Source organism: Muntiacus reevesi, chromosome 4 (genome assembly GCF_963930625.1).
Source record: "Muntiacus reevesi chromosome 4, mMunRee1.1, whole genome shotgun sequence".
NCBI lineage: Eukaryota > Metazoa > Chordata > Mammalia > Artiodactyla > Cervidae > Muntiacus > Muntiacus reevesi.
The window spans coordinates 144,021,156-144,090,823 of record NC_089252.1 but is presented as its reverse complement, the minus strand read 5'-3'; the positions used below and the strand labels follow the sequence as shown (position 1 = coordinate 144,090,823).

The 69,668-nt window shown below is 54.0% G+C and overlaps 1 protein-coding gene across 2 annotated transcripts; it reads right to left on the bottom strand.

The window, feature by feature from the left end:
* Window positions 1-36,730: 36,730 nt before the first annotated feature.
* Window positions 36,731-60,559, bottom strand: KRT80 (keratin 80). Of its 2 annotated transcripts, none has more exons than XM_065932095.1 (9): window positions 60,032-60,559; window positions 53,751-53,959; window positions 48,835-48,895; window positions 48,466-48,561; window positions 40,754-40,918; window positions 40,126-40,251; window positions 39,262-39,482; window positions 38,749-38,804; window positions 36,731-38,617 (listed from the first exon to the last, which is right to left on the bottom strand). In XM_065932095.1, the coding sequence occupies exons 1-9, from the start codon at window positions 60,329-60,331 to the stop codon at window positions 38,493-38,495; spliced, it is 1,359 nt and encodes a 452-aa protein (XP_065788167.1). In that variant the 5' UTR covers window positions 60,332-60,559; the 3' UTR covers window positions 36,731-38,492. The 2 variants fall into 2 exon arrangements, with proteins under 2 accessions (XP_065788167.1, XP_065788168.1); XM_065932096.1 differs by having other exon boundaries at window positions 38,483-38,652.
* Between the last annotated feature and the right edge of the window lie 9,109 nt (window positions 60,560-69,668).

Below are 69,668 nucleotides of genomic sequence, written 5' to 3'. Positions count from 1 at the left end.
TTTTCTCAGGAAATCACCAAAGAACATGCTCTGCTCAACCAGAGAGCAACCGGGAAATGACGGCGCAGGGGTGAAGGAAGGAGCCTTCCCCCCAGCGGTGTTCAGGGAGACAGGGATGCCTGGGTGACTGGGCTTCTGAGCTCTCAGGCCCGAGCATCTGTTGACTGATGCTCTTCTCATCCGAGATGGCCAGCGAGTCGCACAGCCTCTTCTGGAATACTGTCCGTGTCCCTGGCCGCCACCCTTCCCTGGCCCAGATCACACTGAACTTTGCTGGAGGCTGAAGATCTCTCTATACTTTTATAATTTTATTTATTTATGGCTGTGCTGTGTGTGTGTTGCTGCGTGGGCTTTTCTCTAGTTGCGGCAAGCGGGGGCTACTCTCCAGCTGCGGGGCATGGGCTTCTCCTTGCAGTGGCTTCTCTTGTTGCAGAGCGTGGGCTCTGGGGCAAGCAGGCTTCAGTAGCTGTGGCTCCCCGGCTCTAGAGTGCAGGCTCAGTAGTTGAGATGCATGGGTTTAGTTGCTTTGTGGCATGTGGGATCTTCCCTGATCAGGGATCAAACCCATGTCTCCTTCATTGGCAGGTGGATTTTTTACCACTGAGCCACCAGGGAAGCCCCTGAAGATATATTTTAGCAAAGCGTGACATTAGGTTTCCAAGCTGTGGGGGTAATGTAACTACCTTGGTGCCTTGTTACCACATGAGGGTCCCTGACGTTCTCGCCTCACTGTGCACCCTCTGCGTTCTCTGATCACCTCGTCTTGTGCAGATCTGCTCCACCGGCTCCAGGGCGCGGTCATGGAGGTGTTCTCAGCCCTGGCCTCTGTAGCCTCCACAGGAGGCGGGGGGAGATCCCAGGGCATTTCTGTGCTAGGGTCTCTTTCCTCAGCAGCCTGGACCCCTCAACCCTAAGATAGTGGCTCTTCACCCACAGTTAACAGCCCATGTGAACCCCCTTATTTTCATGGCTTTGAACCTCTTCCTTGCCAAACAACAACCTAGCTAAAGGTAGATTTACCTCCTTCCTGGACTGGCTCTCATGACAAGAGCCACCCTCTCAGCCGGAAAGTTCTCTGCCCGAGCCATCTGCTCAAATGTCAGCTCCAGTAGCATAGTGATTTTTGCTGTTTCGTTCACTGCACACAGAAGGCTATGAGGAAATAGAGTTTGAACGAAAGGCATCATCCCTTAAATTTTTCCTTTGATCACGGGGTGGGGAGGAGGGAGAAACTATAAATGGATCCTAGCCCCTTAGTTTTCTCAAGTGAAAGATGTGTTAGTTCCCAGCAATGTGCTAGAACCTAGCTGAGGCACCTGGGAGTTGGATCATGTGATGTGCTGCTGGCATGTACAGGAGCTTTAGAGAAATAACAGCAAAGTTTAAGGGGGATAGTCGGCAGACTTTCAGCTATTGTCATGTTCATCTTTTGGACTTAGCAACAATGAGGTTTTGTGAGGAAATCCAATAACTCCAAAATTCTTTCAATGCTGTTTGTTCTTTAGACTTCACTGTTTGTGCGTTTGCAAAAAAAAAAAAAGAGAGAGAGAGAGAAGTGCATTTCTTGCCCTGTGTGCAAGCAGGGTGGATAGGGCAGGCCTGTATGACTGGTTAAAGATGGGAGCAGCACGTTCCAGTACCTGGAAGCCCGGCCCAGAAGCTGTGGATACAGTGGGAGCAGAACCCACCATTTCAAAGGCACAGATGGCAATGAATAGGAACAATGGACTGCCAGTCGGGTCCCAAATCTGAAAGTATCTTTTAGTTTAAAATGTCTTGATCAGGCACCAAATGTTACAGGAATTGTAGCAGAAATGAATTAAAAGTAGAAACAATAGTTTATCCTTTTGTCATTTGGAGAAATGATGAATATTTCAAAACCATTTGGTGGGAACCAGGGACTGATGCCCCAGTTCTCCTCCCCTCAGTGGCTAAGGCGGTGTTTCTTAAAGTGGGTGCCATGATTTTCCAGCTGCAAGGGACTTTAATTGGTGTTGCATGAAAACAGGGCTCTGTGGTCTAATAAATTTGGGGATTATTGTGTTAGGCAAAGTTAAAGAGATTTCTTTTTTGCAGTTCTCGTAAGAGGCATTGCTATGCCAATATTATGATGAATCTAAGAGAAGCGCAGAGCACTTCCCAGCAGATTTGACCAAAGAATTGATTTTTTCCCCCTCCTCCTCTTTTTTTTTTTTTTTTTTAAAAGAAGCCTCCCATGGGATCACCATTCCAGCCAACAAAGCTCCAGGGAAACACTGAAAACCTTTCTTTTGGAAGAGAAGAAAAACTTTGGAAAAAACCATAGATCATGCCACTTCGGATCGTGCATTTCTCTTACTTTGTCAGAACAACAGTATAAAATTAATTTTATTTCCAAGGACTGTAATGCCACATTACTAAATTTAAATTCACATTTTTTTTTCCAAAGAGAGTTTTAAAAAACATTTCGGAACTACTACTTATGTGAAACAAATCTCTGCATGGAGCAATGGCCAAATATGTACAAGAATTTTGTACAGGATGAAAATGTGATGCCAGAATTTCAATTTGCCACAGCTATTTTACCCAAAGTTCACCATGCTTTGTGGTTCCTGCAACATGATAGATCTTGGGTGGTTTCCCTTTAGCATGATTGTCATGAAGGAAGCCCATTCCTTGAAGAGCTGCTTTGTCTGCTTTGGTTTGATCATTCTGTCCTGCCGGTTAGCTACCTTGTTGCCTAAAATGGATTAACTCAGAGATTGGGGTCAGCGGCCTGGGCTGTTGGCTGAGGAGTGGGGATGCAGGGGCGGAGGGCAAGGCTCAGAAGCTTGAAGGCTTGATGGGCAAGCTCCGTGGGGGAAGTTGGCTGCCCTGGTTGAGAGACGGGTAATATTTCGTGGAATGAGTCTGAGCTTACCCGGCTATGTCTTTTCACCACGTAATACGTTTTGAACGTAAATTTCTGAGTTGTAACTCAGAAAACTGTGGTTATGTCTGGCGGTTGTCATGTTTGCTCTGTGGCTGGGCTAAAATAATGGAAGCGAAGAGATTCTGAATGAACGGTGTGGCAAAGTCACATTGTAAAGGAGCCTGTGGGATCGCAGGATTGTTGTGAGTTTCTTTTGAAACAATCTATTGTAACTATCAAATATACTATTGGGGGATCAAATACAAAGAGGGCTAGACAGGAAAACTAGGGTGCCCCTCCAAGTGACCTGAGATGATTGTTGCATGAGGGATTCAGGCCTGACGGTGTCAGATCTTCTGATTGTTCAAGGAGGAGATGGAAATCCAGATTTTGGGGATATTTTTTGACTGTGCCATGGGGTATTTTTTCCTGATCAGTGATCAAACCCACGCCCCCTGCAGTGGAAGTGTGAAGTCTTAACTGCTGGACTGCCAGGGAAGTCTGAAATTCAGATTTTTCTATCAATTCTGCTGATTTTAAAATGGAGGCTCCATTAAAGAAGTGGTGTGAATCAATCCCCACATCCACCTGTGGTCTAAGCTGCCCTGTGGGCTACAGTTAGTGACCAGCGGTGACTGACAAATCTCTATCCCCAGTGCTAATTCTTTCCTGAGCACCGCAGCCACATACAGAACTGCCTACCAGATGTCCGTTAGCCTGGATGTCCCAAGGCATCTCAATTTCCCATCGTCCAAAGTTGACCTTGTCATCTCCTCCATGCCTCTTCTTCCTGGGTCCCTGAGCTCACTGATGATGCAGTAAGCCTCCCATCACCCTGGTTGCTCTGGGAACCCTCTTGACATCCATCTCTGGCATCTGTACCCTCCTCTCCATTTCCTCGCCCCTGTCTTTGGGTGCTTACCCTCTCTTACCCGGATCACTTCCACTCTCGGTGGAGCTGCACTGTGTGGACACCCCCCAGCCTTCCTGCCTGGCCACCTTTGGTCCTGCAGCCTGGAGCCCTTTGTTCACATGCGTAACCGCAGGTTCAGCACAAATCCCACTCCTGTTTGTATCGCCCACCCCAGGGCCCCACACCTGCCTGCCTCACCGTAGCTTTGCACTCTGGTGACAGTTTGTCAGCAGACAATTTGTCTGTCTCTTTGTGAGTCCGGCTGTGCTTCCCTCCTGTCAGCACTGCCATGCCTAGTTCAGGGGTGGTGATTAGGGGTGGGATCGGAAGAGACTGGGGGACACCATCCTGAGAAGCACCTGGAGTTAGCAGGAGGCTTTGCCTGCAAGGACACACCTTACTCACACTGGGATAAGCAGTAAAGAGGGCTTATCAGCTCAACCAACTGATCAGTGTGGAGGAAGGATGTGCCTCAGGGCTGGTTTGATGCAGGTTCAGCCTGGGAGTCAGTCTCTCTCCAGGCACATGTGGTGCAGCATCCACCGGGGCTTGCGCCCCCGTGTGGCCTAAGGGGCACAGCAGCCTCCTGGGCTGTGGTTTTCCCATCCAGGTCATGGGAGAAGGGAGGATGGTTTGGGAGGCTCTCCTAGAAGGGCGAGAATGTCACTTTCCAAGGAGCCCAGCAAAAGTGTCCTCGTCCCACGTTCCCCTTACCATGTTCCCCCGACCCCTGTGCCCCCTTACTCATGCAGTGGTGGAAGTGAGGGAGGGCCATCTGTCTCAGCTTAATCTCCCCCGTCTAAGCCCCCAAACTTTGCGAATGTGGAAATGCTCTTCCTCTGAATTTCCTGGTCCCAGGGAGCTGCTTCCATTCTTTTAGGCTGGAACCAACAGCGACGGCACTAGTGAATGTCTAGCTCCCTCTAGTGGGGGTTCTGAAAAGGAACGGAAGGAGAGGATTGCTGTCACTGGCAGGTGGGACGGTACCCCACCTCCTCCAGCTCGCTCCCCAAGGGTGTGTTGTGATAGGCAGCCTGGCGTTGCCTCCTCTTCCAGCCCCACTGAAGCTGAGGATGCTTTTCAGGGCTACAGAACCCAGACCTGAGGCCCTAGGAAGGAAGGCACAGGGGTAATGGGGTGGGTTGTGTAGGGAGGATCCCTTAAGGAGAGGGAAGGACAGTGAGGGAGATGAAGGGGGAGAAACGGGGGGTGGGGGGGAGCAGTGGGAGGGGGATCTCTTTGGGGAAGTCCCTTCCTTGGAAAGGCCCGGTTGTTAGGTGCATTCCTTAGTGATCCACAAGGGAAAGTCCAACTCAGCTGGAGAGTTAACGGTTTTCTCTCAGAGAAGTTAATTCCCTTTCACACAAATACTTCAGAAAAGAAATTTGCATATGCAGTAAATGTGCCTTTCGGGGAGATTTAAGGGATATGGTGGCAAAGGAAGCTGGTGTTAACCCTTCTCCTTCCAGGAAGTCCCCAGGGCGACTGATGGCTTCAAAAATGACACAGCAATAGCAGGAAAAATAAGCCAGAGGACACGTGTTGGGGAGACGAGAGACCCCACCTTCTGACGGTCCCCTGAGGGAAGGGGATGCCTCCAGCAAATGCCTGCCTTTTCATCAATGCTGGGTCTGGTGCCCTGGATCTCAACATCTGTTCCCTCCTCCTTCAACGTGCCCTTTGCACTGCTGAGGCCAGAAAGCCAGAAATCACCCTTCTCAGGCTCCCTTGCAGCTAGAGTGTACTCTGTATGTGTGTGTGCACACACACACACGCTTAGCCGTGTCTGACTCTTAGTGACCCCATGAACTGTAGCCCGCTAGGCTCCTCTGTCCATGGGATTTTCCAGGCAAGAATACTGGAGTGGGTTACTGTTTCCTCCTCCGGGGGATCTTTCCGACCCAGGGGTCAAACCCTGTCTCCTGCGTTCCTTGCATTGCAGGCAGATTCTTTACCACTGAGCCCCCTGGGAAGCCCAGAGAGTGCATCAGCTGTGGCCAAACAGATGCACTTGTACAGGATTCGAAAGTGTAGGGACACCATTGCTGCAGCAATTCCTGATCTGTGGATTGCGGCATGATGGTATGTGTGTGTGTCCTTGAACTCAACAATTCCATTGGAAGCCTCCAGCTTCCTACCTCTCCACTTGCCAGCTGCTGCCTCTACCCATGATTTTATAAGCACCTAATTCCCTGGATCTCAATCCTCCTTTTTAAAACCTAGATTGGCTTCTTTCCTACTCTGCTGGTATAGTAAGTGTACAGAAGAAGCTGGCTTGAATGGAAAACAGAATACTGAATGTGTTCCTAACAGAGATCTTTGGCTCTGAGAGAGAGAGGGACATACTAGATTGGAGGAGAGGAGCTGGGGGGGACTCTCAGAGGGACAAGGTTGGATAGGAATCCTGTTTCTCTGAAGCTGGGGGATGTGGGGCAGTGGATACAGGTGTAGGGGAGGCAGAAGCTTGGGAGAGGATAGACAAATGGTGACCTTGTCAAGTTTACCCCTGGACCTCAGATGCCCCCCTTGTTTACTTCCCTTCCTCTTTCTGGGCATCCAGCCAGGATGGAGATTTGGTGAAACCCAGTGGTCCAGGTGTTCCCTCCACTTCTCAGCCACTGCTGCTGTCTGGACAGATCTGGTGGGCTTACCTGTTGACACTGAGGTATAAGAAGGGTCAGGTCTACAGCACAGTCTGGAGGGCAGCTGGGGCCAGGGGGGCCTGTTTTAGAATAAAGTCGCTTCAAGATTAAAGACCTGGAACTTCTCTGGCTGCCCACTGGTTGGGATTTTGCCTTCTAATGTAGGGGGTGTGGGTTTGATCCCCGTTTGGGGAACTAAGATTCTACATGCCTCATGGCCAAAAAATTCAAAACATAAAACAGAAACAATATTGTAACAAATTCAATAAAGATGTTAAGAATGGCCCATGTCAAAAAAAATCTTAAAAAAAAAAAAAGATCAAAGACTAAAGCTCTTCAGGGGAATTTGGGCATCTGCTATGGGAAGGGGAGTTGTTTTTTGACATTCAAACACTCTGGAATCAGAGAGGTAAGTCAACTGAAGAGATAACCCTCAGGTGTTATGGGACTTGGCAGGTAAAAATAATGCCTCCAATTATTTGACACTCTTTCTGTTGAAATGGGATTTACATTCGTTCCCTCCTTAGAACTGGATGGGCTTGAGACCACTTCACCAGTAGGTATGGTGGTCACAATACCACGTGACCTGTAAAGTGTTAGTTGCTCAGCTGTGTCTGACTCTTTGCAGCCCCATATAGCCTGCCTGGCTCCTCTGTCCATGGACTTCTCCAGGCAAGAATACTGGAGTGGGTAGCCATTCCCTTCTCCAGGGGATCTTCCTGACCCAGGGATTAACCTGGGTCTCCTGCATTGCAGGCGGATTCTTTACCGTCTGAGCCCTTGTGATCTTTAAGGTTAGGTCATAAAAGCCAGGCAGCACCAGCTGGATCTCTGGGAACACTGCTCTTCTGACATCCCTCTCTGGATGCTTCCTCTTGGGACCCAGTTGTCATCTGTAAGCAGCCACCTGAAGAGGCTTGAGAAGATCCTCCAGTTGAGGGGGCCAGTCCAGGTCAACTTTTGAATCATCTGGTCAAGACACAGGAGGAAAGAAGCTGGAGTGATGATGACTCCAGCTCCAAACATCCATCCGAGCCCGAGCCTCCACCCCGCCACACACCCTGTCCCAACCCCCTGACCCACAGATTGTCTGAACACAATAAACCAGATGTTTATGCTACTGATGTGGAAGATGTTGGAAACACTGTGGCAGCTGACTGCAGCCTGGGGTCACTGCCCTCATGAGTGCCCTTCTTCTGTGGGGACCCCCCATGTCCCGCACTCTGTGGGCTGTTGGGGAGCCAGGCCTCGACAGAATCACAAAGTTCAACTGCACGTTGTGAGCCCTGCAGACTGACTGCCACAACTCGTCACTCCGACTTGCGGGATCTGAGCTCGGACTCCTGGCAGACTTACCAAGGCATTTCCTGCAGATGGGGTCTTTCCCACCAAGAGAACAGCTTGTCTGCATTGGGGTCAGTGGGGAGTAATTCTCATTTTTTGTAGGGGGAGCAGGCAGACCTGGATTTGAGACTGTCTCTGAGCCCTTGTGCAGATTTGGTCATGTCTCTGAGCCTCAGTTTCCCCATCTGTCAAGTGTATGGTCCCTTGCGGAGTGGCTGTGAGGGTGAGGTAATGTGTGAAATGCTGCGGTGGGAACAGCCATCCTTCTGCATGGGAACTAGCCTCGGGGGAGACCGCTTGGTTGAACCCGGTGCCCAGGGACAAAAGGCAACGGCTTTTCTCCCGAGTTCCTGGGTTCGCTGGGGTATTAGTCGGGTTATTCATTCACCATGCATCAGAGACTCAAAATAACAGTGACTTAAACAGATGAAACGTGATTTTCTGTCCTATATCGTCTGGCAGGAACATTCCAGGACTGGTGGAGCAGCTACACAGAATCGGGTCACTCCACAGCTGCCGGCGAGTGCCATCCATGCTGACTTCCACATCTGGGTTACAGCCAGTGGAAGGGGATGTGGTGGAGGGAGGGTGTCCCCCAATGTGGAGGCTGGACTCACGACCTGCACTCACCTCCTGTTGGCTGTACGCAGGCACGTGGCAATAGCTGGGTGCCTGGGGTGCTGGGAAGCACAGGGGCACCCATGTGCCCAACGACAGATCAGGGTTCCACTGCTTCTGCAGAAGAGGAGAGCAGGCATGAGGGCGGAGCAAAAAGTGTCTGCTGCCCTGGGCATGGGGGGCGCAGGGCCTGGCCCCAACCGTCCTTCTGCCCACCTTTCCAACCAACTCGGCTGTTGAGGGCATTGAGCCAGGAGCAGCGTTGTAGATAGGAGACTAGACCCTGCTCTCAGGCAACACGATTTTTCACAAACCGAAGCCGGTGGAGGATGTTTAGGGCACGGCTTTGAAGGGCCCTGTTGTCCATCCAGGCCCGCGTCTCCAAGTTCTGGCCAGTCTGTTCCTGGAACATGCTGGTCGCGCTCCTGGAGGATGCGCCCTCCCTGGGTGTGGCTCGGTGCGGTGCCCTTGACACTGACACAACTTGATACAGTTGCATAAAAGACTTTCCTTTTCTGCAAAAACAGTTTTTCAGGACATAGTCAGTGTATCACATCACTCAGTGTTCCCAATACCAAGGACCATGTGAGCAACTTTCACTAGAGTTCATTATAAAGGAAAACTGTTCCCACTGAGAAAAGAGCCTGCTTCCTGCAGATTGTAACACATCAGACTTCCCCTTCCGCCCTGGCTGCCCCGAGGCTTAATCACAGCATCTGTGGCCATTCAGTTAGCCTTGTACAATCTCTATTTCCTGCGGGCCCAGCATTTTAGTTCTCTGTGTTGGTCTTGTTGTTGTGTCTTTAATACTTGTTGCCTCCCACGTTCTCTCTAGGAAGAAGCAGGTTATCATTAGTGATGAAACAGAAAGCTAGGGTCCCTTAATTGCGAAGAAAATAAAACTGGTAGCTCCGAAGGGTAGTCCTGCTTGAGAGTCAGTGTTGACTCCAGTTTCCCAGCAGCTGGGGCAGATAAGGGGTGGTTACCAGGCCGTCCTCAGAAAGAAGGGTGGCGAGAGAGGCAAAGCAGGGAGCCCTTAGCGGCCCCTGTAATGATTCAGGGCATGGGCACGGATCTCAGCTCCATCACTCAGAAGCTGTGTGACCCTGAGCCAATCACTTAACTTCTCTGGGCATCAGTATAGTCATAATAATGGCTTCTGGTTTCATCACTTCGATCTCTTCTTCTGCCTTCACGTTACCTTCTCCTTTTCTATATGTCCGTGCCTCCTCTTCTGTATCGAATCAGGACACTTGTCGTTAGATTTAGGGTTCACCTAGATAATCCAGGATGATCTCAACTTTATGATCTTTAGTTTAATTGTATGTGCAAAGACACTTTAGCTAAATACGGTCAGATTCTCAGATTCTGGGATGTGGACATATCTTTTGGGGGCCACCATTCAATCCACCACAAGGACTAAAGTTTGGATCTGAGCAATGCATCTCTTAGGGTGAGACCAGTCCTTAGACAGGAGATGTGTGTGAGGTGTTTTTCTGGGGGGAGGAGTGGGCTCCTAAAACCTCCGCCTCGTAGAGGTAGCTTTCCATGGAGCCGCTGCCGGCCTGTGGAGATACAAGCTCCTATGGGGGGAGATTGGGCTTATTGTCCTGGGTCTTTTGTGGCCCCTCAGGGCCCAGTGGGTGCTCTGTACACACCACTCTGGACTGATTAACTCCCACCTCCTTTGGCAGAGGGAGAGTTGGCCACATGACCCACTGGACAGATTTACAACAGAGACAAACTCAAGGGGGTACTCCTTTCCCCTCTACTCACCCCTCCCAGCACAGGCCTTCCAACTTCAGTGCTCTCCCTACTCCTAGCACCTAGCACACAACGACCACTTTGAGGGGGCATTCTCTTGCTCAAACACCTGCCATGGCTCCTCCTGAGTCAAATCTACATCCACTCCAGGCCTACCACCATGGTGGACCAAGCTACTTGTCCAGCCTGAGAATCCAGGATTCCTTTTTGTTTATTCACTTAGTCATGACCGACTCTGTTGCAACCCTCATGGGCTGCCAGGCTCCTCTGTCCATGGGGTTTTCCAGGCAAGAATACTGGAGTGGGTTGCCATTTCCTCCTCCAGGGGATCTTTCTGACTCAGGGATCGAACTTGCGTCTCCTGTATTGACAGGAGGATTCTTTACCACTGAGCCACCAGGGAAGCCCCCAGGATCCTTTTGTAAAAGTTCATCTCTTTCTTGCTGTTCCCCAAGCCTCTGTGCTTTTCCTGACCCTGTCCCCTCCTCTTCCTTCTAGCAGTCTAGAATCTCTTCCTTCTAGCAGTCAACCTGTAGCGCTCTTAAAGGCCCAGATCTATGCCTCTTCCTCCTGGTCACCTTTCCAGCTTTTCCAAGATAGAAGTGATCATTTTGTCTCTTTCCTTCTTTCTTATGACATCTTCCTCTCTCCTTCTTGTCCTGTTGTTGTTTATTATCAGGACTTATTTCCCATAGAGTCACCTCTCTGCTGGAAGGAGCCATGTCTAGTTCACTTTTGGATTCCCAGCACCTCACACAGTGCTTAGCACATAGTAAGTGCTTTTCTTGTTGTTTAGTCTCAAAGTCATGTTGGGGTCTTTTGTGACCCCATGGACTGTACCCTTCCAGGCTCCTCTGACAATGGGATTTTCCAGACAAGAATACTAGAGTGGGTTGCCATTTCATCCTCCAGGGGATTTTTCCCGACCCAGGAATCAAACCTATGTCTCCTGCATTGCAGGCAGATTCTTTACTACTGAGCCACCAGGAAGCCCTCTTACTATTTTTCAAATGTGTGAAATATCCATTGCAGATTTTCACATTAAACTTTGGTAACTCAAAGGCCAGAGTTCTGAGGACAGAACTCCTGCAGCTTCCTGACCTTGGGGCTTAGTTTTATTCTCTGGGTGGCTGGTATGTGACCTCAAACCAAGATTTTCCTGTGGGCCTGTATCCAGGCTTTTGGTGGTTCCTTGTGGGTACACCTGAGTGCTGACAGATTAGGTCGAAAACATTGTGAAGTTTGTCAAGAAGTAATATATTTTAAAGAAAATATTTCATGTCTATAAAAATTATATACAAAGTTTAACAGAGAATAAATTGAACAGCCATGTACCTACACCCATCCTAAGGAAAAGAATGTTGCCAATATTGTGAGTGATTAAACCGTTGAAGTGCATATTTCTGCCCCTAGATGGCGCCACAGGACCGTACCCCTTCCCACCTGTGCGATTCGTCTGGGGGAGATGACTGAAGACAGAAACCCGAGAAACGCTTTGTAAGAGGGAAACGCTTTCAACTGAGGAACGAAACACTCAGTTCAGTTCAGTTCAGTCGCTCAGTCGTGTCCGACTCTTTGGGACCCCATGAATCGCAGCACGCCAGGCCTCCGTGTCCATCACCGACTCCCGGAATTTACTCAAACTCAGGTCCATCGAGTCGGTGATGCCATCCAGCCATCTCATCCTCTGTCGTCCCCTTCTCCTCCTGCCCCCAATCCCTCCCGGCATCAGGGTCTTTTCTAATGAGTCAACTCTTCGCATGAAACACTAGCTGACACTTAAAACAGGCAGTGAGTTGCTAGTCCCGCAGCTTGCTCTTCTCAGCATGAACTCTGGTTGAGCATGGTGCCTGCAGGACTTTGGGCCAATGCACAGGTGAAGATAAGAACAGAGCCCAGTTTTGAGGACTTTGGGGATAACAAAATGATTTTAGTACACAGAAAGTGTGTTCAGATACTGGAACAGTATATGACACATAGTAAATGCTCGATAAAACTCGCTGTTCTTTTCCTTTTCAATTTGTATTGCAGGAACTTGTCATAGCCCCTGAGGGCAGGGACCCCAGCTTGCTGCTCACCTCTGCACCCCAAGTGCCAGGCATAGAGCAGGTGATTAGTTAGCTCATTCTGTCTCCACCTGCTCCCGTCTCACGGAGGAGGGAGCTGCTGTCTACCATGTGGCTTCTGAGAAGAATAGGCTGGGACCAAGGTGGAGGTGGCTGGTTGAGCAGTCCAGGCATAGGCTGGGCTTCCTGGTGAGAGATTGAGCTCCTGGGTCCCTGCGGTGTGCAAGCAGAGGGCCCCTGCTACACAGAAGGCTGCAGGGGGGGCCCTGGCTGACAGCTGGACTGGGTGGCCCTGCCTGGCCATAGCGTTTCTAAGTGAAAAGCAGATTAACTGTTGCTGGAGCCTTTGCCGTCCTGCGGTGGTGAGAAGGGCTGGGGAGGTCTGCGGGGTGCAGGAGAAGAAGCTCCCTCGTTGAGGGTGGGGAGGGCCAGGGAGCAGGGAGAGGAGGGGAAGGGCAGGCGGTGAAGCTCCTGCAGCAGCGTCTAGGAATGGACGAGCTCGAGGGTGGGTGGGGTGGGGTATCTGTCGGTGGGCCCCTGACCCGACTCGGCCTGTGGTCAGTTCTGAGGTGAAAATTGTGGCCACGGCCCCTCTCTGCCCTCTTCTGATGGTCCCTGTCTCGGTTTGCGGGATGGCTCCTCTGCCCACCTGGCTGCCCAAACCAGACGCGTGGGCCTCACCCCTGTGGCCCCTACTCTCCCTCCCGGCCCTCAGCCCACCAGGTCTACTGGGGAGACAGAAAAGTATGGGGTCCCCACAAAGTGTCAGGCAGCCTCCCTGCTCCTGCCATGGCCCTGCAGGCTTTCCTCAGTGCGGCGGGAGATGGCTCTCGGTAGTCCTCGAGTCTCACGGTAAAGCCAAGTCCTGGGTGACTGGCCCACGGGGCCTCTCGAGCCTCACCTCCTACCAGCCTTCTCTCTATCACCCCTCTCTGGCCACCCTGGCCCCCTGTCTCTCCTCACAAACCAGCCACTTTCGGTACTCACCTTGTCCTCAGTCATCCAGCCACTGGACTGTCTCCCTCACTTCATTCAATCTTCACTAACATCACCTATGGATGAAACCTTTTTAAAATTTATCATCTCCCCTCCTTGCCACCCCCATTTTTTTTCCTGTCTCATTTTTCTCCACGGTAACGACCATCTAACATACTATGTTTAGGACTGGCGACATTATTTGCAGGCTCAATGCAGTATGAACATGTGGGCACCTTGTTAAAAAAAATTACTGAGAATTCCAAGTTAGTGACAGCTGTGTGTTAAACCCACTGCGGAGCCCTGGGCAACTGCGTGGGTGTCACACCCATGAAGTGGCCCCAATAATGTTGTACATATTTATTGACTGTTCTTTCCTCCCAAATGAAACGTAAGCTCCATGAAGGGAAGGCTCAGGCTTGACCACGGTGGTACTGTAGTGAATAGAACATAGTAGGGGCTTCCCTGGGGGCTCAGTGGTAAAGAATCTGCCTGCCAAGAAGGAGATGAAGGTTTGATCCCAGGGTCGGGAAGATCCCCCGGAAAAGGAAATGGCAACTCACTCCAGTATTCTTGCCTGGAAAGTTACATGGACAGAGGAGCCTGGCGGGCTGCAGTCCATGGGGTTGCAAAGAGCCGGACATGACGGAGCACACGCAGACAATGATGGTATAGAGTGTATTTGGTGTCCGGGCTGGTAGGAGGCGGGGGGCGGTCTCTGCACAAGGTGTCTGGGGAGAGAGGCAGGAGGACAGAGAGGATGGAGCAGACGTGACGCCCATCCCACCATCTGCAGGGCTGCTGTGAGGCGCTGCAGGGAGAGACATTCAGAGGAGCAGCACCAGGGGATGAAAGAGCTGTGGGTCTTGAAGACCTCTGAGATTCTGGACCAAAACAGCGTGACCTCGAGGACTGGGAAGATGGTGGTTGGATTGGGAAGTGCTGTTCTACGCCACCCCACTTCCACCCCCTCAGGACCCTGCCGTGGACCCTGGAAGGCTCAGTGGGCCATGGGAAGAGAGCTCCTGGATGACACGGGCCACTGAGGTAGGGCACCGTTACGTGCTCCTCTCTGGCCGGGCAGTATCCCTGGGAGACCCTGGAAGTACCTCGAGAGTCACACAGGTGGGGCCCAAGAGGCCCCCTGACTTGCACTGATGTCAAAGTGGCCAGTTTTCACCCCCAGGCTGGTGAGGCCACCAGCCCAGTGGCTGGCACTTAGTATGTGCCTAATAAATGGGAGTTGGCACTGTGTCCTCAGCATGTTCTTAGGAGGGCTCTGCAGGGGGCTGAGGCCCAGACAGAGGGAGGCCGGGCAGGTAATGACAAGTACAAGGGCAGGAAGGGACCCTAGGAGCAGCTAACCCACACTAATCCCATTGTGAGAAGAGACTTGCTCAGGGACGGGTCAGAAGCCAGTGATGGGGGACCCGCGCTGTAATGCTGTCCCTGCCTCTCTGCCATGTTCATGGACTCTCCAGACCACCTCCTGCTGGTCTCTGCTGGAAGTCGCTCGGGTCCCTCAAGGCCTGCACGCCCAAGACAAGTCCTTTTGTCTCTGTCCCAGACCTGGAGCTCTGATCTTCATCCAGCCAGTGGCAGAAATCTGACAGGACCTTTGATTTTCCTTTCTCCAGCCAGGGCCTGCTCCATCACCAAGTTCAAGGCAGGAACACAGGCTCCAGCCACCCACTGGCCTCCGGCTCTGCTGTTTTTCCCCTCCATGTTTGTGCTAATGTGGCCCCCAGACCTGCCCTTTGCCTCTCCTCTGCTCCTGACTCAGCCTCTCCGATTCGGTCCTGGGCACTCAAGAAGGTCATGGAATATGGGATCCCCGCAGGACTCCTCTATCTGGCCTAGGGTGTGGATGGGTCCTTGTGCCCTGCGGGTCCCATACTGGTCAGCTGGGGGCGCTCCTGCGCCACGGAATGCCTTCACGCAGGCTCGCGGTGGGGGCGGGGAACCTCTGGAGCCTCGCTAAGCCGCGGGGCCGGTCCCGCCGGTCGGGTTGGTCTGGGTGTGGACGGCGGGGGCGGAAGTGGGGGTGGGCGTGGAGGCGCGTCGGTGCGTTCTGCGGCGGAGGGGCTGCAGTGCTGGGTTTGCACACTCACTTGGAATGTGTGTGAGGTGCGGGCGGGTCGCAGGGCTGGGTTGGCTGTGGAGATGCCCTGGGGCACTGGCTGCTCCCCCCAGACCCCGGGACCTCGCTGTAGGGTTTCAGGAACGTAGCGGAAAGACTGGTCTTGGCCCTGCCACCCTCCTGACCATTTCCCAGGGGTCCCCACGTCCACGTCCACATCTCACTTGGGGAAATTTCTCATTTCTTTGGAGGGTGGGCTTTGAGGTCTTATACACGCTCTGCCACTTGGGCAGTCATTTACACTGAGGCAGCCCAGTTAGTAAAATGGGGACGAGAACACCCACGTCACAGACTGGTGAGAACTGGAGCTCCAGGTGGGAAGCACTAGCTCCCCGCTGCGGCCTGGTGGTCCGGCTGGGGAGGTGGGGAGGTGTCAGACAAGACCACCCTGAGATCACAGCCCTAAGACCCCCCTGAGCCCGAGGGATGGAAAGATGTGGCAGATGGTTTGTGCTCTCCTCAAGCTGAAAGTGGAGGGAGGTAAAGACCCATCACTAAACTGCAGGTCAGGAGGTGGGCCTGCCATCAGAGAGCGCCGTGGTCTGGGCTTCTGAGCCGGGAACTGCTTTTGGAGGAGTGGGGGCTCCTGTTGTACCTGTGCCCCAGGGAGATAGATAGGCTTTGCTTCCAGTCTGGAAATGAAGGGGAGGGCTCTCTGAGCTATGGATCATTGGAGCAAAGCCAGGAGACTGAAACTGCAGGGCATCAGGGGCCAGCATGGCCCAGGGAAGGGGCAGGTGGAGTGCAGCAGACGTCCAGTTGTTGGGGTGGGTGGGTTGGCACTTTGTGGGAGTCTGGCTGTGAATTCCACAGCCAGCAGGGAGCTTTGGGAAGACTCTGGGCAGCTCGGACCCCTGGAGGCAGGAGGGCTGGGCCCCACTGCTCAGCATGGGGGCTGGGGTGGAGGGTGGGCTCAGAACCCGGGAGAGCAGCAGGAGTGGGGCAGAGTTGCCTGGGTGGGGACCTGGCTGGCTCCTGGAGGGATTGTTGCTGGTGTTCAGCTGCTCAGGTTGTGTCCGACACTTGGCGATCCCATGGACTTGCAGCACGCCAGGCTTCCCTGTCCTTCACTCTCTCCTGGAGTTTGCTCAGTCTTACATCCATTAAGTCTGTGATGCCATCCAACCATCTCATCCTCTGTGGCCACCTTCTCCTCCTGCCCTCGATATTGCCCAGCATCAGGGTGAGATGGAAAAGAGGAAAAGCTCCTTCACCCTTGGATGGCGTTGAAGGGTATCAGATTGGGTGACTGCGAGAATTTCCAGGGCAGAGGTCTGGGGGAGCCCTGGCCTAGAGGCCTGGTCCTCCCTTACCCGAACCTGAGCCCTGCCCTGCCTCTCCTGGTCCCCATTGCCTCCACATGCCCCGTATGCTTATCCAGGCTTCTGGGATAGCCCTGGACTGGCTGAGTCTGAGACAGGGCAAGGCCATTTCAGCCCTAGCCCTACTAGGCAGTATGTGATGAGATAACGACCTCTCAGTGTCTCCTCTCCACACGGTGGTGGGGGGAGAGGCGTGGGGCCACAGCTCCTGACAGTCCCCGTAGGGGCCAGGTCTTCCGATGGGGTCAGACTGGGAGAGGCAGGTTAAGGAAGGGACACACTCAGGATCATTCCCCTGCGGCGGGTGCAGGGCCTCTGGGGTGCGGGCCTGCCTCAGAGGGGTCCTGGGGAGTCTGCAGCGTGAGGCCCTGAGGCTAGAGCTGAGGGAGAGACCTTCTCATCGGACTGCAGCAGCCACCTGGGAGTCTGGGAGGATAGCAGAGGAGGGTGCTGAGCTCGGCTTGTTTACCCGAGAGGCAGGTCCTGGCTTGCTGGGAATGCAGCCTGGGCCTGGGGGAAGGCGGTGGGGGCTGATACCAGCCGGGCAGCCTTGCTCCGTCCGCCGCAGACTGCAGAGGGAGGGCCTCAAACTTGGCCTACTGGGCATGCAGATCAGGGACAGGGGGTGAAGGTGGGAGCGGGTGTTTGGGCCCTCTAGGGGTGTTGGCACAGGCCCCAGGGGCCTAGATTTGACTTCCTCCTCTGAGGTGCGGGTACCCCAGGGTCTGGGGTAGAGGAAGGGGCTCGGGGCTGTACTGCGGTGGGTTCCTGAGCTGGGTGGGCCGACCACCCAGATGGCAGGACAGGCAGGCAAGGGCTGGCCCAGAGTCTGAATGATCCCCCTTCCCCACGCAAGTCCTAACATGGGGCCACTGGGTGCAGGGGCTCACGGTGCTGGCAGAGAGCTTGCTGTTCTTACTGGGGGCGCGTCCTGTCCCCGGCCCCTGCCCTCTTACCTCGCCGCCCAGCTTCAGCTAGTGGGCTCTGACCCACCACTGTGGATCTATGCCCTGCCTGATGCCCCCAGTTCCAGCAGAGGTCTCTGATTGTCAGACAGTGGACACAGAGTGGGCTCAATGGGAGCAGTTGGGTTAGACGTGGGCTTGTGGGGAGCTTGGGGCTTGGGGAGCTTAGGGTAGGGCTGGGGGTGAGAGTGGACGCAGGGTGTGGGGAGCTGCTGAGATGTGGAGTAGGGTTTGGGGTAAGGGGAGAACCTGGGAAGGCAGAGTTTGGAGGAATGTTGTGGGTTTGGAGCAGAAATTGGGCTGATGTTGGCATTTCGGGCAAAAGTCTGAGAGTGGGTGCAGGTCAGAGCTGGGGCTGCAGATGGGACGGCTTTAGGGCTGAGTTTTGAGGATGGGGTAGGTTTGGGCATAGGCAAGCACCCAGATTTGGAGTGAAGTTGATTCAGGTTTAGAGTGGGGGTATGCTTCAGACTTGGACTTAGCGTTGGGGTTTGTGCAGTGTCAGATCCGGCCGTGGGTCTAAGGTCAGAGGACAGGCCCAGATTAGTGTTATGCACAGTTTGGAATTAGGTTGGGTTGGGTTGGGATCAGAGTTTCCATGTTCGGGGCAGGTATGGTTGCAACTGGTTGAGGGTTTTGGGGATCTGGTTGTCTGCCCTATGGTGTCCCCCTGGGTCTGTCCGCTCCTTCCTGGTGGATTGCTCTCAACTGAGACCTTGGCTGGAGACAGGGTCCTCAGGTAGGGCCCCCTCCGACATCTGCACCCAGGTGGGGGCCCAAGCTGGTGGCATTCTGCACCTGAGCCTCAGACTTTCTGGGGCCTGGGTATCAGCTAAAGCAGGGGCTCCACGTCACACTGGGCTGGCCTGGGGTTTGGGGCTCCTCCTTGCCAGTGAAAGCAGTCCCTAATCCCAACCCTAACCGCTCCCTCCCTTGTCAGTGTGAGGGGCTCCCCTGCTCTCCACAGCAGATCCCTTGGGGTGGGACAGGCCTGGGAGGCAGGGGGACACCTGCCTGGGTGTGTTTGTCTGTGACTCAGCCTGGATGCCGAGGCCCTGAATTGGTGGCTTTGTTCTCCTGCTGGCTGGGCAGGGTACATGCCGTAGCCCTGAGTCACCAGGGTGTGGCCCAGTGGGCCAGGTGACACTTTGGACACACACACACACACACACACACACACACACAGCTTTGTGCACACATGGCACTGGGGCCCAGACACCGGCGACCTCGGGCAAAGGGGCCTGCCCTGCATGGGGCTTGTCCTCAGTGCCTTGGCCTTGGCAGTGCTGTGAGCCCCTCCCTTGGTGTTCCTCGGTGACCAAGGGCCTCTGCACTCCCTCCAGTTAGGGCCTGGAGGAGCTGAAATGGGGTTTAGCCCCCACAGCACAGCCAGATTCTGGGGAGCACCCTAACCCTTCCCCAGCTGCCCAGTAAAACTTGTTTGCAGGCCATTATGTGCAACTAGACGTGGGAGGAAGGCATGGGAATCCACTCAAATATTTGCCTGGAGAGTCCCCTGGACAGAGGAGCCTGGCGGGCTACAGTCCATGGGGCTGCAAAGTGTCGGACACAACTGAAGTGACTTAGCAAGAGCATATCCAAACCTTCAACCAGTGGAAACGACTTCAGGAGGAGGAAACTATCACTCCCAGTTTACAGAGATGAAACCAGGGCTGAGGGAGGCTCATAGCTGCCCAAAGTCACATTGCTAGAGGGTGGCCAGCAGGCCTTAAAGCCCCTCATCGGATGCTCACTGTGCCTGCCCTGTGTGAGATGTGGGGGGCATCAGTGATGGTGGCCTGGCCCCGGTCCTGAGGTTCAGTGCTGCTCTTCACTGGGACCCCTTGGACCCCACTCCTCACTCAGCGTCAGGCAGGGGTCCCACAGCGGCGGGTGGTGAGTGAGCAGCCCTGCTGCCCCTCCCAGCTACTAGGCCTGGGTCCTAGGCCCCTCCATGCCTCCGAGGATGGAGACAGACACAGCCCTGCTGGGCTCATGTGTAGTGCCCAGCCTGCTTTCTCTGGACAAGAGGCAGGAGGCCCTGAGGCCGTGAGAGGCAGCTCCCTCCTTGGGGAACCAGGCCTCACTGTCCCCACGAAAGGGCAGAAAGTACAGTCTCTACACGAACACCAGCTTTCCCCCCTGCTAACGCTGTGCTCCGCTGTCCCACCGCCTCTGGCCCCCCGGCTCTGCTGTGGGTATGTCCGGGTGTGAGGGGGCAGAAGAGCCACATTGACTGTAAACCCTGGGGTGACGGGGGAAGCAGTGCAGGTTAAGGGCAGGTGATGAGGGTGGGAACTTGGGGGTCCTGGTTCCCAGGCCAGGCTTGGGGGCCTCAGACGGGCCTGTGTGTTGACCGCCTTTCTCTGACAGGCCAGGGGGCTGCTTTGGACCCCGAGGCTCAGAGAGCTGACTGGGCGAGTTGGTAGGTGCGGTTCCACCCCTCCACCCACAGCCCCACCTGGTTCTGTCAGAAGCTGTTTGAGGGAGAAGAGAAAGTGCCTTATAAGGTAACAAATGCTGTCTGCCAGGTGGAGGCCAGGCTGCCTCCCTGCCTCCAGGCCTCCCCACCCTTCTCAAGTAGAAGCTGGCGTCTGTGGTACCCCAGTCCGGCCTTGAATTCAACAATGCCCCCCTGCCCCCCTGGAGACCTTGGCTCCTGCCCGAGGCCTGCTGTGGGGGAGGCCTGGCCTGCCCCACCTGAGAGGCAGAAGAGCAGTTGGGACTCAGTCAGCTGTGTGACCCTGGCTAAGTGACCGCTCCTTCCCAAACCTCAGCTTCCTCATCCTCACTTTTTAGGGCGGTGGGCTAGGGGCCGTGAATTTCCCTGAGGATCTTCAGCCCCATGGAATGTCCGTTCACTCACAGACACTTAACAAGCCTAGACTACACCCACCCAGTCCTGGCCGCCTTCACTGGGCCCTTCTCTGTCCCGAGGGAGTTGAGGTTCCAGGGCAGTTCTCCTGGCCAGTTCTCCAGGTGAGGCAGCTTGGCTCAGCCTGCTTACTTCCAGCAGGGGGTCTGGTGGAGACAGTCTAAGGAAGCAGGCACCCCCTCTTTAGACCCATCTCTGGTCTGTAATCCCCTCCATCTTCAGCCTCAACCAGCGCCTCCCTTGAGGAGCTGACCTTCCCTGGAAGCCCCCAGCCTAGCCCTGGCCACGCTCTCCCCAGCCCTACGGGGAGTGTGTGTTGTATCTTCCCATGCCGCTCATCCTGTGTGTGTCAGATGTACCATCTTGGAATTTCACCCTGGAGATGAAAGATGAGAGCACAGACTGTTCTCAGAGCAGTTTTCAAGCATTATCTCATTTGACTCTTGCAATTGCCCCCCTGCCAGGACACTTTGGCAAGTGGGTTCAACAGAGGGGTTAGAGGCATAGTGGGGGCAGAGCCCAGGTCTGGAGGCAGCCCCTGGGCTGGCTCTGACCCCTTTGTGGGCACAGTGAAGGAAGGGAGTGTCTCTTCCTGTTGGTCCTAGAACTTTCGAAGCTGGGAATGTCCTTGGATATTATCGAGTTCAGCTCCTCACTGCAGAGTTTAGGGAACTGAGACCCAGAGCTGGGACTACAGCCCAGGACTCCTGACTCCCCAGCCCCACCCTGTTTCCCCAGGGGCAGGCTGTGTGCTCTCCCTGCCCCCTCCCGTGGCTGGGCCTGGGCCTGGGGGGGCTCTGGGGTCTGCGCTGGCTGCCCAGTGCAGCTGGCTGGCCCAGCTGGGAAGAGGACAGGGTGAGGGCCGGGTCCCAAGCCTGTGCTGGAAGCAGGCAGGTCTGTGTTCTGCATAGGGACAGAGGGCAGCGGGGGAGGGAGAGGCCTGGGGCAGGGCTCCTCCACCAGTGATTGCACAGAGGGTTTTCAGGGAGCTGACGAAGCAGTTCCTGCTGTGTGAAGAAATCAAGGCCAAACCCATGAGAGTGGCTGAGCCGCACTCTCCTGTTCCCAGCCTCCCCTGCGGGAGCGGCCCTGAAAAGCCTGCCCCCAGCTTCCTGCCTTGGTGCAGAAAAGACCCTCCCGAAGCCCCTAGGTGAAAGACCCGGGGATCTGGGAACCCCTCAGTTGCTTGCCAGTTTGGAATTCAGACAGTTCTAGCAGGAAACTCTGCCTGGTGCCTGGCTCTGGTCTCTCCTGCCGTGTGTTTAACCCCCTCTCTTCTTGTCCTGTCCACTGGAGGGTGTGACTGTCCAGTGCTCAGGCTACAGTAAGGTGGAGGTCAGGATTACAGGTGTCCTTCCGGCTTCTCCACTGTGAGGTCTGGGGAAACCCGAGGCTCTATTCTGAATTCCCACGGGGGTGCTCTTCTCCTTGCCCCTCCCCAGCCCGCTGGCCCTGCCAGGGCCTTCCACCCCTCAAGCAGGCTCCCCTCTCCAGGAAGAGAATCTACCGCCTCAGGTTCTGTCCTTGCCTCTGCATCTGAGCCTGTTGCCAGCATTTTCTCTGTGTCCCGCACTAGCCTGTCTTTCCACGGCTTTGAGCAGTGCCTGACGGCAGTCAGTGCTCAATAAATGTCACGCGTTTCTTTAGGGCAGTTCTTCAAGTGTTAGCACAGGCTGAAAACCATGGTCAGCTGACTCTTGCTGGCTTTTCAAATGGGAAACTCCAGGATAGACCCTGTAGGTCCAACCCACAGGGACTTTTGGCTCATAGTGCTTCAATGGGGGCATCTGAACACGTGTTGAACTTGGAATGTCTTTCTCTTCTGGCCTGTAGCTGGTGCCAGGCCCTGGAGAGGAAAAGAGGGAGGAGGAGACTGCCAGGCCTGTTCACAGCTCATCACCCCATCCTGTCACTGACTTCTCTGGGCCTGGACCAAGATTTATCAGGAGGTTCTAGAGGCCAGGAAGGCCAGGCCAGGGGAGGCAGAAGGCATGGTTCCTCCTAGGTCCTGGTCTCAAAGGGGGGCTGAGAGCTGGGTCACAATCTGTGAACAATTGTTCATGCATTTGGTGAGCACTTGCTGTATACAAAATCCCACATGGGCAAGTCTGATGTGGCCTTAGAAATGGCCTTTTTCTGCAGCTCAGAAACCTGGGGCTCAGAGAGTGTCCTGTGCTGCCCTTGGTCACAGCAGTGCATAATGGCTGGGACTAGAGTCTTATGTTCCTTCCTCAGCAACTCAGCCCACGGAGCTGCTGTACAGGGCACAGTAGCCGGGAGAGGGGATTCCAGAGAAGGGAAGGACAGACAGTGCCCAGTGTTCTGAAGCCCAGTTGCCAATGCTGGGGGGACCCCGATAGGAAATCCACAGAAACCCAGACCTGGGAATGTGAACTTACTGACAGGCATGATGTGTGTGTGTGTGTGTGTGTGTGTGTGTGTGTCTCTGGGCAGGCTTGTTAAATGTATGTTTATAAAGCCGGAAGAATGGTGTTTGGCCATAATAGTTGTTGCACAAGCATTCTGCTGTTGCTACTCTGAGGGGTCTTAGAAAAGACAGGCAAGGACTGCATGGCCATTCCCGGTTGGGTTGAGGGCAAGAGGAGGGGTGGGCATGGAGGGTAGCATAACAGATGGGCCTGGAGTGTGAGCAGCCTGGACATCGCGGAGAGGGGACTCCAGCTCTGCTCACTTTCTGGGCCAGGGAGTCCAGGTACTGGAGGCCACTTCTACAAGCCTGGCTGCAGGGTGTACAGCCGGTGTGGTCAAGGGAGTGTGGGGCGTTGCCGGGGTGGCTGAGAGCCTTGACAGGTAGCCAAGACGGTAGAGGGCTGAACCAGGCTCTGGCATTTGTTCCCTGAAGGACCCCCCAGCCTCATCTCCAGGCAGGAAGTGTTTGATGAGTGACCCAGGCGGGTGGTGGACCAGGGAGGCGCCCCCCTTTCCCGGACCTGCATCCGCCTGCGGCGACCGGCAGGGGGCGGTGCTCCACCGGCTTTGGGAGGGCCCTCCTCCGCTGCCCCGGGCGGGGCGCCCTGGAATGCGGCGGGGCTCAGATGTGGCGCCGCCGCCCGCGTCCCGTCCCGTCCGGTCCGGGCGGCCCCGAGCGGCCTCCCTGCCCGGGCACGCCGATCCGCGGGCGGGCGGACACCAGGTGTCGGCGCTGCGGCAACAGAGGCTTCCGAGCCCCGCCCTGGATCCTGGCGCCACACCCGGCCCTGTCCCCGTCGGGCGCCGTGCGGGGTGGGCGCGGAGCGACTGCCGGGGACACAGACCTGTTGTTCCCGAGGTTCCGAGCCCAGGGGAGCCTCCGCCTGCAGCGGCATGACACACCTGCCCTGATGGTGGGTGGCTGAGGGCCACGTGCTTAGCCCCCTTCTGGTGCGCGCCCCCGTCCCCCCTATCCTGCTGGAGGCCGCCAGAGCTGTGTTGGAGCGCTGGCTCTGGGCCTCAGTTTCCTCATCTGTAAAAGAGGGCCGTGACCCTGCCTCGCGGTACTGTTGCATTGACCCATAGGAGACATTCATGGATAGTGGCTCAGGGCAGTGCCAAAGAACGTTCCTGCCCACCCCCCCACCCCACCCCCCATTAGACTGACTTGCTCAGTCTAGGGCAAGACTCCTCAGAAAGGGGCCCCATGGTCCCCCCACCCCATCCCACCGCAGAGAGGCAGGCTCTGGCAGTGTGGGTAGGGGAGGCAGGGAGGGCACAGTTTCCACTGCCATTTCACAGATGGGTAAACAAAGGCTCTGGCTTCCCTGGCCGCTCAGTCATAAGGAATCCATCTGCAGTGTAGGAGACCCAGGTTAGATCCCTGGGTCTGGAAGATCCTCTGGGGAGGGCAATGGCTACCCACTCCTGTATGCTTGCCTGGAGAATTCTTGCCACGGACAGAGGAGACTGATGGGCTACAGTCCATGGGGTCCCAAAGAGTCGGACAGGACTGAGCACTTAACACTCACGTTCAAATGGAGGCTCAAGTTCCCGCGATGAGTTTAGAGACAGAAACAAGACCAGAGCCAAAGCACCTAATTCCCAGTCCAGTACTCTTTTTCCGTGTTTTTTTTGTTTCCACATTTTTTGGGGGATTTACAGCTGCAAAGTCACAGTGGTGGAGAGGGTGTGGGTCTCAGAATACATTCAGGGTCCCTCTTTCCAAACCTAGGCCTGTCTGTGGTCACACCAGTGACTCCCCACTGTCATTCTGGTCATGCTCTAGGCCCCTGCAATTCCAGAAGAGACCCTGTCTGTGTGGGCACAATTCCTCCTGTCGGCCTTAAGGCTAGGCCTAGGAAGAACCTCTTTGCAGCTTGCCCCTCCTCCCAGCATATCAGCTCAGTTGGGGGTGTGCCTCCCCTCTTTCTCTCTCTACCCCACCAGTCAGGCGGTCCCAGGACACAGAGCAAAGCTCTGAGTGGGAGATTTGCTAGAGCCCTGAAGAGGGTGGTGAATGGTCAGAAGGCCCAGCTTCACTGTGGGCCTAGAGCAAGGCCCGTCCTCTCTCTGGGCCTCAGTCTCTCCGTCTGTAGAGGGAGGCTGTAGGCTACACTCATGGTGCTGTATGTCATCCCGGCTGTCTGTCTACCATCCACACCCCCACACCCCAACCTATTTTGGAGGGACCTGGAAGTGGAAGGGCCTGGGTGGGTTGCACCCACTCCCTTGGGCCAGTTTACCAGAGGAAGGGCTCTCACAGTCCTCAGTATGGCGGTATGTATGTCACTGTCATTGGATGACATCGATGTCCCTGCCTGGTGCCCCCTGCCCTCCTGGGGGTGAGGACAGACAAGGGGAGGAGTCCCAGTCATCCCTTTGGGGCTTGATGGTTCAGGGGCTTGTGGACAGAAAGGCACACTTGCAAGGGATGACCTGCCGTGTGTCTGTCCCTGATCCAGGAGCGTCTTCAGAGCCAGCGCTGAGCCCACCTTGTTCTCTGCTCTGGACCCAGGACGGCGAGTTCCTCTCCCTCCACCCCCACCCTGGCCTGGGCGCTGTGGTGGCCAGGGGGGTGGCCTGGGGGGCAGAATTTTATGAGGGGACTTAGAATGCTAGGGAGAGAAGCTCACAGGGATACTGGCTGGCTTCCTTTTCCCAGGAGGCCATACGCACAGAATGTGTAGGGGGTGAGGTCTCCCACCTCTCAGCTCGCTGAGGGTATATGGTCTCAGCAGCCTTGGGCTTGTGAGGAGATGGAGTTGTAGAGGGGCTGTCAGGCAGGCTGGAGAGCCCCCAGGAGGGCCCCAGGGCCCCCCTGTCTCAGGGAGGGCCCCTACAGCACCACCAATTTTACCGTGGTCAGGGCAAACCCTTTGGTGGCTTGGAGCGTGAGCGGCTCCCTAACTCCTCCATTTCATACCCTACATGTGGCCAGGAGGAAGAGGGAAGGCAGAAGGAATGCAGGAATCTGGTCAGGCCCTGTCCCAACAGGCTAGGGTGGTAGGACCAGGCTCCCTGTGGGTTCACATGCTCCTCAGCCCGGCTGGTAGCTAAGCAGCCTGCACAAACAGCAGAAACACAGAGTGGCTCCGGCGTGCGTGCACATGTGTGTGCCTGTGCTGGGGGCCTCCTTGCCTCAACCCCCAGATGGGGATCCTTCTGGTTACCTTATAGTTACTGTCACACGCAGGCCTGAGGATGGGGGTCCGCCTGCTGCTTTTCTGTTTGGCAGGCCTGATCCATTTATTAGCTCCTTTAATCCTTGCAACCCGACAGACAGGCACCCTATTACCAGCTTTATAGGCCAAGAAACAGAGGCTCTGAAAAGCTGCACACACAAAATGTCACGGAGTAAGAGAGTGGTAAAGCCAAATCGATGTTCAGACAGGTTTTTCTCACTGTAGAGTCTAGTTTTCCCCCAGGCATGGGGAGACACGTGTGCACATGAGGGATGTGTGTTTGCCTATGTGTGCAGATGTGGGCTTTGATGGCAGACCTGTATCAATCTAAGGACGCTATCTGTCTACACCTATAGATAGGTATAGGCGTGGATACCTGTGCCCAGGTATGGAGGTGTGCACGCCATGCATATGTGTGAGCATGTGACTCACATATGTACACATGGGCATATTTGTGCATATATGTTCACACACACACACACTCGAGTGCACATGTGTGCACACATGCACATGCTGTGTTCCTGTGTTCACATCTGCACACAGCTGTGAGCCTGTACACGTGAGGTCCTCTCCAAAGGCTGACCTTGCCCTCCTGCTCACCCACCCTGTGTCCCCTTCTCAGGCTCCTGACTCAGTGCCAAGATGGGCCGTGTGGGACTCCCCCGGTGGTCCAGTGGCTAAGACTCTTCACTCCCCATGCAGGGGGCCTGGGTTAATCCCTGGTCAGGGAAGTAGCTTTCCTGGTGGCTCAGCTGTAAAGAATCCACTTGTCAATGAAGGAGGCGCAGGTTCCATCCCTGGGTCAGGAAGCTCCTCTGGAGAAGGAAATGGCAGTCCACGCCAGTATTCTTGCCTGGGAAATTCCACGGACAGAGGAGCCTGGTGGGCTACAGTCCATGGTGTCGCAAAAGTGTCAGATACAATTAGCGACTAAATATCAACAGCAACAAACAGGGAACTAGATCCTGTATGCCATGAGTAAGATTTTGCATGCTAAGCTAAAAGATCTCATATGCTGCGACTAGGACCTGGGACCGCCAAATAAATAAATAGTTTAAAAAAAAGAAGAGGGGATGCACCACGGCCTCGTTGATGGCACTACGTCGTCTGGGGATTTGGAAGGAAAGCCATTTTGGGGAGGGACAGGATTGAAGGGATAGGGTGCCCCTGTCCTGTACCTCCCTGCTGGCCTTCTCTACCCTGCTCTCTCAAGGCTCATTCCCCCACCACCCAGGAAAATGCTCCAGGGGTCCTGCAGGGGAGTACCAGGGCCGGGAGGAGGCGCCTGTGACGTCTGTGCCCTGTTCCCATACTGTGTGTGCCAGGCAGTCCCCCCTCAAGCCAAGATGGGACTCCCCTGTGCCTCCTGGGTGTGGGGGAGAAGGGCTGAGACCCCAGCCCCAGGAACGGACCACTACACCGCCCTCTTGCACGGACGCCCTCGGGCTTCTGAGCCGCAGACGTGCAGGTGGAGCAGCGGTCGGCAGGGGGCGCTCGGGGCCCGCGGATGGCGATGCGAGGCGCGCCCCGAGGGGGATGGGTACTAGCTGGGCGGTACTGAAACAGGTAGGACTCACCTGAAGTGGGAGGGGGCAGTGAGAGGGAGAGCGCCGACTTTGTGCCAGGAGGAAGTTTTCAAAGAGGGCCAGATGCACACCCTCTTCATGAAGGATCTGACCCTCCCCGCCCCCGACAGACTCACAGACCCTCCGAGGGATGCCCGCTCCGCCTTCTGGGCTGGTGTTTGAGGGCCCTGGGCGAGCCGGAGGGAGGTGAGGGTGACCCACTGGGCTGACAGGTGTGCTGGGCCTCTGTGGCAGTGAGAAGGGGGCGAGGGCCCTGGACTCAGATTGGCTGTCTGATCCAGCTGGGCCTCACCGGGACCCTAGGCAGGGCACCCAAGCTCTGCTGAAAAGGGGGCAGTGTCTGCTAGGTGCCCAGCACTGGCCTTAACACAGTGGCTATGGAGCTTAATACAAATGGCCAGAGTCTCCCTCACGGCAGGTCTGCACATTTCTTCTATAGATCTTTAATGATCACTTGCTGAGTGCCTGGCCCTTCGTGAGACCCTCTGGGTACAGTGATGAGCACTGTCACATGGGGTGGCACCTGCCTCCAGGAGCTTAGGTTCTAGTGGGAGCAGGCGTCCTGTGGCTTGTCCTTTGATTCTCCAAGAATGGAAAGAATGTGAAAGTCGCTCAGTCGTGTCCGACTCTCTGCGACCCCATGGAATAGTCCATGGAATTCTCCAGGCCAGGATACTGGAGTGGGTAACCTTTCCCTTCTCCAGGGGAGCTTCCGAACCCAGGGATCCAACCCAGGCCTTCTGCATTGTATGCGGATTCTTTACCAGCTGAGCCGCCAGAGAAGTAATGATGTAAAATAAAGGTTGGCAGGGAAGGTTCTTTTATTTCTTGTCAGATACCGGGCTGGGAAGATTCCAGATCTTACTGTTCTGCTCTGATCCTCTGTCTCTGACCAGAGAAGTCAGACTCTGACTCTCCACTCTCCATCTGACTCAGCTGAGGCTAGAGCCTGGTAATGCCCTCGAGGCCGGGCACAGCCTGGCCCCTAGCTTGACCAGTTTCCTCTCATTCTACCCTTTATCCCTCCACTGCCACCTCCTCACTGACTTCCTTGCAGGTCCTCAAATACGCCAGGCAGGTCCTGCCTCAGAGCCTTTGCCCTTGCTGTTCCCTCTGCTGGAATGCCCTTCCCCAGGCATCCATGTGGCTCCCTGCTTCACTCTCATGCGGGTTTTGATGAAATGTCCCCTTCTCACTGAGGCGTTCCCTAATCTCCTGTGACTCACCCCACCCGCAACGTTTCCTCTGCACATTTCCACTTAATTTTCTTCGTGTAGTTGTTGTTGTTGTTTAGTTGCTAAGTTGTGTTTGACTCTTTGCGACCCCATGGACTGTAGTCTGCCAGGCTCCTCTGGGCATGGGATTTCCCAGACAAGAGTACTGGAGTGGGTTGCCATGTCCTTCTCCAGGGGATCTTCCTGACCCAGGGATGGAACTCTCGTCTCCTGCGTTGGCAGGTGGATTCTTTACCACTGAGCCACCAGGGAAGCCCAGTTTTTCTCCATACCATTTGTCATTTCCATCTGGCCACCTGTATCTTTTATAATATGTTTCTTCCTTATCTGTCTCGCCCCATGAAAATGTAAACTTCATGTGAGCAGGGATTTGAGCAGATTTGTTTATGCTGTCTTCTCAGAGCCTAAAACATGTCTACTACACTAGGTGCTAATAAAATATTTATCAAGTGAGTGTTGAGATCTGGCTCTGAGTGGCATGCATCTCTTGGTGACAGGGGCTGACAACAGGGAGGTGCCTGACTTTTAGGCCTCAGCTGAGTCGCAGCTGCCACAAACCTGGGGGTGGGGAGGAGGAGAAGGCAGGAGTGTTTTGGTTCTTTATTGCTCTTTTTGGAACTGAAGTTGAGTGGCTATGGTGATATCCACCAAACATGCCTTAGTTGAAACAGGGAGATGCAGGTCTCTCCCTTTGAAAAAAATTAAATTAATACAAAAATATAGCAATCAAAGTGGGGGAGGTGTTCTCTTTCTTTCTTTTCTTTCTTTCCTTCCTTCCTTCTTCCTTCCTTTCTTTCTTTCTGTTTTTCCTCAACTACCTCCCATCTCTAACAATCACCAATCTAGTCTCTGTTTTGGTGAGTCTGGTTTTCTTGAATTCTTCATGTGAGTGAGATCATGCAGTATCTGTCTTTCTCTGTCTGTCTTCCTTCTCTCAGCATAATATCCTCATGGTTCGTCCATGTTGTTGCAAATGGCAGGATTTCCTTCTTTTTATGGCTTAGTATGTATACCACAACTTTATCTCTGCAATAGGTTATTTCAGTATCATGACTGGAAGAAAGTTGTCTGAACTGCAGATATCTCTTCAAGATAGTGATTTTGTTTCCTTCATATAAATACTCAGAAGTGGATCATGCGGAAGGTCTATTTTTAATTTTGGAGAAACTTCCAATCTGTTTTCTACAGTGGCTGCACCAATTTACATTCTCACTGACAATGCACAAGTTTTCCTTTTTCTCCACTTCCTTACCAACACTTGCCGTCTTTCTGATGATAGCCATTCAGGCAGGTGTGAGATGCTACCTCATTGTGGTTTTGTTTCCCTGATGATGAGTGATGCTGAACATCTTTTCACGTGCATGTTGGCCATCTGAATGTTTTCTTTGGAAAAGTGCCTCTTCAGTTCCTCTGCTCATTTTTAATTGGATTATTATTGTTGTTGTTATTTGCTAATAAAAAATCTTATTGGGGTATAGTTGATTTACAATGCTGTGTTAATTTCAGGTGTATAGCAAAGTGAATCTGTTATACATATGTCCACTCTTTTTAAGATTCTTTCTCCTTATATGCCATTACAGAGCATTGAGTAGAGTTCGCTGTGCTATATAATAGGTCCTTCTTAGTTATTGCTGTTATTTGCTATTGAGTTTATATGAATTCTTTATATATTGATAATTCAGATATTAACCTCTTAACAAAGATCTGATTTGCAAATATTTTCTCTCATTCCATAAGTTGCCTTTTCATTTTGTTGATGGTTTCTTTTGCTGTGCAGAAACTTTTTAGTTTGATATGTCTCACTTGTTTATTTTTGGGAAATGTCTGTGTTTCTGAACAGAGGGTTCCCAGCAGGGGGCTTGTAGGGTTACACATTCTCCACTGGGTCGCACATGCAGTACACCTTCTGGAAGCCGACATAGGCCTCGACCACCTTGTCAGAACAATAGCCTGGTCTTTAAGTTCCAACTGTTCCCAGTGGAAGGGAAACATTTCGCCTGTCCATTCCATGCCCCATGTCCAAGAACCAGCCTCTGGGGCCCTCACTTGAGCTCTTGGGTTTGAGTAAGGCCAACCTTTCAGCCCTAGGGATGGTGTTGAATCTGTGTTTACTTATCTCTAGAAGGAAATGGAAACCCACTCCAGTATTCTTGCCTGGAGAATCCCATGGACAGAGGAACCTGGAGGGCCATAGTCTATGGGGTCGCAAAAAGTTGGGCATGACTGAGTGTCTAAACAACAAGGACAGTAAGTCCCCTGCATACGAACCTTCAAGTTGTGGACTTTCAAAAGATGCAAACGTGCATGCTGGTCCCTGTATACAGCTGTTGTATTGCGCTACTGTATTTTTCAAGGTACTGTACTGTAAGATTAAAAAGTGTTTATTTTTTTTGGTTTGTTCTTTATGTATGTATTGTTAGTGTGAAAAGTATTATAAACCTATTAGAGTACAGTACTATATAGCCAATTGTGTTAGTTGAGTAACTAGGCTCAAATAAGTCCAGATGAACTTACGAACAAACTGGACTTACGAATCTGGTCTTGGAATGAACTCGTATACAAACAAATGCCAGGGACTCACAGCACTTCAGCTTTCTTGCTTTGTTCTTTACACCTTCAGTACGCACGCTTTCAGTTCTTTGCATTGAATCCTGCCCGTGAAATGCCTAGTCTGGTTTCCTGACCAGAATCCCAGCAGATACATTAAAGAAAGGAAAATCAACAGGACAAAGCAAGTTTTGCTAAACACTAGGAAGAAAACAAGACAGGGTAATAACGAAATAGAAAATTAAAAGTAGTGCAGCAGTGGTAGGGGGTAGGGGCTATTTTCAATGGGCGGGGCTTTCTGAGGAGGTGATGTTTGACTTGACAAATGAGAAGGAGCCAGACTGAGAGGGTGAGTATTCCAGGTGGGGTCAGGGTCTCTGGGGCTTGGGGGCTGTGACAGCTCCTCAGTGGAAGCCTGCCCTTGTGGGTGATGATTGAGGGAGTGGCGGCGAAGAGAAGAAATGGCTTAGTTTGTGGCCCCAGCTCTGAGGGTTTAGCCCTGGGAGCCTCCGAGCAGAGGCCTGACATTTGGTATAAGTGTGTGCTTGGAAACGTAGTCCCGCCTCCCTTCTTCCCGCCCCTCCCTCCATGGGGGAGGGAAGCCTCTGTGCGTGGCTCCGGCTCCTTAGAAGTGCTGATCTCGCTGCGCCCAGTAGAGGGCAGTGGTTGCTGAGGTGCGCGCAAGCTGGCGGCCGACCTTTCCCCTAGTGTTAACTCAGGCGGTCAGTTTTCCCAGGGAACCGGGTTGGGTCACTTCCCTTACCTTCTGTAATCCCCAGTGCCCCCAAACAGCTCTCTGAGCCCCGGCCTCTCCTTGGAGGGGCTGGGAATAGGAGAGGGAGATGCAGGTGAGGCTGGGCCGATGTGCAGACCTTTGCCTAACCACTCCTGGCCGAGTTGCAGTTCCAGTGGGCTAAGGGGAAGGCTCTCACAATTAGCATATTTGCTATTGTTGCAGGAACGGGGGACCCCTTTCGGGGCCCTAGAGTGAGCTCTTGTCTAACACTAGGAAACGAACTGTCCAAGGAGACACACGAGCTGACACAGCAAGAGAATTTATTGGGAAGGGTCGCTGGCCAGGATGGAGAGGAGGATGGTAAGGGAAACCAGAGGACTGCTCTGCCCTGTGGCTGGCAGTTTCAGGTTTTATGATGATTGGATTATTTTCCAGGTTGCCTTTAGCCAATCATTGTGACCCAGGGTCCTTCTTGGTGGCATGCACATCGCTCAGCCAAGATCGGTTCCAGTGAGAAGGATTCTAGGAGAACATGTGGACTGGCGTCGCTCCTGTCTCCTCTTGACCTTTCCCAAATTCTTCTGGTCCGTGGTGGCTTGTTAATTCCGTGTTCCTTACCAAGATCTCCGGTAGTAAACTAACTCATACCAATGGTTATTGTGGTGCCTGGCCAGGGTGGACAGTGTCATGTGTCATGTTTCCCATAACACTATTATTTTTATTTTAAAGCATTTAGCATGTGTCAGGCCCCGTTCTTTTATCATGCGTCATCTCTTTAAAACTTCACACCAGATCTGTGAGGCAGGTACTCAGTCTCTTGGAGGTTGCCCAAGATCACAGAACAAGAACTAGGATTTGCTCTACTCGCCACGTCTCAATTTCTCTCCTGCTGCCTCCAAGGAGGGCATTTTGCCCAGGGACTTGAGATGAGTAGGGAAGGGATGAGCAGAAGGGGATCATCAAGGGGTGACCTGCTGGAGCACTCATCTGCTCCTTTATTCTGTAGATGAAGAATCAACTCCAGAGAGGGGACAGTGCCTCCCCAGGGTCCCACAGAGATCACATGGTTGGCCACAACAGAGGGGACTTGGGCACTACAGGGGACCATGAGTTGGATCCTGGGCAGGAGCCAGAATTTCCTGGAGGGCAAGGACCCCTCTACACCCTTTTATGCCCCACTCTTCCCTCCTGTCCCCAGTACAGGAGCAGCACATAGCAGATGCTCATAAAGTCCTCCACAATGAGTCAGTCTTGCATCCCTCAGTAGCTGTAGTCATCTGCCATTCATGAGTTCATTCATTTACTCGGCATTTAGTAAGCGCTGATGGAGTGCTCGGCACCCTGCTAGATGCTGGGATGCACAACTGAATAAAACACAGCGCCGGCACCTGTTAGCTTATCTCCTGGTTACAGGGGGTTACCGCGGGTTACAGGGGTTACCCCCCCATTATGACTTCTGCACCCGTAGTTTTGCTCATTCCTCTGCTCAGCCTGGCACTTACAGTCTGCTCTCTGCTCTGGCCAGAGGCTGACCAATCTGCTCCATTCCCTACCCCAGGCCATTTCCACTTCCTTCTTCTTTGCCAGCCCAGACACTCCCTCTTCCAGGAAGCCCTCTTTGACTAAGGCCCCCAGCTGCTCGACAGACCCCAGTGCTGAGGTCTTGAGCTCTGCCCAGGTATCTTTGGTTCTATCTGTCTCTGTTTCTGTGTGAGGCACTTCCTGCCTCCCCTCCACCATCAGGCTCTGGAGTTTCCCAAACATAGGGACTACCTCCCTTCCAGCTATTTTTCCTCAGGTCTTAACAGACCAGAAGAGGCAGGAGGGGAGGTCATGCTGCCAACTTTCAGCACACAGAGCCTGCCTTGGTCTCTGGGCCCCAGAGCCTCTTAGAGGAAGATTTCTCTGGAATCAGCAGGGCACTCACTTGGCAGTCCTGTCCTGAGACCCCTGAGCCCTAATCTTTCATGCTGAGCCTGGGGACTCAGGCTGGGCTCCAGCTGTTGGGTGCCCACTCAGCCCCAGCACCCTTTGAGTTTGAAGGTGGGGACCTTCAGTATTCACTTCACCGAGTCCCGGCCTTGGCTGCTTTGCGTCTGTGTGGTGGGCAGCCTAGAGGTGAACAATAGTTCCAGTGAACCAACATGCTTTCTTTTACCTGCTGGGTGACCAGAATTACAGTGCTTGGCCTCTCTGGGCTTCTGCTAATTATACCCATCCTGCTCGTCTCACCAGTGTTTGGGAGGACTAGAGATCAAGGAGAAGAAAGAGCCAAGCCCACGGAGGGGCTTATTTTTGTCGTTGTACTCAGAACAGGGGTGGTGCCCTTGGCCAGGTGTTCATTGATTCACTCCAGAGGCCAGGAGTGGGAAGGAGGAGGAGGGAGCTCTCATGAGGAAGGGGGATCGGGCTCCAGGCTTTCTGACAACTAGTCAGGGTCTGCCAGCAGGAAAGGGGCAGGAGAGCTTCTTGGATAGGGAGGTCATAGTTTCTCTCCCTCCCTTCCTTCCCGACCTCCCGCCATTTCTTCCTTCCTTCCGCTCTCCGTCTCCACACCCTCTGCCTTCTTTCTCTCTTTCTCCCTCTCTCTCTCTTCATGTAGTCACAGTGCTCCAACAGGCCAGGCCTTGCATTGACACCTGGGACACAGAGTTCGAGGAGACACGCCATCCCCTTCATGGGACTTTTAGACTAGGAGACTTAAGTTGGGAGGTACACCATTCATTTATTCTTTCTTTAATTTTACTTTGACTGAAGACGTGCTCTGGACTGGACACTGTGCAAGGCCCTGGGGAGGTAATGGGATACAGTCCCTGCCCGCAAGGAGTTTAGAGGATAAAGGGCTCAAAAACAGGCAAGGAAGCCTGCTAAAGTATAGGATTAGGGAGGCTAGGATCCAGAGATGAATTATGCTGGATTTAAGTATGTATTCATAAATGTTTGTGAGATGAGTGACCCTTATGTGCAGAGCTTTCTTAACAGCTTATGAGTCAAAGAATAAAATTGTTTTAACTAAAGGCTAATAAAAAATGCTACATATGAAGCAGTCAAAATAGTACATAAAAGGAAATTTATGGTCTTTAGAATTTTAGTATATGTGCTGCCGAAGCGAGCACAATTTATGGTCTTTAGAGAATCTTATATTAAAAAAAAAGAAAGATGGAAAGTTAAAATATTCAACTCAAAAAGTTGAAAGCTGATAAATTCAAAGAAAGCAAAGGAAAATAAATAACAAATAGGTTTTTAAAATGTAATATTTATTATGAACTCAGTGTCAGAAATTGAAATTAGTGTTCAGAAATTCATAATTCAGGAGTTAATAGAATAGAAAACAAAGATAAGTAGAGAGCTGGGCTCAGTTCCAGGACTTTCCTGCATAGGAATGGGGTTTATTCATCATTTCTTCTGAGTTTTGCGAGCAGAGCCCAGGAAAATGGATAAACCCTGAGTGGAAATGTCTAGTCTTTCAGCCCTGGGGCATGGTTATGCTGTGCCCTGAAAGAGCCAGCTCCAGGCCTGATTTTAGTTTCCCAACTAGTCTGTTGTCTTTAGTCCATAATATCTACTGTAATAATAACGACATCACTAATAATCCTTTATTCTTGTTGAGCTGTTACAGTTCAGAGTCCTGTAGCAAGATGTGCCACTCCTGGTAGGAATGAGCCCAGGTACCTTGTCAGATCCCCAAACATCCTTTTAGGTAAATAGGGAAGCTGTGTGTTCCATTTTACAGATGGGAAAACTGAGGTTCCACTTATCTCATTCCAGTGAGTGGGTGAGCCAGGACACAAATGCTTCAAAGGCCCTACTTCACCCCCAAAATTCCTGTCCTTGAGACACCTCTTCTTCCTGTTTCGATTCCTGAGTTCCCTGAGCAAGCCCCTCTCCTCTCTGCCTTCTGCACTTGGAGAGAAAGTCCAGACTGCTACCTTGAGCAGAGAGTGCCTCTCTTGACCTGATAGTGAGTTTCTCCAGGTGGAAGGGTGGGGAGCACTCGTAGGTGTTTTATTGCAGGGCTGGGCTTGGAGAAGGCCCTCAATCCTTGCTGCTGATCTAGAATTTGATTTTGCAGGATTAGGCCTGTACCTATCAGAATATATTCTGGGCTGTGCCAACCCGCACAATCGGGCAGAAGGGCTTCAGAGGGAATCCGCCACCACGTGGGGAATGCCCCATGTCTGTGCTTGCTGAGGTGGTCACATGGTTCCTGGGCATACTGGGAAGTACTGGAACATAGGTCAACACTGGTATAGCCTCCTTGTAGGATGGCAGGGAAGGAGAAATTTTCCATGGCCAAGTTGCACTGGTCTGAAGGTATAACTAAGCCCTTGGACTCGCTTTCCCGTAACTGGAGGATTTCCAAAGTCCTATGGTTAACCTGTCTGACCAATGACTGACCAATTCTGAGAGGGGATATAAAAGCAGACAGACACACAGCTCTATCCATGAACAATCTCAGCACTTTATTTCATCCCTTTGCAGGGAGAAGGGGGCATTACCCCAAGAAGTCAGCCAGCTGGGTGGGTTGGCTGGAACATGTGCTGTCTCTCCAGATAGTATAATATATAGCATTGATTATGCAGAAACAGGAAGGGAAGCAATAAGTTAAAAGCTATATAAGTTATGAAAAAATAATATATATACTTTTAATATCATATATCCCCAGTGAGGATTTGCTCCCATGGAAACCAATAAATAGGTGGAGAAAAAGCAGCAATCAGCACCCTTTTGAAACTTGAGGGATAAGTATATGTCTGAGTTCTCTCAAGCCTGAGCGTCAGTAGCTCTTCAGCGCCCCCAACAGACCTGGAGGAGGCCGGGGCCTTGGGTCACCCTGTCCTGGAAAATGAGATGAATGAATCAAAGACTGGGTCCTGCAGAGGAGGTGAGGCAAGGGGGAGGTAGGCAAGGGGGAGGTAGGGAGAGGAAAGGGAGGAAGAGAAGGTGGCTTATGGAGTGGGAAAGTGGAGCTGCCGGATTCCCCGCAAGGCCTTGAAGGTGAGAGCCAAGAGGATGAAAGAGGAGCGTTCCTCTAAGCCCCAAACCTTCTTGTTGGATCGCTGCTGCAGAATTTCTCTTTAGTTAGTCATTGGGGCCCCCCAACCTGACTTCAAGGGCTCAGAAGTTCCCAGACCTGAGTGGACAGTGCCTTCTTCATGACCCTGCTGGCAGCAGAGGGGCAGACGTGGAGGAGGAAGAAGGGAAGGACCTCTGATCCATAAGTGTGGGTGCAGAGGAGGGGAGGGCCAGGCTGCTTGGTCTGATGGAGGGAGCAGAGACCCTCAGGAGTGGGATTCACGGTAAATGGGCCTGGGGTTTCATGGAAGGGGTGGCGAGAGGGGCCTCCAGGGCCTGGTGCATACCCAAACCAGGTTTCAGTCTGGGAAGCATCTGGGTGGGAGGCAGAGAGCTCAGATCCCAGGCAGGGTGGTGAATCCCAGGATGACAGAAAGGAGAAAGGAGGGTCCAGTTCTCCTGCCCTGTCTCCCCCACTTCCCACTTCCCCCATCAGGGAGTTTTTCATGGCAAGAAAAGCTTCTAGAAGAGGTGCTTGGGAGCTGGCTGGACAGCTGTCCAGTTCTGACTGTGACCTGTTGGGAGGGACTCACAGGAGGAGGGGAGGGGAATGGGTGTCTGGGCTGATCTCAGAGTTCTGGGCTCAGGTCCCAAACACCCAGGGAGCCTCCTCCCCTCACTCCCTAATACTGTCAGGTCTCCGGGAAGCCCAGCTGGTGCAGGAAAGCCAGGTGTCTCCCCAGGAACTCTGGATACTGGAGGGTGCCCACGTAGTCCCCATCAGCCCCTGGTTTGAGGCTAGCTGGGGCTAGGGGAGTGATGGCACTCACTTTGGTTCCTAGTCAGAGGCAAGGCAAGACTTGGGATGTGAATTTAGGGCAAGGGTTGGGCAAAGGGTCAAAGGCAGCTTGGTTAGAGCCCCCTGTTGTGCGAGGAGCAAGGAGGTGGAGGCAAAACCCCAGTTCCAATTTACCCCGGCAGGAAGACCTCTGGCAAGATATTGGAAGGGTGGATTGTGAGATATTGATATGGAACCGAGTGACTTTGAGTAGCTGGCGACAGTCCTGTCCCATTCCCGCAAAAAAGCAGTCACTGTTTTCAACCCTCTTCTCCATTCAGGATCAGGTTTGCTCCCTTCCCAACGTAGAGACTCCAAGCTGCTTTCTTGAATCTAGTTTATGTCCTTGCTGCTGCAGGGGAGTGACCTGGGGCTCCTGAGTATGGAGCTCAGAGTACAGCGGCCTTACTCTGAGACCTCTGACTCCTGCGAGAGGAACTTTTCTGACATTTCGGTGATTTTGATCACAGGGCCTTTCCTGTTCTTCTTTTTCCGAGAGGGAGCTCTTGAGAGGTTGGACTTGGAGACAGCTACAGGGAACATAAGGGGTGGGGCAGGGTAGGGGCTGGAGGTTTGGGACGCATTTAATATCATGCCTTTAGGGCCCTGATCCCCCCCCACATCCCCCTCCCACCTGGGTTCTTGGGGCAAGCAGGCTCACCTGTTCTGTATCTGGCCTGCACTGCGCTGACCACGGTGGCTGAGGGTATGTCCATCCTGTGGGAGGAAGAGATGGTGGGATGTGAAGGGAACCTGTGGCTCAGTTCCCCTGGGATTGGAGGCCTGGGGATTGGCAGGCGGAGGCCAATTCTTGGCTGTGCCTCCCAGCTCTGGGCTGCCCTGCTGTGTGACTTTGGCTAGCCAGCTCTGTCCCCTCTCCCCTGCATGAATGGCTATCATTTGCTGAGCACTGATTGGTGGCAGGTATATTTGCACACGGGATTGTATGCACAGGTGAGGCATACTTAAGATCAGTCCATTTTCCAGACAGGAAAACTGAGAATTGAGTAAACTGGACTGAAGTTCCAGTTTGTAAGTGGCTGAGCCAGGACATGAACCCAGGCCTGCTAGGCTCACAGTATCACGCCGGGGGAAGAGGGGGTGGTACTGGCTTCCTGTGGGGCTTCCAGTCCTCCCCCTCTCCCAGGCTCACCCTGCCGGCCCTGCTCCTCACCGGCTCTCCTCGCCTTCCATCAGCTTGCGGTAGGTGGCGATCTCGATGTCCAGGGCCAGCTTGGTGTTCATGAGCTCTTGGTATTCGCGCAGCTGCCGTGCCATGTCCTTCTTGGCCTGCTGCAGGGCCTCCTCCAGCTGGGCTAACTTGGCCTTGGCATCCTGAAAGGCCAGCTCACCCTGTTCCTCGGCCACCTTGATATTCTCCTCCAGTTTCAGGCACTGAAAGTTCGGGAGGACAGAGAGAAAGGGGGGTCAGCGAGCAAGGAGGGAGGGAGAGAGCAGGTCAGGGCCAGGAGCCCACCTCCGTCCTTGATGGGAGTGTGCGTGGGGAGGGAGGACTTGTCACGGCGTCCCGGAGCACAGTAATGGAGTGCGTCGCAGCAAGAGGCCGTTCAGTTAGACCTAAGGAGACACTTTCCCAAGGCTACCACATATGGCAGGGTTCCGAAGGAGACTGTCTCAGCTGTCCTTCCAGGATGGCACTTCTCTGAAGGCTCATCCTGTGTGGAAGCTGAGGCTTGTGCTTCCCTTCGCTTCTCTCCATAGAGTTGGTGGGAGACCTGGGGGGAGGGGGTGGGCTCTAGATGTGTGTGTAGGGGACCCTCCAATGTTCCAACAGCCCTGGCCAGTTTACAGAGCACTTTTACTGGCCAAGCTCATGTGGTCCTCAGAGCCGTCTAAGGACAGATGAGGAAACTGAGGCACAGGGATACTAAGTGACCTGTCCAGGGTCACAACGCCAGGGCTCACATGGACACAGTCTGTGTGAGCGTGTGTGTCTGTGTGCGTGTGAAGGGTATGAGAGAGCATGTGTCCTGCAATTCACCCTGTTCCAGCCCAGGTGGGTCCTCCGGACACTCACGTGGCTCTTGATGGAGAGGATCTGCGATCGGAGCTTCTGGATGCGCACGTTGAGGTCAGCGATCTCACTGCGGCTGCTCTGGAGGCTGTTCCCAAACTCGGCCGAGCAGGCGGCCCGTTCCTCCAGCTGGAGGCCGGGGAGTGGGTGGCAGTCAGGGGAGCTCGCTGTGACCCCCCAGGACCCCTGGCCCCGCCTTCTTCCTCACCCTTGGCTTCATCCCCTCCTCTGTGGCTCACCACTCCCAGGCCAGCGTCTCCCTGCTTCCCCGCTCCTGCCCCCACCATGTCCGTCTCAGGATCCCTCTCTTGGCCTCCCTAGACTGAGTCCCATGGGCCGAGCCCACACCTGGACTGGAGTCACTGGGTGGAACCACCGCCATGAGCCTCCGAAGGGTGCAGACCATGGCTTGCCCCTGTCCCCATCACCCCTGTGGCCTGGCACATCACTGGGCTCTCACATTCTCCGTTCGTGCCTGTGAACTCACTGCTGTGGGCTCCATCGCCCCCGTGTCTCCCCATTCATCTCTCCTGGCCTCTCAGCACCCAGAGCTGCAGGTGGCCTTAGCCATCTCTGCTGCTGCCCACCTTGCCCTGGTTGCATCCCCCCAGCCTGCCTGCCAGCCCCGAACCTGGCTCCGGGAGTACGCCTCGGCCTCCTCCAGGCTGCGAGCTGCGATGGCATCATATTGGGCCTTCACTTCCTCCACGATGCCACTCAGGTCGATGTGGCAGCGGCTGTCCATACCCACGGTCACCGACACATCCTTCAGCTGGGCTGCCAGGTCCTTCAGCTCCTGATGGGGCACAGACATGGGGGCTCAGGGCTGGTGGGGGGGCCCAAACCCTCAGCCATAGTCCTCACAGTCTCTTTGTTCCCTGGTGGGTGGAGGGCAGGTTTCTCTCTGTCTCCCTGGAGGGATGATCAGAGGACAAACGTCCCCCTGTCCTGCCTCTGCAGGAGCTTGCACTCTTGAGAAGCAGTGCCCCCAACTCCCAACTCACCCACCTGTCGGTTTTCCTCTCTGATTTGGCAGGTAGGGACCCTCGGCTCTGGAGGCCCACCTGCAAGCCTTATTCCTCTTCAGTTCCCTCCATCCGCCCCCTGCCCGCCCCCTGCAACACACACACTGTTGTATGCTCCCAGGGTGGGCCTCCTTCCTCCTGGCAGAGGAGGAAAGAGCCCAGGACGTCCGGGCCTGAGGGCATTCTATCATTAGGCTCAGCGCTGTGCAGCTTGGCCTCCCCCACTCCAGCCCTCCCAGGACGGGAGCTCCTCGAGGGCCTGGCTGAGGCATTTTCACCTCCAGGCCTCCGTATCGGGCAGAGGAGTGTCTCTGCTGAATGCATGTGGGAATGGAAGCCCGTGAGTGGTGAGGGCAGGAGGGGACCAGAGGCTGACGATCATGCAGCCCTGCTCTCCTGCCAGCAGCGGAGGCCCAGCTGACTTCCCGGTCACCCTGGAGACTCACTGCCCCTCCCTGTCTAGCTGAAGGGCTTGCCCAGCTACAACGACAGGATTTAACCTCAGTATCTTTGTCTTGCTGTCCTTTGGGATCCCCTCCTCTCTGTCTTCCTCTTTGCCTAGAAAATGCCAGCCTGTGTCCTCAGAGACCCCTGGAAGTGGTAAGACGTCCCATTTCCCTGGGGGCTCCTGAGAGACCAGGCGGTGTGTGTGCTAAGTGCTTTCCAGGCATATCCATGTCTCATCCTCACCAGGCTGGCACGATGGTCAGCCCCAGATTACAGACAGGGAAGAAGCTGCGGCACCCAGAGTTGATGGAAACAGCTGTGAGGGCGGGGCTGGACCCAGAGCTCTGCTGCTCCTGCTAAGCTCCCTTAGAGGGGCAGGGATGGGAGCTGAAGCCCACATCTGTTTCTGTCATGCCCTGCAGTCTGATAGCTTTCCAGAGTGAAGGCTCAGAGGTGTGTAGCAAGGCCAGTGGGGACAGGGGTCTTTGGAAGGGCTGCAAGGTGTCACCTCCAGGGCCCTGGGCTGCTTCTCCTGGAGGTGCCGATCAGCAGCTCGGGCCTGGGCGGGGCCCCGTGTGGAAAGGAGGAGTGAGTGGGTGTAAGCAGAGTGTCCGTGGCCAGCATTGTACAGAGTGAGTCAGGTGACTGAGGAGCCTGACAGGCAGAGAGAGGGGCCAGGCACCCAGGGAGGCGTGGTGGGCTCAGCTGGGGGAGGGAGGGGCGGGATACGGATGGCATAGTTACTACTGCTGGTGTTCGCAGTTCATCCTCGACCCTTACTTCAGTCATCAAGATTTGGTCCGTGTTCTCATTTTACACACGTGTATGTGTGTGTGTGTGTGTGTGTGTGTGTGTGTGTGTGTGTATGTGTGTGTTAGTCGCTCAGTCCTGTCTGACTCTTTGCTGCCCCATGGACTATAGCCCACCAGGCTCTTCTGTCCATGGAACTCTCCAGGCAAGTATACTGGAGTGGGTTGCCAGGCCCTTCTCCAGGGGATCTTCCCTGGGTCTCCTGCATTGCAGGTAGATTCTTTACCACTGAGCCACTAGGGAAGCCCTATATAAAATTAAAAAATATATATAAAATTAAAGAAAACTAAAAAAAGACCTTTTTTTGTTTGATTCAGCCTCCAAACACAGTTCCTACACCGCCATTGGTCCATATCTCTCTCTTATTCTGTAGATACTCTCTTCATCTCTCTCTCTCTGTATCTTTTATTTCCCCCCTGTCTTTTTCTTATTGAAAATCTCAGGTTGTTTGCCTATAATCTGAATCTTCCTGATTGCCCTGCGTGCTGGTGTTTAGCCTGCTCCTCTAGCTTCTGTATTTCCTAAAAAGGGGCAATTGGATCAGGAGGCCTGCTCAGATCCAGGTTCTGTTTTTGGCTCATGACTGCATTCCAATTTTGGTTTCTGACTCTGGGTCCGCTCCTGACCCTCATCCGTCTTTTTGCTCCAAGAGGCTGTGGCTGAACCTTTGGAGTCTAGACCTGCAGAGGCTGCTACTTCTGACCTTGTGTCTCTGTGTGTCTTGTGTCTCTGTGACTAGAGATTGCGGGGGTGGGCAGCTGCGAGGCCTGCAGAGGAAGACCACCCTTTCCCTGTCTGCTTGCCACCTGACCCTGCCCACTAGCATCCCTGGTGATCGAGATCACCTCCTGGAAAAGGAAGCTTGAGCAGTGGCGGGCCACCCGTCTCTACCCTGGAGCTGGTGGGACCCTGAGTTCAGTGGCCAGCTGTCCTTTAGCGGGTCTCCTGATGAAGGGTTTTGGTCAATCTTCAAACACATCTAACAGATCTCTGAGCAAGAGCAGGGGGCGGCCCCAGCCCCTGCCAGAATACAGACTCATACTCCACCTCTGCTCCCTGGGTCGTCACTGGAGATTGACATTTTCCAGATGGAACTGACATCCCAGCTGGGGCTTGGCAGCAAACCAGTCTCAGAGATACAGCTTGGGGCCTTCTCGGTCACCATGTGCTGGGGGTTGGCAGGCATGGGGGTGTTTCAAAGTTCTCCAGGGACATGTCTTCCCCAGGCTTAAGGTGGCATTTGTTATGGGCAAGGAGAAGGCCAGGGCACTGTCAGAGCGCAGGGCACTATTGCAGCAAAGGATGGGCGAAACCCGGCTGATGGGGCAGCCTCAGGTCCTTTCTGGAAAGAGCCAGTGTAAGCACGAGCATGGAAAACAGAAGCAGGAAGTGGAGGGCTTGGATCATCTGCAGACCTGTTCAGACACGCTGGCCCTGCCGGGCTGCAGAGGGCATAACAATGCTGACTTGTGTGGTGTGGAATTGCCACCGTAGCGGGGAGGGGGTGGGGGGGAGCTGGAGAGGATGTGCATCTCCAAGCTGGCAAGAATCAAGCTGATTCAAGTTTGGAGCTTTTCTTAGGAGCCAGAGTCTGAGGAGGCCGCCATATGTGTGACTATTGTCATTGTGACCCCCCAGGTCAGGGAATATGGTGACTGAAGGGTAGCAGTACTGCCCAGTAAAATGTAGTGTTCAACGGCACTGGGCTCTGAATAATGTCACCTCTTATTAGCTGGGTTAACCCTGGCCAAGTCTTCAAACTTAGCTGAGCCTCAGTTTTCTCATTTGAAAAATGGGTATGATTATGGAATTGAAATCAGCTGACATTTATTAAATACTCACCATGTGCCAGACACTGTTCTAAGTGCTTTAGGATATACTAGCAAAATAAATCCTCACAACAGGCCAGTGAGCTAGGTACTATTGTCCTCCCCATTTTACAGATGAGGAAATTGAGGCATTGAGAAATAAAGGAACCAGCTCAAGTCCATATAATCATGGAGCCAGGATTCAAATCCAAGCTGCTCCAAAGTCTGTGCTCTCTTAATCATTTTCCCTACATTATAGGTTTATTGGAAAGATTAAATGAGATTACATCTGGAGAGCACTCAGCCTGGTGCCTGGAATATAGTAGGTGCTCAATAAACAACGGCTGGGAAACTATTGGTGTGATTGGAAAACGTGATGGAGCTGGGAGGAAGTGTCCAGGACTTGAGCAGCGGGTTCCTGGAGTGGCCTCCTGGAGCACCATGAAGGCTGGCACTTAGACATGCCAGGTCCTTTTTGTAGGGCTCAGCATCCCGGGAGGTGTGCTGGCTGCAGGGGCTTGTCAGTAGATTCCATAGCTAATCTCCCTGGAACCAGTTTGCAGGTGGGGCAGGTGGCTTGCTGGCTGGGTGCAGCCGGGTCCCAGTGCACTTGGGAGCTGGGGTGAATCCTGGAAGCTGAGGGAGAGTGGGAGCCCCAGGGTGCTGTCACCAGTCGGCATCCCTGGAGGTGAGGGGAAGGCATATTGCCCAAGTGGTTGCAATTTGTAGATGAGGCCCTGAGCAGCCTATAGCCATTGGCTTCTAGGAAAGGCTTTCCATAAATATCTTGACCTGAGTGTGTGTATGTGTGTCTTGGGGAGAGGGGAGGGCTGTTTCCTAGGACCCTGGGGCGGGCTATACAGTAATGCGTTTTTGGTATCTACTCCAAAGTTGAGACTAGTGCCTGGCCCTCCTGGGGCTACTCACATCCCACCATGTTTTTCTTCCACCCGCGGTGGCAAGGCTGGCAACTTTCTTTACTTGGACCTACTCTGTCCAATGTGGAAACCACTAGCCCTGTGTGGTTGTGAGCCCTTGAAATGTGGCCAGTCAGAACTGAGATGAGCCAGAGGTGTAAAATACACACCAAATTTTGAAGACTTACAATGGGAAAATGTGTGTGAAATAGCCCATTCATTTTTTATAATGATTACTTGTTGAATAATCATATTTTTGATATACAGGCCTAATAGAATATATTAAAATAATTTTTTTTGTTTCTTCACTTTTTAAAAAAATGTGGCTCCTGGAAAACTTACAATTACCTATGTGGCTTGCATTATATTCTACTAGGCAGGCCAGCTTAGAGACCCATTGGAATGGGGAATCTTTATGGGTCAATGTTGCCCTCTCAGCCTGCAGAGGTACATGGAAGGAAACTCAAACCTCATGTCCCAACACCAACTTGCCACCTCACTGTCTTCCAAAACAATAATACCTGCTATTGTTATATATAATAGTATATATATGCATTATATAATGTGTAATAATAACAAAATATTATTTTATACATTATATACTATATAATCATATTTTATTATTTTAATTAACTTATTATATTATATTAATATATTACAAATAAAATAATAAAAACATGATTATATAGTATACAATATAGAAAATAATATTTTATTATTACACATTATATGTAATGCATATTATATAATAATATATACTATATATATACTATATTACATACATTATGTTATAATATATAATAGTATCAATATAATATGATAGTATCAATATAATATAGTATAAATACAATGTGATATGATAGAATAGAATAGAATAGAATGTGTATGTAATAATTGGGTCAGGAAGATCCCCTGGAGGAGGGCCCAGCAACCAACTCCAGTATTCTTGCCTGGAGAATCCCATGGACAGAGGAGCCTAGCGGACTACAGTCATTGGGGTCACAAACAGTCGGACATGACTGAATCACTGCGCATGTACTCATGTGTAATCACGCACTCTTGCATTCACTGTGGCCCCTTCTCCCCAGCAGCCCTCCAACAGCACCCTGCCTCCGTCTCCACCAAGCGCTGCCCATCCTGCTTAGAATAATGTCCACACCCCATCCTGGGCCTCTGGCCCTGCATGACCTGGCCCTTGCCCACTCTGTCTTAGCCACAGCTGCCACTTTCTCTCCTTCCCAGGATCACATCATTCCTGTCTCAGGTGTTTCACACAGTCCTTCCTTCTGCTGAAGCCTTTTCAAGTCTCTGCTGAGTTGGATCTTTCCAGGTTGGGGCTTCACTCTCTTGGGCCTCCTCAGAGACACATGGCCCCCAACCCCTCTAGCACTAGGGCATAGCCCAGTTTCTTTGCATACCAGCAACTTTTCCCCTCCAAAATGATCTTGTCCAGATGTGTTTATCAGCCTATCACCTGTGCCCTCTTAGCTAAACTGTGCTCTCCTGAAGGCAGGAAACTGGCCCGCCTGGCTCACAGCTGTGAGGTCAGTGCCTGGCACCTAGCAGGCATGCCATAAACATTTGTTAAGTGATTTACCCCATCACAGCATGATGAACCTGCTACTGTCACTCTTCCCATTTAACAGATGAGGAAAGTGAGGCACAGAGAGGAGAAATAACTTGCCTCAAGTCACAGAAATGGTGGAAAAAAAAACGTGGAGTCAGGATTGGGGCCCAAGGGCTGCCAAGTCCAAATGGAGTCAGCAGCCTGGCTGTGGGGCGTGGCCCAGAAGTTCAGCAGGTGTGTCCCCTCAACGCTCAGGTATATGGCTGGCTATGCTCAGCCTTCCTCAGCTATGTCTCTACACCTGTAGGGCCTCCGCCTGGCCCCTGGGCTCCCTGAGATGTTGGCGAGCAGGACGGACTGGAGGCCCTGAAACATTGGCCCTGCTGACGTCTGCTGGGTGGTACCAGCCCTGGTGAGTGTAGGCAGAGGAAGCTCTCAGCCACTTCCCAAGCCACTCAGTGGGCACGGGGCCCTGGTGAGCCCCTCAGGGCTTGGGCCGGCTGTGGAGGACCCTGCCGGGGGCAAGATGTGTTTCAGGGTGGTCTGCGCGTGAGGGCTGCCTCCCTAATGCTGGAAAGGGTTGGGAGGTTCCCTCTATTCTGCTCCCTCCCACGGCTGCACAGAGGTCTCAGGTCCACGCGTAGCCTCGAGGCCCAATCTCCCTCTCCACAGGGCGAGGCCCTGAGGCCCTGGTCAGCAGCCCCTCAGGCCCCCTGCAGATCTCCCTGGTTGCAGTGGTGACTTTGACCCCTGCTCTGCCCTGGGCTGCGTTGCCACAGCTTGGCACCAGCGGCTTACAGCACACAGGCTGCTGTGCCCTGTCACTCTCAGTAATGGTCCTGCCTGCCTGTAACTGAATCGAAGCATCACCCCATTAGCCTCCTCACCCCCGAGAAGATGGGGAATGTAGAGAGGAGAACACACATCCCAAAGGAAGCCCAGGAGGCAGACGGTGCTAAGGGGCAGAGTCCAGAATTCATCTGCTGGTGGCACTGGCTGTGGGACAAGCCTTGCTGGGCTACTGTCCCCTCCAAGGACAGTGAGGGCCTAGGGACAAATGAGAATGTGTCCGGGGGCTCCTCTGTCCTCATTTACTGTGACTGGGATTTTTTGTTTGTTTGTTTTTGGCCATAACGTATGGCTTGTGGGATCTTAAGTTCCTTGACTAGGGATTGAACTCATGGCCCCTGCAGTGAAAACAAGGAGTCTTAGCCTCTGGACCACCAGGGAAGTCCTTCCTGAGTCATTTTTTGTCTGGAAGAAGTTCATATTGTCTGATTAGCAGAGAATCTGTCTATAAATCTTCCCTGTATGAGCCCCAAATGGGGGAGGATGCATTGCAGGCCTATGAGAGCTAGAGCTGTGGGTGTTTGCAATTTAAGCTGCAGGGATGAGAGAGAAATTAGTTCAATAAGAACTACTGTTCAAAGCCTCCTGGTTCACTGCTCCAAGGCCACCTCCTGACCCTTCCCTGGATGTACCTGGGCCCCTTCACGCCCTCAGTGCTCCCCAACACGTGAAGGTGGGGCCTTCCCTGAGAGAGGCTTTGTGGGAACCTGCCATGCTCCATGAGATGAGTGACAAGGGGACACGTTGGGTTATTGACTGCAGCACACGAGGGGTTTAGGAAATTGTTGCATCTGTGGCCAGCAATCGTGAGCGCCTGCTGAAGTTTCCATGACCCACTGGATACCTTTGCCTCCCCTGCATCCCTTACCTGGGGACCAGTTGGCTTTTGGCTCAGCGGGACCCTGGCCCCATCTTCTCACCTGCTCATAGATGCTTTTCATCAGCTCCACAAAGCTCTGCAGGCCTTTTAACTTGGTCTCCAGTTCCGTCCGTCGAAGACATTCTGCATCCAGGTCCTGGGGGTGGGAGCAGTGGTGAATGATGGGAAAAGGAATGGAGGGGACCCAGGGCAGGTGTACGGTAAGGGGGGACTTTGCTTCCTGAATACGATGGGGGAGATTCCCAGAGGAGACCTGGCTCAGAGCCTTGGAGGAGGGTGGGGACATGTGCTTAGCTCTCTGCCTGTGGTCTTGGGACTCAGCCTGTGGGGCCTCTGTTTGGGGATCCTGAACAAAAGAGGGCAGAGGGTCCCTGAGGAAGGAGCCCATGGGGTGGGCTGGGGAGGCTACCTTCTTCAGCTGGACGAAGGTGAACTCCATGTCCGTGCGCTTGGAGATCTCGTCCTCATACCTGGGAGGTGGGGAGGAAGGAGAAGGGGAGGCAGGGACACACACACACACAGAGACTGCTCAGCTGGATGTGGTGGACTTGGCAACGGTTTGCTTATAACCCTCCTTGGGTGGGGCTTGGGGCCTCTGCAATCCCTTTGGTGCCTTGTGGCAGTTAGAATAAAGTGGTCGCTTCCCTGAGGAGGATGCAGCCCCGTGTCTCCATGACATGTCCCCTCTCCTCCGGGATACCCTAGTGTTGGTGCTGGGGAAGCAGGCATCCTGCTCCCCATGCTTACTCCTTCCTGATGACCAGCCATTCCTCTCCCAGAGGCATCTGCCCCTTTCCTGGCTCTGCTCCACATTCATCTCCTCCAGGAAGCCTCTCCCGATTGCATAGTTGCTTTACCCTGACGTTTTGTTCCCTTATCTTTTTTTTTTTTTTCTATTTATATATTTTGCTTTATTTTTGTTCTTTTTAAATTACTCCTTTAATTTTTATTTTTTACTTATTTTTTAAATATTTTTATTTTAAAATAAATTTATCTTATTTCATTGTTTTCCTATTTCTACACTACTTTTTTTAAATTTTATTTTATTTTATTTTATTTATTTATTTTTTTTAAAATATTATTTTATTAGTTGGAGGCCAATCACTCCACAACATTCCAGTGGGTTTTGTCATACACGTGTAACTATATGGCTGTTCCCTTATCTTTATCCCATCTCCTCCCCCAAGAGTCTCAGTTTCAAACAAGCTGTGCCTTTTGTGGTGTCTGCTCCAAGCATCTTGCTCACACGTCATCCTCTCCTCACTCCACCCTTCCCCGAAGCCCCACACTTCTCCCACTGCTTTGCTAGACAGCAGGACACCATGCCATCTTCCTTCCAGAGAGAGGACAGGAAGGGCATGGGTTTTGCAGTCAGATGGGTTCCCCCCATTATGTTTCAGGGCAAGAAACTCCTCCGCTCCCTTGTCTATTGGGATGTGCATGTGCACACGTGCATGGGTGCTTGCGTCATGGGGGCTGAAATTCACCAGCACTCCAAAGTTGTGTTCCCTGTCTTCTCAGATGTGTCTCCTCCTTACACATGTGATGAGATGTGTCGAGTCCACCTTGTGTTTAGAACCAGGACACTGCTGGGTGAGGAGATGGGATCCCTGGATCCTTGACCTTACCCTCTGGGCCCCCAGGATGGGTGTCTGCCAGCTGCATACTTCCCATCCCAGCTCTGCCTGCCCCAGCCGACATGGGGATTCTGTGGCTTCCTGTTGCCTTCCCTCCTCTCTAGGGAATGCCTGAATCATTGGCGGCTCTAATTACAACCGCCTGCCTGCCCCAGTCCCTGACCTCACAGAAGGGGCAGCATCATCCATCACCCAGGTCAGGTAGCTGGACCTGCCACCCCCAGGCCTTCTCTTTCACTAGCTTCCCAGAGGGACTAAGGGGAGCAGATCCCAGAGGATGAGAGCCTGCAGAGCACTCAGGTCCCTGAAATTCAGTATGTGGAGGGTCCACATTCTCCCTGGCCACTGCCTGGGCTTCCAGAGTCTCTGAGGGTCCCTGAGGGTACAGACCATGGGGACAGGGTGGTGGGGTGGGTCAGGGAGACTGGTCTGCAATCTGGAGCCTGCCAAGGCAAACAAAATGCCTCTCCTGTGACCCTCAGAGCTCCAGCCAGGGATGTTCTCTTGGTCTTGTTTCACAGATGAGGAGATGGAGGCTCAGAGAGAGGCTTGGAAGCTTGAGTCATGTGCTGATTAAGAATGGGGTTCCAGAGCCAGACTATTTGGGCTCAAATTCTGGCTCTCTTGTTATCCAGCTATGTGACCTTGGATAGACTCCTTCTATGTGCCCTTGTCACAAGAATGGTGATTTCATGAGGATTAAATCAATGAACACATAAAGCATTTACAAAGATGTGTGACACCCACTAGAGCTACTGCTGTTATTATCACCATCCTCTCCAACACCGGGGCTTCCATGGTGGCTTAGATGGTAAAGAATCTGCCTGCAATGCAGGAGATGCGGGTTTGATTCCTGGGTTGGGAAGATCTCCTGGGGAAGGGAATGGGTACCCACTTCAGTATTCTGGCCTGGAGAATTCCACAGACAGAGGAGCCTGGTGGGCCCCAGCCCATAGGGTCGCAAAGAGTCGGACACAACTGAATGACTTTCACCTTCACCAACACCATATCCCAGCTCAGCCCCTCTCTCTCAGCATTTCCAGAAAGAAACCATGGGAATCCTCACTGCAGAGGGAGTGGGCAGGTCTCTTTATAGTCTTCAAAAATGCTCAGGGCTGGGCTGAGCTGAACAAGTTTCCCCCTGGGATCTGGGGGCCTCTGAAAAATTTCCTGACTTGAGAACAGGGATCTGGGGAGCCCCAAACTGAGAAGTCCAAATTGACTGGCCCTCCCCAAGCAAACCCTATGTCCGGCCTCTCCTCTCTCCTCTGGATAACAGAGTTCTGCCTGCCTGGGAAAAGGACATTGGAGAGAGCTGTCCAGTGGGAGCCCTCTGAGGTACCAAACCTCCCCTTACCCCTCACTGCCCTTCTCAGCTTTCCCACCTCCCTTCTCATCGACTCCACTGCATTTCAATCCCAGTTCACCCCCAGACAGCTTGCACAATTGTACATAACATTTCTGAATCACTTGCTATGTGGCCTTGGGCAAGTTGCTTCCCCTTGCTGGGCCTCTGCAAGTAAACAGAGGGGTTAGCCAGCTACCCTTGGGGTCCCTGCTACATCAGAGCTTCTAGAAGTCTTCATTCGTACAGAGGCTTATGCAATGCCATATCCCCCATTCACTTCCAATCCCCTGCCCGTATGCTAGCTGCCAGCTCCCAAACCCATTCTCAGCCCTTTTCAGCTGGTCACACCCGTACCCTCTCCACCCCCCCAAACTTGTTTATTTCTAGGAGTGAAGCTGATCTCATCAGCCTTGTAGAGGCAAAGTACACCCCTCCCTGTCAGGGCTTGGCCTGGAGTCTCCTGGCTCCTGGGGGCCCCAGGCTTTGAACAGCCAGGCTGCAGCTTTCCTGGCTCTGGCCTGCAGACCCAGAAACCCTCTAGCCTCACCTCCCCCAATTCAGTGGGCTCCCTACCCAGAGAGGGGGAAGAGAGGCCCTGAGCCTAAACAGTAAAATTAGGCAGCAGATGGAAACCAGGCAGCGGGCCAAATGAGGGGGCTGAGCCAGATTAAAACAACAAGTAGTGTTTGTACAGAACTTCCAGTTACAAAGTGCCTCCATGGATGCCATCCGGCTGCTCTCATGGGACCAGTGTCACACGGAAGCTTGCCAGGTGAGGGATGGGACTTTGTTCTCGTGGCTGTGTGACTAAGGACACGCCCCCACCCTCTCTGGGCCTCTGTTTCTGTCTCCATAAAAGGAGAATCCAAGTCCCCACCCAGCTCTGCTATTCTCTGATCCTTTGCGGGCCAAGGACCTGCTAGGTATCAGTGAACTGAGTCTTGGGTTCTGGCGCACCAATGTGATTTCCCTCGTCGCCGTCAGAATGGGCAGTCTAATTCCCGGTGTATTCCCCAAGGACCTGGGAGGACAGGGTAGGGGGAGAAGTGCCCCCCGACCCAGGTCAGGGGGGGTGCCCAGCCAGATCCACAGATGAGGAAACCCTGAAGTCCCCAGAGAGGGAAACGCTTCCTGTGTGACCATTCCTTCTGCATGTGGTCTGAGCAGGGGAGGCCATGCAGAGAGGCCGCGGGCAAAGGCTGTGCCACAGCCCAGGACTCCTGACAGGCTGCCTCCGCCCTCTGTCTTGGGAGGCTTTGGGCCTCACCTCAGATCACAAGGCTTGGATCTGGCCCAAGTCCTGCAGAAGGTGGGGGCTGCTTCAACCGCACCCTGTCCTTTCTTCCCTCTGGCTGGGGGCCTCCAGCAAAGAGACCAACCTCTCTGCTCTGGCCCAGCTTCCCTGTCCTTGAAGCCCTGACCACTGTCTGGTCAGAGGTCACCTCTCCTCTGAGCTACTGAAGTTAACTGGTTTGCCTTTCTAGACTGGCCAATTCAGTTCAGCAAACTGCTGTGTGCTGGTCATGGAGCCTTCTTTGGGGGGCAGAAGAGTACCCATTTTTAACCTCTGGTAGCCATGCCAAACTCTTGGCTTCCTCCTCACACCAGCCTTAGCTTGGTATCAACCATCACCATTCCCACTCCACACAGGAGGACACTGAGGTTCGTGTGTGAAGCAACTTGCCCGAGGTCACAGAGATGGTGAGGGGTATGAGCAAGGAGTAACCCCTTTCCATGGGACACAGTCATACCCAAGCTCAGACCCTTAACCACTGGACTGTACTGCCTGCCAGCTGCTTGTCCCCCCAGTCTGTTTTCCTTGTCTCTCTAGACCCCAAGTCTGCCATCGAGGTCAGGTGTGCCTTACTTCTAGGCAGTTGCTTCTTTATGCAAACAAACCTCATCATTTCTGCCCCCTGCCTTCCCCTACCTGCTTCCCTTTTCAGCTCAAGAGAGATCAAAATCTCAAGCTACAGCCAAAGCAGGAGCCCATCTATTGCTCTCGCTAGTGACACAATTTCCCATGGACTTGGGTGCAAGGGGATGGGGTAGGGGACGGGCCTGTGATGCCCAGAGGCTAGCAAGTGCAGCGTAGCTGTCAGCCAGCATGAGACTGGCTTTCTTGTAAGGGGCACTGCTTGGGGTGTAGCTGTAGATTCACTGCCTTGTCTTCCCAGTATTTAGAATACCGCTGGCACATTGCAGCTCTTTGGTAAGTAAGTATGGACCAAAGACTGGTTTTTCAAAGAAGTTTCCTCTTTTTCTGGCCTGGGCCCCCGGACCTTGCCCCCCCCGCCTGAAGGTTGGTCCCCACCCTCGGCCCTCATAGGGCGCTCCTACCTGATCCGGAACTCCTCCACCTTCTCCAGCACCTGCAGCAGGTTGGCCTCGAGCTGGCCCCGCTCCTTGCTCACTTTGCGCAGCTCCTCCTGCAGCCGGCCTTGGTACTCCTCGTAGAGGTGCCCAAGGTCAAAGGTGGTCGAGTCCTGGCTCTGCAGGAAGTGCCAGCGGGTCTCCAGCAGCTGGTTGCGCTGCTCTAGGGCTTGCACCTGGGAGAGCAGGAGGGTGGCGGTAAGAGGGCCAGGTGTGGCCCAGCCAGTGCCACCCGCCCCCCCTGGGGGCCCCTCTGGGACGTGGCAGCTCATCTACTCAGAGGCACCCGCCTGGGGCCCTCACTCAGCACCTTCAGGTGGCATCTCCAGTTACTGATTGTTCAACTGCAGATGGTGCGATAACGGGGGGAATCTGAGAATCCCAGAGAGGTACAGCCAATTAGCCAAGGTTTCCTACAGGAGAGGCAGGACCAGCAAGATGAAGGAAAAGGGACCAAGCAGTGAATGTGCCCACATGTGACAGGTTCTCCAGGCCGCCTGGGGCTTGGGTGGGAGACCCCAGGGAACATGGGGTGTCAAGAGGCCTGTCTGCCGCCCACCTCGACAAGTCTGTTCTCATCTGGATTTGGAAACAGCAGGGTAGGGCCTGGTTAGTTTTTAAATGCTAATCCTCCTAACATCCCTGGACTTGAGGTCTGTCCAAGCCTCAGTTTCCCCAGCTGGAAGTCAGGGATGATGTCACTTGCCCTGCCCGCCTGCAGAGAGAAAAACCTGGGGAGGTGCTTTGGAGTAACATATAGCAAATGCTCCTGTGGTCCCTGCTGTGCACGAGGCCTTGTTCTATGAGCTGGACATCTTTAACTCAAACCCCCAAACAACCCGCCGGGGAAGGTATTGTTATCAGCTGCACTCTGCAGACGACGAGACAGGGCACAGGAAGGGGAAATTATCCTCCCAAGGTCACACAGTTAGCAAGCAGCTGGCCTAAGGGTCAAATGCAAGCAGTTTGAGGTTTAGAATCTTTGAGCCACTGCCCTATAAGCCTCTGGTCTGCGGCAAGTTCTCTGTGGGCCCAGTTGCCCTTGCTGGGCTGGCTTCTACCTCTAGTTGGGGCCGGACTTGCCTTGAGGACAAAGCCCGGGAGGGCTCTGGGCCCAGGGCTCCTCTGAAACTCTGCATCCCTCACACCCTCCTTCTCAGACTTCTGCAGGGATTTGCACGGCTCCCACCCCAGCCACCGACCAGCAGGTGGGCAGAGTCCTTCTTGGGTCCTCTTATTCCCTCCATCCAGTTCAGCCCAGTGGAGCTTGGGAGTCCCCCTCCCTCTTCTGCACCCCGCCTGTCCTCTCCAGGCCCAGCCTCTCTCTTGAGCATCATTCTCCTTCCTACCATCCCACCCCCCCCCCCCACCATGTGCTCCCAGCACCCCCCTGTAGGAAGCCTCCCCTCTTACCTCCAATATCTGACCCTTGGGGTATATGCTTCTCATTTGTCCTCATCTACCACCCTCAATGTCAGACTGAGAGTCATCTGCATGCCTCTTGGGATGTGGCTAGGGCCACTGAGGCAAGATGGGTGGCTGGGGCTGGTCTCCTGAATGGGGCAGGCTGTTGTCATGAGAGTGTGTGACAACCAGCTCAGTGACGTTCCCTATGACCACAGTATGTAGCTGAAAGTCTTCCCATCCACTGCTGGCACCAGCTCCCAGAATCACAGCCCGAAAGAGCCAGAACCACAGACAGGAGCCTTTTGGATCGGCTGGTCTATACGCTTCATTTATGGAGGAGAAGATGGGTACCCAGGGCAGTCAGGTGACTTGTCCAGGCTCACCCAGCAACTCCGTGGCCCAGCTTCTCTAGAGGCCCATCTGATGGCGGCTGCCTACTCTGGACCTTCGAGTTCCTGTTCCTCCTGAACCTGGGTGCCAGGTGGGCTCTCCCCCTCTCTTTTTGCCCTACCCACAGCCCCGGGTTTCCCTGAGATCTCTGATGCCCTGGGGGAGTCCCCTTTGACATTTGCAGGAGATGACATCTGTGGGAACACTGAACAATGACATTTGTGGGCTGTCATTCCCCTCCTTAACTTCCATTTGTACTGGTAAATTCTGCTTGAAGCTGACTTTAAGCCAACAGTGTGCAGTCGTCGCAACCAAACAGGTTCAGTAGGGATTCGGTCAAGAGGGTTTCTGTCCTACTTGCATGTGTGAGGGATTGCTGGGGGTGGTGGGAGGTTTCTGCTCACTCCACCTGCCCTGCGTTTTGACAAGTAGGAGCCCCATGTTTATACTGAGGGTAGGGTGAGACAAGAGATGTGAGGCTCCCTCCTCCACCCATAAGCAACACCAAACCCTTTAGACCAGAGTGTCTTCCCCGTAGTCTTATTTCGATACCCTATGCTTCAGTACTTGCCTGCTGGGAGATGGTATGCATTTGGCCAGCCAGTCTAGTCAGAGGGCATTTTTGGTTGCAGGGGATTTAGGGAAGCCTCCTCCCCCTATTTGGGGGAGTTGCTTGTTGTCTTAGTGGGTGGGGATGGGAACTCACCCCCCACCCAGAACCTTCCATGCTGAAAGTCTCCTCCCTCTGGGAACAAAGGCGAGGGAGGGCCGGAAATCCCAGTACCCTGTGAGGTGCCAGCTTTACTTCTTTCAACCTGTCAAGGCTGCCAAGCACTCCCCTCTCATTCCTCTTTCTGCTTATCCTGGCTGACCCCCTGCCCTTTGATCTAGGCAGCAGCTCTAGGAGGGGCCTCGGAGAGCAAGCCCCTGGTCTACTTGCTTCCCATTTTACAGATCAGGAAACTGAGGCTCAGAAGCACAGAACTCACTGTGACCCAACTCCAGGGTCGTGGGCCTTCCGGCTCAAAAGCAGGCCCAGGCGAGGGTGGAGAGAGATGTGCTTTCTGTTGCGGGGGACAGAGCAGCCTGGGCTGGGCTGGGGCCCTCCTGAGCAGGGAGGCTGACGATCTGGGGGGCTGCATGTGCCAACCCACGGGCCCACAGCCCAGGCAGGTGAGTGTGCAGAGGGATGCCTCTGGTGCCTGCAGGGCCTATTCCTCAGGAAGGGGGTGGTGTCAGATCCCCTGCCTCCAGCCCCAGCTTGGCTTTGCCCAGGAGCCTCGGGGTCTCTCCATCAGGAAAGACTGTTTTGTGCTTTCCTGTGTGCAGGCAGGGGGATGGCCCCGGGGACTTCCAGAGGCTACACAGGTCAAGGGAAGACATTGTGCCCACCCCGCTGGGTTCCTTCCCTGCAGCCTCCTTAGGCGCTGCTGGCAATCCTTCCACTTGTCCCATCTCCACCCGCTCTGGTATCTGCAATTGAGGGCCCAGCCTGCAGCCTCTGCTGTTGTCAGCATGGCCCTTGAACTACCCCCTTGGCCTCCTTTCCTGATGCTGCTTCTGCTCATCCTCCTTCTTCATGGCTGCAGCTGTACTAGTCTCTTGACTGGCATGAAGTCAAGGCTACCCCTGGAGCAGGAGCAGAGCAGGGAGTTGGAATCTGAAGCACAGAGTGAGTAAGTGGCTTGCCCAAGGAAACACAGCCTGCAAGTGAAAGAATTGTCACTGCTCCAGGGCCCCTTGGGGGACTCCTGGGGGTCTCCTCGCCAACCCTTCCCCTCTTCCTCCTGCTCTTCCTCAATGATCTCTGATTTCTCTGCATGCCTCAGAGGGCCAAGGATGGAGGGCCAACATGCCAGTCTCTTCTCTTTGCCTAGAACCCTACCCCTGCACTGGTGATGGCATCTCACCCTGGGCTCCTGCAGCTCTTTCCAGCTCCATGCTGCACCCCTACCCATGAAGCTCCTCCACCCCACCCTCCAGCAGGGCCCTTCCCCCCTTCCCAGGCTCCTTCCTGCTTGCATGCGTGCTAAATCGCTTTAGTCGTGTCCAGCTGTTTGCGACCTTATGGACTGTGTAGCCCGCCAGGTTCCTCTGCCCATGGGATTCTCCAGGCAAGAATACTGGAGTGGGTTGCCATGCCCTCCCCAGGGGATCTTTCTGACCCAGGGATTGAACCTATGTCTCTTATGCCTCCTGCATTGGCAGGCAGGTTCTTTACCATTGGCACCACCTGGGAAGTCCTTCCTCCTGGCAGGGACTAAATGCCCTGGGCTGGAGTTCTCTAGGCTGGACCCATGTATGGTCTTTTCAATATAACAAACAGAACACATCTGGTACCTGGTAAGGGCTTTCTATGTGTTTTTCAGAAACGACCCCATTTGATTCTGACAAGCCCATGACACCAATGTATACTGAGGCCCAGAGAGGTTAAATAATGTCCCTGAGATTACACAAACGTGAGAGGTGAGGCCAGGATTCAAACCCAGAAATGTGACTCCGGGTTTCACATTCTAACCTCTCCTTGCTTCCACTTGGGCCCTCATGGTCTTTGCAAGGAGGGATATGAGCAAATAACAGACTTTCTCCATAGAGTTGGTGGATCAGTTGGGTCTCCTTGGGCAGAGCTCCGGCGATCAGGTTCTCCAAGAGGCTGGCAACCCCAGTTCCCTGTGTGCCACCATGGAGAGCACCGGTCTCAAGGCCAAGGCTTCAACTGGTGGTTGGGAAACTCGAGTTCTTCTAAAGACCTTCAAGGGCATTGCCCTGGCTCTGGGAACAGAACCCAGACCCCTGGGGCCCCTCCCTGTGCCTACACACCCCTCCTGTCCCCATGGCAGAGGCACAGGGTGATATCAGCCCTGGCGTTCACGGAGAAAAGCCACCCATCGAAGCCAAATTACATAGCTCATGAAGCATTCCTTTTAAGGGATTAAGCTGTGTTTGGAGAGGAGGTGGTTCTGCAGGGACCTGCCTCCCTCGGGCAGCGGGCTCTTCTCTTAGGGTGGATCGCCTGGCAGTCTGAATGCCGTGCAGCCACCGGGGGTGATGGAGGGGATGCTCCATCTCAGGGGATGGTTGTCCTCCAGCTGTCACTCCCCCTACACACCCCCACCCCAGGCACCCCAGGTGTGAGTGCAGGAATGCTGGTGTGGGCACTCAGATGTGGGGGCAAGGTGGGGAGAAATGACTCCCATTTCAGAGGCTTTATGCCTCACAGACCTGAGTTCAAGTCCAAACCTTGCTGGCTGTGTGACCTTGGGCGAGGCGCTTTGCCTCTGGGCCGCTCCATCTCCCCATTGGCACGGCAGGGGAACCAACCGTTGTGGAGTGCTGGGCAGTGGGGGCAGAACACCAGCTGGGGCTCCAGGCCTGTTACTTCATCCCCCCTGCCCCCTCGGTGAGCCTGCCCCCAGTGGGGGGACACCAACCCTGTGTAGAGGGACCCCAAGGCAGGGAGAACAAGGGGCAGAGGAGGACCCAGCCAGGGGCAGAAGGAGGGGGGAGTGAGAAAGCTGTGAAATGGGCACAGAAGTAACTTCTTTCTTAAGGTTGCAGGAAATAGAAATAAATATGCACTCAGCACTGTTCCTGGTGCAGGGTAGGCAGTTAATCAACAGTAGCTGTTACCATCTATTATTCTCAGTCAGGGCGGGAGGAAGCAGAGCTAGGAGGGCTGGCCATAGGAGGTTTCTTGGAGGAGGTGAGTGAGGAGCAGGTTTGGGAGGTGGACAGGACTTCCTCGGAGCTCTTGAAGCCCCTGCCCTGGGCCAGAACTTGACACCAGTGCCCAGATCACAATGCTGGCCATGGCAGTGGGTCCAGGAAGTGAGGTGTGAGGGACTCAGTCACTCTGCTCTGGTCGGGGCATGGAAGACTGGCTGGCCACCTGTTTCAGACTCGCAGCACCCATCCCCCACATTCCTAGCTCCTGAGGAACCACAGGTGTACCCCATGCTGCTCAGCTTCCTTCCAGCTGCCCCACACGCCCCCTTGCCCATGTCAGCACTTCTGACCCTGGGAAGCTGAACAGATCCAAGGGCCTGGACAGGAAGGTGAGCCCTGTCCATCCACTGTGGAGTCTGACTGCAGCCCATGCCTCCATCAGCTGTTCCCAAGAGGGGGCCTCCTCTTGGTCACACTCAGAGCCCCTCCCTAGTCCCTGCCTGCGGGGAGGGTGACCCCAGGCCATGCAGTGCGTTATTATCCAGACACCCCTCAGAGGCAGGCCATCCTGATTTCCTTTGCTCCCCAAAGTCAGGATGGCTAGGGACTTCCCCTTTTCCTTCTCTCTACTCAAAGCTAGTCCGTGAAGTTGGCAATGCTGGCTTCCCATTGGCTGGGCTGGGGGCGGGGGTGGGGCATGATGCTGGGGGGAATTACAGAGGTCAGCCACCTGCCCCAGCCCGACTGGCCTTAGTTTGGGGACCCCTCCCCCCACTTCTGCTCACCTTGCCAATCAGGGAGGCGAATTTATCGTTGAGGACCTTCATTTCCTCCTTCTCGTTGTTCTTCTGCTGCTGGATGGCTGGGTCCACCTTGAGATCCAGGGGTACCAGCAGGCTGGGGTTCACGGTCACCTTGGGGACGGTGCCGGCTGTCCAGCAGCCTGTGAGGCTGTGGGAGCTGAAGCCCGGCCCGGGGGCCCCGCAGCTGCTCCATCCGGAGGTCGCAGGCCGGGGGCTGCCCGCCGGGGTCACCTCACAGCTGCTCAGGCTGCTGAAGCCAACGACGCAGGAGCGGCAGGCCATCGCCGCCCCCGGGCCCCAGAGCGCGCAGGGCGCAGGGACCGGTGAGCGAGCCTTTGCGGGGTGGCGGCGGCTTGCTCCCGTCGCAGGCAGGGCAGGCTGGGGACTGAGGAGCAGACACCTGTCGCACAGTGCTCATTAGCTCCACGAGGGCGGGACGCCTCCCCTCCCAGCCAGACCAACCTGTTAGATGATGCGGCTCCCGCCCCTCCCCCCGGCACCGTGTACCCATCTCCTCCCCGGGCAGGAATCTACCAGGCTGAGGGGGCTGTTCATTGTCCTTGGCCTCCCTACCAAGCCTGGCCTGGCTCCAGGGGAAGGGGAAACGGGCTGGGCTGGGCTGGCTGGCTGGCTGGGGGTGGGGAGGTAGCCAGAGGAAGGACAGATTCAACAAGGAAGAAGAAAGAGAGGCGAGAGAGAGAGAGGGCGAGAGCAATGCCTCTCACTGCAGACCTCACTGCATACCTGAAGGCTGACTATCTAGGCTTACATACCTCTGGAAAAGATGAGGCAAGCGCAGTCCCTGGGCTCCCAAGTGCAGGGCAGCCGTCCTGGGCACCGTGCCAGCCTGGCATTGGAAAATAGCACCTTGACTATTTTCTATCTGTGTTTAAGAGTCTCCCTGACTTCTCCTCTCTTCTTTCTTCCCCCAGCTTCCCTTTTTCCTGCCTTTGATCTATATTTATAAATCACCTATTGTGTGCATCCCCCTGTCTCCAGGGTTGGAGAGGAAATACACGGTCAAGAGCAGTTGTCTTTGGATGAGTGAGACTTGGTTCGAGACTCAGAACTTGCCGCTGGAGTGGCCTCCAGCAGTCTCCTTGACTTCTGTGCTTCCGTGTTAAATGGGGGTGAATATACTAACCCCACAGGAGATAGTACATGCAGAGAACCTGGGAGAGGGTGGGCACCCCACCCTCTGTGGATGGTGGCTGAGACCTGAGCCCACCTTCTGGGAGCTGAGCCTGGAGGGCAGGGGGCCCTGGTCAAGTGCAGCTCTACTCCCAGGGCTGTGAGAAGGTGCCTTGGTCTCCTCCCTCCCCCTCTTTCCCATTCTTCCGGCTCCTCTTCTCCTTTCTCCACCCTGGTTTCATCTTAAATGTGAAGTGTAAATAGCACAAACTCTGATTTGCTCCCCCAGAGCCTCTGATGGGGTGGCAGAGGGGTCAGCTGGGGCCAGGGCATTCCTTTCCACCTTCCTGCATTTCCGGAGGCTCCACTCTTCCACTTCCAAGGAGTTGCCATTTCTCTGGGGCCTCTCTCTTCCTTCCTCCCTGCCCTGATGTTCCTGGATGATCTTGGCCTGGCTGGATGGCTCTGTGTGCCCTCCCTGGACCTGGCACACCAGCTTGGGTGGTGATGCTACAGAAGAGGGAGGAGCGTGTCTGGGAGAGATTCTGGTGTTCAGGGGTGGAGAGATCTCAGTCCCCTCTGGGACTGAGGGAGACAGGCTGGAGATGGGAGCTCCTACCTGGGTCACACCACCCCGCCCAGGACCCCTTTCTCCCAGGCCAGAGCTCTGCCCTGCACAGTGGGCATTTCTGGCTCACTGAGACACAAGAATCTGTCCTGAAGCCACGAGTCTATCCCTAGACTGGGTTCCGGGCTCTGATGCTGGGGGTGGGCTGCTGAGACACTTCTGGGTGATGGGGTCACTGCAGGGGCGTCTGGTGCCCCCATCCCTGAGACATGCTAGCCCTCCCCCCATTCAGCACCCACCCGCATGGTCTATCCAGCCTCCTTGACCTGGTATCTGAATGGTGTGTGGTTGAATTCAGCACCCTACCTGCCCCCACCTGGCCACCTCTGTGTTCTCTGCAGGGAGTGGGGAAGGCAGACAAAGGCATATGGGCTCTGCTGGTGCCAAAACAGCGGTAGACAGGTCAGGTATGCCCCCAGTACATGGATTAGCTCCCAAGTCCTCATGACACCCATCCTTTGTCGAAGCTTTAATTTTCATCAGCCCTGATTTGCAAAGGAGGAAACTGAGGCTTGGAGAGGTTAACAGCCTGATCTTTTGTTTGTTTGTGTGCATGCGTAGTTGTGTCTGACTCTTTGCAATCTTTGGACTGTAGCTCTCCAGGCTCCTCTGTCCTTGGAATTTTTCAGGCAAGAATACTGGAGTGGGTTGCCATTTCCTTCTCCAGGGAGTCTTCCTGACTGAAGGATCGAAACTCGGTCTCCAGTGTCTCCTGCACTGCAGGCAGATTGCTTGAAGCCACCGGGGAAGCCCCAAGAGCCTTGTCTGTTGACATCAATTTATAAATAATAGATTTGAATGCAGACAATTAGAGTGATGGGCCCTTCCTCTTATCTTAGCCTCTAAGCCTGGTGGCTCCTAGAAAGGACAGTGGGACAGAAAAGAAAGATATCTTCTTACCATCGATGGCTTGATTCCATCTCCTGTCTTTAAACTTAATCGAGGATGCTCGATTCTCCAGAGCACCTCTGATAACTCAAACCTGCTACTCCAAGTGTTTTGACAAGTCACGGTTAATTGCCTAGTCCGTGGCTTTAAGGCTGGCCTTGCAGGACAGTCTCTGGGGTCCAAACCCTGGGCACCTGCTTGGTGGGTGGCCTGGCTTCTTGGAGCCATGGAAAGCACACTCACCCGGGATGCTAGGGTAGGAAGCAGGCTGTGGTCCCACCTGCTGCGGACTCTCTGACCCAGCAGTCTCCCTCGGGTGCAGTCACAGAGGTGTCCTTGGCTGTCACAGCCCTGGCTGCTGGACAGGAAGAGCAGCAAAAGAGCCCCAAATGTAACTCCATGGAAGCTCCCAGCCTCATTTCCTCCCCTTCTCCTTGCCTCCCTTAACTTCACCCATGCCTCCCTCCACTCCTGAGTTAGCATCCTTGGGGTCCAATGTACAGGCCTCTGCCTCTCCACCCTCACTGAGGACCTGACATGACCCTCTTACAAACTTCCTAGGTGTTCAGGCCCCCAGGGAGCAGGAGGCCTGGCAGGGGTTGGGAGAGGGAAGATGGAGGGTGGGTGAGACTTTTAGTCTCTCTGGGGATGTCTGGGTACCTGGAGTCTCCCAACTATTCCTCAATGTACTCATAGACAAACCAGCTTGGGGCTTCTGGTGAGGTCCAAGCTTGGGTGACCCTGCTGGAGACAGCATCTTTTACCCCTTTGGGATTCTGGAACCCTGTCCTGGTTGATCTTTACATGGTCCAAGAACAGAAATCTCTATTCTCCACCTTCCACCTCAAGTCTACCTCCTTTGTTCCGGTCCCCTGTAACTGGCAACAGCAGGCAATTCTGACCATCCAGGGGGCAGGGAGAAGAAGGAAGAGGGACAAGAGCTGGCCAGAGGTAAGAATGGGGGAGGCTGGATCTCCTGAAATTGGTCCTTAAAGAATCAAGGGGGAGCTTTCTTATTTTCTCTGCTTCCTCTTGCCTACTATTTCTCTCTCCAAGTCAGTGCCTCCCAACTGCTGATGCATCTACTGCTCGCTTCCTTCCACCTCTTCTTTCTTGCCTCCCTGTCTCCCTGTCCTCTGGGAGAGTCCTGGTCCCAGGCTCCTGCTGCTCTCAGCCCTGGGGGAGGAGAAGCACCCTGGCCCCACAACCCAGCTGGATGGTCTTGTAGGAATGGCATCACTATGTCATAGTTTCAGGGCCTTGTCTGTGCCCTTTGCCCATGTGGCCCAAGGCCTGGCCTGCGGAGCAGGCACGCCTGGGATAATGCAGGACAGCAATACATAGTTGCTGGATGAATATTCCAATGAGCACATGCCAGCCTGGCTGGGGCTCTGGAGCAGGATGTGGTTCCTGGGGACACAGACAGTGACTCCAGGCAAGGGACTCTTAGCCTCACTCCAGCACATGGTGGGAAGGCTGGGACAGTCCTCCAGGAAGCCTCCCAGAGGAACCTGCACAGGCTCCTGCCCCCCTCCTCCTCTCTTGAAAATGCACACTCACACCTATGCCCTCACCTGGGGCAGTGCCCTCTCTGTTTGAGCAACCCATGACTGGCTGAAAAGAATTTCTGAAGGCCCCAGAACTGGAGGCTAGGGAGCTGTGAGCATTCTGGGAAGGACCGAGGCCAAGTAAGAGGGGCTAACAGCAAGGATGGAGACATTAAGATGGTGTCTGGTGGTCCAGTGGTTAAGTATGCTCCCAGCATGGCCAAAAATAAATAAATAAATAAAGAACAAAACCATCCCAAAACAGTGTCTATGAAGCTCCTTCCATGTGCCAGGCAGGCTGTGGAGACATGGGAGAAGCACTGACCTGGGCGAAGGTGTTTGGGGCAGTGAGCAAAGGCTTGAAGGAAGTGGAAGACTTGTCCAGGAAGGGGAAGGAAGGTTGTTTCAGGCAAACTGTCTGTGTAGGACAGTGATGATGACGGGAGCCAGTGGGACCGGGGTGTCAGAGGTGCTAGGAGCTCAGAGGAGCAGCAGTTCTCCCAGAAGCGCCACAGTGCAGGCATCTCATCACTTGGCACGAGGCCCTTCAGTGGCTCTCTGTGGATAAGGATCTAGAAGGTTCCTTGGAATGTCAAATAAGACCCTTTGCGCCTGCTTCCCCTCTTCTCTGAATGTCATCTCCTCACATCCTCCTGCTCTCTGTAGCCCCTGCCCATTCCCACCCCCTCCAAATAGGCCCCATTTCCTCCAACCTGCTGAGTGATGTCCTATGTCCATGTTGGGCCCCACAGATAGGGAACATCTCCATCACCGCGGACAACTCTGTCCACCAGGGCTGATACGCAAAGAAGGCATTTGAGATGGGCCAGCAGGCTGCCAGGCCCTGGTGGCTGTGAACTGGGTCAGGATAGATCAGAGGGCAGCAGGGGATGGGGGCAGAGCTGGTTTCTGATCTGGGCTCTGCTGCTCCCTAGTTGTGTGGTTTGGGGCCAAATGCTTAGACTTTCTGGGCCTCAGTCGCTTGTAAAATTAGGTTGTGCTGGATGGTGTGAATTTTTTTTAAATTAAACTTTATTCCCCCTGGTTTGATTCAACAAGTATTCCTCACACTGTGGTCAATCCCCTGGTTATGCCAGGTACTCAGTGGTTTCCAGAATGATCCAAGGTCTTTAGCCAAGCAGTGTGCTGGGGAGGTCAGGCAGGTGTGGGCATTCTCTAATGAGGGCTGGCCTCTGGGGCCAGGGAGAGGTAAGCATAGGCTAATTACACTTTCTTGTCTTCAGAGCACTTAGCCCAATTTGTAATGATTTGTTGTTGGTTGTTTACTTGTACCTGCCTCCCCTGAGAAGCTCAGTGAGCCCAGGGACCATGTGATGGTTTTATTCCTTGGTGTCCCAGGGCCTGGCACAATGCCTGGCACATAGTAGGTTCTTGATGACTACTTCTTTCTGGAATGACTGCAAGGCCGCCCTTCCACATGGGGCACTTGTTATATGATGTTACAACACAGGATACAACGTCAAAAGCTTCGGACGGTGTAGACGCTAGGTGGGTCATGGAGCAAGTGAGGATGGGGAGACACCCCATAATCTTGAGGCTGGCTCCAGGGCCTCTGCCCCCACAGGACCTGGCTGCCTCCTCTCCAGGCTGAGCTGGGCTGACTGGGACGGGTCCTCCGCTTGGGGTGTGTCACGGGTCCCATCACAGGTGGACTCCCAGAGGCCTGGCTTCCTTTTCCTTTGTTCCTGCTCAGCGTAGGGTGGGAATTCTGATGCCCTCCTGTCACGGCCAGGTGCCTCAGACGGGAGAGAAGATGGATGGTCCTCTTCATGAAAGAAAGAGGCAGGAGGAAGTCTCCATAAGCTGGTAGAAGCCTCATTAGGCTTAGTCTTGTCAGGCATGCATTCCAGGCAGGGCAGGGACTAAGACATAAGCCTCCTAAGCCCCTTTCCTTCCACGTAGGACCCGAGGATGGAACACATGGGGCCAGGACCCCTGGTCCAGGTGGAGGGTGGGCCCTAAACTTCCCCGGGAACCTCAGCCCATGCCCAGCTGTGTGGGTGCTAGGCTCATGCCCATGGCATCTGGCAGGGCTGCCAGGCCTGCTTCTGGGTGGAGGGGGCAGGAAGGAGGATGGCACAAAGGAAAACTAGCAGGAGGTCTCCACTTTCGGTGGCTGCTCACTGCCTCCCAGGGAGGGCGCAGAGGCAGCGCAGGCCCTGTTCCCTGGGAAACACCACACCCTCTCACCTGCTTCCTCCTCCAGGAGGAAATGCCAGGTCTCAGCAACAGGGAACTCCCAGGGGCCTGCTGCCCACTCTCCATCCACCTATTGTGGCTCCAACCACCACTCCCACAGGGATGGTTCCTCCCAACAGCCCGCACTTCTCAAGCCTCAGACGCTCATCTTTCTTCTTCCCTTCCCCACACCACTCCCTCCCCCAGCTGCCTCTGAGCCTTCGTGCTGATCATTCAGCCAGCCCACCTGCCCCCTTCCTCCAGGAAGTCTCCCCAGGTAGCCCGCTCACTTGTCTTGGTGGGGAGAGCGCTCAAGGGAAGCCTCTGTGGTGGCTGGACTTTGTCTTACCCACTGTCCCATCACCACTGGCCCATACTAGGTTCGCACAAAATAGTTGTTGAGTTAATACAGGGCGTGTCCTCTATTATTTAGCACTTGTTTCTATGCCTCTCTTAGGCAAGGGTCTCTTTCTTGCAGTACCCTCCCCCATTAGACAGGACCTGGGGACCCCAGTTTCCCCTCCAGCGAGTCTCCCTGCGTCTGGAATCCTGGTCACTGGGGAAACGGTCTAATCTTACCTACCCTGGCCAATTGGGCCTTCATTGAGAAAAGGCTTTCTCCATCTCTCCTGGGCGCAGAGCAGGGGGATGTATCCAAAGATCAGTGAAGCTTTCTGAGCTCTGGACTCTCTTTCCATCTGGCCTCTGCCTCCAGGCCAGCTGTCCAGTTGGTTCCAGCCTCCTCACCCTTCCATCGCTGGCACAGCACACAGCTATTTAGGAGGTGTCCACCTCCCTGAGGCTGCTTTTAGAGAGGAACAAAGAGGGACTAGAAGGCCGGGGTGGCTGACAAAGACAGGATGGGGAGGGGTAGGGCATCTTGAGATGCTCATTTGTCAGCTCAAACTGCACCCTGAGCTTCAGCAGCTGCTTTATCTGCCCTGATAATAGACCGAAACCATGTTCTGCTCCCTGTGGAGCGACCAGTGCCTGGCCTCTGTGAGCCTGCCAGAATGGCAGCAGCCCCAGGTGGTGCTGGGGCACTGTGCCAGCTGAAACAGGCCGGCTGGCACTGGGAGGCTGTGGCCAGGTGGGTAGCCAGCAACTCACAGTCCACCCCCTGAGGCAGGGATATCCCACTCATCCAGTGGTCCTCAGAGCCCATATGGGGCACAAGGGAGACTCCCAGGATGAATCTTCAGGACTGATGCTTGAGTGGTGGTGGTTTATGGTTCATTTATCTTTGTATCCATAGTACCAAGCATAATGCCTAGCATACAGTAGGAGCTCAATGGTTTAATAGTGTGCACTTGGCACATATTTATCAGAAACTATCATGTGTAGGCAGCTGTGTCCTCCCTCTCCATCCTTTTTTTGTTTTAAAAAATTTATTTTATTTTTAACCATGCTGTGCAGCATGCAGGATCTTAGTTCCCCAACAAGGGATTGAAACTGTGCCCTCTGTAGTGGAAGCATAGCATTTTAACCACTGGGCTGCAGAGGAAGCCCCCCCGCCCCCCAATCTAAATTGAAGATCCAATTGGCTTTATTGGTGATTCATGAATCAGGCAGCAACCCCTCTAGGAACTAGAAGAGCCCTCCCTCCCTCTCCATCCTTCCATCTCTTCCCCCCAGCACCTGTTGGGGATCTCTGGATACAGTGAGATGTGGGGTCTCTAAGGCAGCTGTCTATGAAAGGCTGATCTGAGGTCAGCCCTGCCCGCTGCATCCCAGGGAGAAAGGGAGGAGGAAGTCCTTCCGTGTGTCCCCAAACTCAAATTAGTACCCAGGCTTACAAAAAGCGCTCGAACTGGTTTCATGTCCCCAACACTCTTGTCAGCTGGGCATCCCTGCACACTCGTTGTACAGAGGTATGGGATTGAAACTGGTCTTCTGCCTCCAAATGCAGTCTCCAGACCAGGCTTCCTCTAAGTTCTGAGGTTCTGGGGGAAGCTGGGAGGAGCTGGAGTGGGGATGGGCCAGGGAGGGTTGGGGAAGGGGAGGTGGGCAGAGGAACAGGGTGCAAGGCTGGACCCTCCTGCCCTGGGCCTGGGCTGCTGGATGGAGCCAGACTGGCCAGTGGGACTCTGACAACCTCAGCTCCTCTCTGAGGTGCCGTGTTGCCTACTGAGTGGACAAACAGTGCTGCGTGACGGGGACTAATGAGTGTTTTCCAGCGGGCGATTCCTCTATGTGGGGTTTATCTTCCCGGGTCATCGTTCTGCACTCTGCACTTAGCAGGTAATAGCAGCCTGATCTGGGGCTCCTGCCTGCCCGCTGGCTCCAGGGCCCTGCAAACAGATGGCAACCGATGCGGGAGAGAAAGGTAGGAGTAAGCAGGAGTGGCAGCCCAGCCCTGCCCCGCTGCCCTATCCCCAGTCACTGCAGGTATGTGTGCCCACAGCCACGCCGGGTGACTGCCTGGATCCGGGGACCCTCACAGACACCCATACCTCCTTCCCAACCTGCTAGAGCCTCCAAAGCCCCCTCGCCAGCCTCTGAGGTCCCTCACCCAGGTTTCTCGCCCTCCTTTATCCTCAGGAAGTCAAAAAAGGAGATGACAGTGCTGCTGGCCAAGTACCCTCCCACTCACCATGTGAGGCACCGTGCTTCCTGTTCATGTGACTTTCTAAGTCCCCAGGACCATCCATGTGGTAGGAGTTATTGCTAGATTATGGTTGAAGATGCTGGACTCTGGGAGGTTAGAGGATTTTCCCATGGTCACCAGGTGTGGTAGATAGAATAATGGATCCCCAGAGCCCGAGAATATGTTACCTTGCATGGTCATAGACTTTGCTGACATGAATTAAGTGAAGGCTCTGGAGATGGATAGATTATCCTGAATGATCAGGGTGGGCCCAGGATCATCACCAGGGTCCTTTTAATGAGGAAGAAGGTGTGAGAGTGATACTGTGAGAGACTCCTGGTGCTTTGAAGAGCTAAGGGGACCAAGGAAGGTGGGTGGTCTTCAGCAGCCGGAAAAGGCAGGGAAATGATCTTCCTCCAGGACATTCAGAAGGAAGGCAGCCCTGCTGGCACCTGGGTTTTTAGACCATTGAAACACATTTTGGATTTCTGATCTCCAAACTGTAAGATAACAAAATTATGTTGTTTTAAGTCTCTTAAGTTCATGGCTACAGCAGAAGCAGGAAATGAATATGTCCAACTGGTAGCAGAGCTAGGATCTGAATCCAGGACTCAGCTGGTCCCCTGCTCCCTTCTACCT

What these genes read in the sequence shown, in the direction of transcription:
- KRT80 (XM_065932095.1), bottom strand. Translation starts at nt 60,331, where the DNA reads ATGGCCTGCCGCTCCTGCGTCGTTGGCTTCAGCAGCCTGAGCAGCTGT. An exon ending in AGGCGTACTCCCGGAGCCAG is followed by an intron (nt 40,252 to 40,753) that starts GTTCGGGGCTGG and finishes CCCGGCCTCCAG; the next exon opens with CTGGAGGAACGGGCCGCCTG. An exon ending in GCAGGCCAGATACAGAACAG is followed by an intron (nt 38,618 to 38,748) that starts GTGAGCCTGCTT and finishes TGTTCCCTGTAG; the next exon opens with CTGTCTCCAAGTCCAACCTC.